The following is a 56,886-nucleotide window of genomic DNA, read 5'->3' as shown; positions in this document are numbered from 1 at the left end:
ATTAAGGGGCAAAATAAGAGGAGGAGCTCCTGGAAGGGCACAATAAGAGGTGGTTTTCATATGAGGGGGAGATGAAGGACGCTAAAGGGGAAATTATATGGTGTGGGTGAGATTAGGGGAGAACAAAAGGCGTGGCTTAGGAGGAAAACAAATGTCCACACATTTAATACGTTTTCTATGAAATCTGGGAGGTATAGTTATAGCATTGTCATCTGAAGGAGACCAAAATGACCCCCCTTTGGCACTGGGCTCTGCCGCTCAGCATGTACATACTAGTGTACACACACTGCAGTGTGGAGTCTGTGCAAGGTGCCCCCGCTCCCTCCATTATAAAACCACATATTAACACATCTGCTTGGGTAACATTGCGGGAAGCCTTTGGGCCTCTAAAGCCGGGGACAATCTCCGGACATGTAGATGGATGTGCTGCAGCTTCCCTCCTTATTGGTGCAGTGTGTGGAGCACAATAAGGAGGACAGACAGCCCTGATGATCGATCATCACACAATCACCCTATGTGCCTTATCACGTGACCCTCGCCCCCTTGCGCTGACAGGCACGACGTGACGTCATATACGTGCGCCTGCCCAGTGCCTGTCCGGCGCTTTGTACGTCACTGTCCCGGTCACCTCTGAGTCTGACTGTCAGAGCGGCATGTACCGAGCGCTGACTACGTGCACACAGCGGGGGGTGAGACACGGTCCTTACATGATGTGGTGGTTCCGTCTGCGTGTGGCAGAGCTGTTGTATGGTGTGATAGTATGGCTGACTGTGTGTGTACATTCCTGTAATCTAATGCATCTCCCTCCATTAGTCCTCCAGTGCCCTGCGCAGGCTGCTGAGCACTCTGGTGGTAGCTGAGCATGACACCCAGCAAGTCACCCCCATTACCCTGAGTGCAATAACTGCTGCCAAGAAGCTGGGAGGGGATGTCACCTGTCTGGTGGCCGGGACAGACTGCAGCAAGGTAGGTGACCTGACCCTATACTCTGTGACATTGACACTATGTCTGTGTTTGGAAAAGCTGGGAGATGAACTAGATTGTTTTTTGCTCATTGCAATCATCAGTCCTGCACCCCCCTTCCCTCCTAAGACCTACTTCACATTGTGATGCATATTAGGATTCTCCGTCCCAGACACTGCTATACAACCCATACCCAGGTTTGTAGCCCAGGTCTTGTGGAGAAATCCCCTATATAACACTGAAGAGCGGTAACTAAGATCAGACAACTCTTTTGAAGGATTTTCGAAAGTTATGCATTTTTTTTCCCCATAGATAATTGTACAAAGTAACAAAAAGGCTTGTCAACCATTGGCTTCATGCAATCACCAGAATGGGGGATTGCAAGTTCCCCTTATTTGATTTACCCTCCTGCCATGCTGTATGCCAATTCTGACAGCTTCACAAGCTGTTTTACTGTCTCACCCCAGCTCCTCTCTGCCTAATGTAATCTCACTGCAGCATAGGAAGTTTCAGCACACAGTGGGAGGTGGCAATTGCTGCTGTATAGTGTAACAGTCTGTGAAGCTGCAGCATGGGTTCTGGTAACACCTTCTGCTTTATGTCCTCATAATGGCAAAATGTTTATTTTCACTGTATTATGTCTACATTTGCAGGTTGTGGAGCAGTTGGCAAAGGTTCCAGGAGTTTCCAAACTGTTTGTGGCTCAGCATGAAGCATACAAGGGTTTTCTGCCAGGTTTGAATTTTTTTTAGTATCTGGTTAAGACACAAGTGTTTCTGTCATATTTAATGCATTTTTTATTGTGTCTCTTTAATTGTTATATGTGAGTCTTATGTTGGTAAATAAGTTTATAAAAAGATCAGTTCATCAAGTCCAACCTATAAAATGACTTGACACAAGTTCACTTACCTCTATTAGTAGACCTGAAAACAATAGAGGGAATTCAACCGGTGTCTGAGGTTCTGCCATGCTATAGGTAAAAATAGTAGTCTTTTGCTGCACCAGATTTATCACGGTGTAGTTTAATTCTAGGGCAGTGTAAAACTATATTGGCACGACCCGGTACGGTGTGGCTCCATACATGGGTTACGGTGCCATGTATCGTTAAGGAAAGTGGTCACCACTCCTTCGCTCCACCGTGGCGAACGTAGCCCAGGCGGTCATACATTTGTGTGAACGTAACCTAAGACTGTCGGTTTCTACTTTAGACCTATTTTGAGTTGGGTTAAACTAAGCACCACAATTTTTGGCGCATAGCCTTTTTTCAGTCAAACATGTTCAATAGGTATACAGGCAGTCCCCGGGTTACATACAAGATAGGGTCTGTAGGTTTGTTCTTAAGTTGAATTTGTATGCAAGTCGGAACTGTATACTTTATTATTGTAACCCCAGTCAAAATTCTTTTGGTCTCTGTGACAATTAGATTTTAAAAATGTTGAATTGTCATAAGAACCAGGATTAACAATAAAGCTTCATTACAGACACCTGTGATAACTGTTATAGCTGTTTATTGTAGCCTAGGACTAAATTACAATAAATTACCAAAACCCAGAGGTCCGTCTGTAACTAGGGATTGTATGCAAGTCAGGTGTTCTTAAGTAGGGGACCACCTGTATAATCCTAGATCCAGGATTGGCTCCAGGTTTCAGTAGGCCCCTTTACAGTGATGACATTAAACATTCAGAAACTAAATTCTCTAAAATATTCCCTATTTTATCATACCAAACAGCCCCCTCATATTTATTTTATATAAGCCCCCTCTTAGGCTACATTCACACTACAGTATGGGGGACGTATATACGGCCGACGTATATACGGCCGATATACGTCCCCCATACACTCCTATGGGCTCACGGCCCTGTACGGGAGCGGTACGGTGCAGCACACGTGCGGCACCGTACCGCTCCGTAGCCCGGGGAAAGATAGGACATGTCCTATCTTTCCCCGTATTACGGCGCCGTGCGCCATTAGTTTCTATGGAGAGGGGCGGGGGTGAGCTGCGCTCACCTCCTCCTCCGCTCCCCGCGCTGCCGTGTGCCCGCCGTGCTATGGTGCGGCGGGCTCACGGCAGTGTGAATTTAGCCTTACTCTAAGGATTCATTGCAGCCTTATGTGGGCCCCGCCAGCAGCTCTGTGACCTGGAACTTGCCCTGGTATGCCCAGTTCTGGTGCCGGCCTTGCCTAGATCTAATAACCGTTTATTAGTATCAGTACAGATTATATTTTGTCAATGCTGAGATTTTCACCTCATGTCTCTTATTATCAGAGGAGTTGACTCCCTTGATTTTGGAAGCCCAGAAGCAGTTTAGTTTTACTCACATCTGCGCGGGAGCATCCGCCTTTGGAAAGGTGAGTGGCCTATTTGTTTTTCTGTTTAAATTAAAGACCTATAACATTGTTCTACTTGTTTAGTTATTACATTAACTCCTTCTTCTCCCATGCTGTAGATTTCCAATAAAGAAATCTACAATCAAGCATGATAATAGATCCAGGCACAGTGTGACACAATCTTCTTATATTTGATATCTATGGCGTCCTTCCTTCTAAAAGCAACTTTTCTAATAAGTCAGAAGAACAGCAGGGGGTGTGGCAAGAGCCTCTCTGTGCTGCAGATTCACAGGCTGTTACACTTCACCCCTCCCACGGTGGGCTGAAACCTCCTTTTCTGCTGCATTGACTTTACACTAGGCGGAGGACGCAGAGGGGGAGGGAGCAGGTCTATGAAGGGTCACCAGTAACATTAGTATAATTCGAAAAGTTGATTTTAGAAGGAAGAAAGCAACCGATATAATAAGATCCGGTGCCTGCATTTATGAGTAAGTGTCCATGGTTTATCATGATTGATTTTGATGGTAGATTTCCTTTAAAGTGTAACAAAAGTTTCTTTTTCCCCCCTGCTTTTCTTCAATATCTATATAAATCTTCATTTCTGCTTTCGCTAACTGGCTGCACGTTCCTGCACATTCACTTGATATGGCTGTAGATGTTGACATGTTCCACTTTCTATATATGGGCCAGTGTCTTGAGTCCGTGGATGGGGTAATTTCCTCAGAGAGCTGAATAGTCAATGAAAATATGCTCTAGTATGGAAAGAGTTAATCATTAGCCTTCTAACCTGTTTGAAGTTGACAGACCCTAGAAGTCTTTTAGATGCGCTGATCCCTGCAGGAGAAAGAAGCAGAAAAAATATACCTCATACCACATGTATATGTGATGTGGACCGTAATTTGTTTTAATAAAGCATTTTGCTAGCTCATACAATCACCGGCCACTTTATTAGGTACACCATGCTAGTAACGGGTTGGACCCCCTTTTGCCTTCAGAACTGCCTCAATTCTTCATGGCATAGATTCAACAAGGTGCTGGAAGCATTCCATATTGACATGATGGCATCACACAGTTGCCGCAGATTTGTCGGCTGCACATCCATGATGCGAATCTCCCGTTCCACCACATCCCAAAGATGCTCTATTGGATTGAGATCTGGTGACTGTGGAGGCCATTTGAGTACAGTGAACTCATTGTCATGTTCAAGAAACCAGTCTGAGATGATTCCAGCTTTATGACATGGCGCATTATCCTGCTGAAAGTAGCCATCAGATGTTGGGTACATTGTGGTCGTAAAGGGATGGACATGGTCAGCAACAATACAGGCAGGCTGTGGCGTTGCAACGATGCTCAATTGGTACCAAGGGGCCCAAAGAGTGCCAAGAAAATATTCCCCACACCATGACACCACCACCACCAGCCTGAACCGTTGATACAAGGCAAGATGGATCCATGCTTTCATGTTGTTGACGCCAAATTCTGACCCTAGCATCTGAATGTCGCAGCAGAAATCGAGACTCATCAGACCAGGCAATGTTTTTCCAATCTTCTACTGTCCAATTTCGATGAGCTTGTGCAAATTGTAGCCTCAGTTTCCTGTTCTTAGCTGAAAGGAGTGGCACCCGGTGTGGTCTTCTACTGCTGTAGCCCATCTGCCTCAAAGTTTGACGTACTGTGCGTTCAGAGATGCTCTTCTGCCTACTTTGGTTGTAACGGGTGGCGATTTGAGTCACTGTTGCCTTTCTATCAGCTCGAACCAGTCTGCCCATTCTCCTCTGGCATCAAGAAGGCATTTCCGCCCACAGAACTGCCGCTCACTGGATGTTTTTTCTTTTTCAGACCATTCTCTGTAAACCCTAGAGATGGTTGTGCGTGAAAATCCCAGTAGATCAGCAGTTTCTGAAATACTCAGACCAGCCCTTCTGGCACCAACAACGATGCCACATTCAAAGGCACTCAAATCACCTTTCTTCCTCATACTGAAGCTCGGTTTGTACTGCAGGAGATTGTCTTGACCATGTCTACATGCCTAAATGCACTGAGTTGCCACCATGTGATTAGATGATTAGAAATTAAGTGTTAACGAGCAGTTGAACAGGTGTACCTAATAAAGTGGCAGGTGAGTGTATATGGACCTATGTTTTTTTTTTTTTTCAAGTTAGCAGATGACACTCAAACACTGTGTAGTATGGTCCTGCCAACATTAGGCTCTCCATCTGCTCCTTAAAGGGGTTGTCCAGAGCTTGAAAAACCTGGCTGCTTTCTTCCAAAAACCATATAAGAAAAGAACAAGTGCGTGAAGTTTGTTTACTTGTATTGAATAAATAGACATACATTATACAATGATTATACAATGATCTTTTATAGAGTCTTCTGCCCAGAGTAGCAGCAAAGCTTGATGTAGCCCCTGTGTCGGATGTAATCGATATTAAGTCACCGGATACATTTGTAAGGACAATCTATGCTGGTAAGAAACCTACAAAGATTTTTTTTTTTTTTTTTGTTATAGCTAGGGTTATACTTTTTTCATCTATTTATATTATGTTATGTTCTGTATAATAAAGCAGTCAGCAGAGGGATCATTTGACTGAATTTTGTTAGTTTACATTGGGCTTCAACACTGGAACTTTGTTTTGTAGTTCTAAATTTATTTTGTAATGGAGCAAGAGGGTATATTAACCATATGCCATTTTTTTTATTTTTGTTTTTATTCCCACCCCATCTTCCAAATGCCAGAACTTTTCTGTTTATTGCTTAGAGTTGTATGAGGGCTTGTTTTTTGCAGGACAAATTGTGCTTCCTAATAAAACCATTTAAATATTTCATGGAATGTTTTGCTTTTACCGCCTTCATTTTTGTGGTCCAAATGTTTCCTCCCCTTTATTCTTTGGTTCAATATGAACAGAGATACCACATTTCTAAAGTTTTAATACCTTTAGAAAATATATATGTCTAGAGTTTTCCCTCATCTTTCCTTGTCCAACATTAAATCTGCAGCTTTCAGGTATGGATGGATCAAGTAATGCAATTTATAATAAAATAACATTTCACTTTTAAAGGGAACCTACTACAACATATCTACGTATTCCCTTCATAGTCTACAGTGAGGTGTAGTGGTATATAATCTGATATGGTATCATTATAAAATATTCTAAACTGTTTCTCACTCACATAAATGTATTGGTATTAAGATTTGATATGAATCCAAGATAAGCCCACATGCCTTGAAGGGATATTCCAGTCTTGGCAACAAGATATGCATAAAATGTCCATGAGATGTGGTTCCTTCTTCCATGTCCTGCATGTATATAGAGGCCCTCTGCTATAATCCACACAGCCTCTGGCCAAAAACATAAGGCTGTGGTTAAATGCAAATGTATGGAATATAGAAAAGGCTGAGCTTGTTGTGCCAAGTCGTTTCGATGACATTATAGTGAATGGGACCTGCCGCATGTCATTGATCACTGTGCTGTACTGGTTCGTTTTATTCACTTTTATGGGAGCCACATGAGCCTGGCTGTTTCCATAATCACAGGGCTTATTGATATTGATGATCTATTCATAGGCAGCCATAACAGCTGATTCCTCTGGCTGCCTTGTGGCTGTCCATGTAATTGTAGCTCAGCTCCTATTCATTGGGAGCATTTATCATGCCCTGTACTACAGTTTTCTGGCATACAAGAAATAAAAAGTTACATCGCTAGCCAGTCACAGGTCATAGCAGAAATTTATGTAAGGCAGAAACCGGCATACATTTCATTCAGGTGCACAATTGCCCAAATTAAGAGGCCAACAACTTGGTAATCACACCATTTTGTTCTGCATGACAGGAAGTATTAACAGTTGTTCATACATTCCCCCTTATTGATGCCAAATGTTGGACCACTACCCATCTTACATTAGTCACAGATAACGGTGAGATGAAGAGCCCTCTCAAGTGAATGCTCTCGTGAAGCCTTTTTTTTAATACAAAAAATGTGTGGGGTTGTCTGATGGTTGCAAAACATGGCTTCTATCAAAAACAATTCCACGTCTGACCATGATTTGTGTGGTTTACAGATAAATAAATCAATGGAGTCGACTCCTCTGCTAATAAGAAACATGGGGTGAAAATCTCGCCATTGACAAAATATAATCCGTAATGATACTACTAAGTGGTTATTAGATCTAGGCAAGGCTGGCGCCAGGACTGGGTATACCTGGGCAAGTGCTGGGGCCCAGAGCTAAAGGAAATCTGCCATCAAAATACATCATCATAAATCGGGGACGTTCAATCATAGATCCAGGCACTGTGACTGTGGTAATCTTCTTTTATCATCTATTCATGGCCTCCTTTCAGCTGGAATAAACCTTTAAAATATATGTTAATGAGTCAGAAGGGGAGGAGTGTTACCAGTGGGGTAGCTTCAGAGGCGGTTACAACCCTTCCTCCTTGCACAGCGTAACAGCCAGTGAATCTGCAGAACTGAGGGGCTCTGTTAAACCTTCCCTGAAAGCCCTTGTGGCTCATTAGCAAAGTTTTGGAAGGAGGCCATGGGTAAAACCTTCCACCTTCAGTTTATCAGGATTTATTTTGATGGTGGATTTACTTTAGCTGTATTCCCACACACTACCTTTACCTCAGAGAAGCTGTTTACAGAAAGCAGCCCTTTTTTTTTTAATTAAATAACCCCTTTTAAAGAACACATATAAACACTTCTACCTAACTCTGCACTGAGCTAAAGTAAGCCATTCTCTAACACTCATAAGCTATGTGCAGCTGTATCTATTTCTTTGTGGTGTACTTGAGTACTGTATGATTGTTTTAACTATGATGCAGAGATCCAGTGCTCTGTCTTCTCCGCCTTTTTCTGCACTCATTGCCCATAGCTGATTTCACAACCAGGAAGTCCCGTCCACTTCAGGAGAAGCCGAGAGGATCTATTAGCCCTATATCTCAGAATAGGGAGAAGCCAGAAGCATCGTTGGAATTGTTGTCAAAAGCTTTCCCCAGCTGCGCTAACACTATTTTTTAACCACTAACTTTACAGTTACTCTTGAATGCTTTCAACCCCAAAAGATTTTTCATTGCTTAAGTTTATACATGTATACTACAAATTGTCACACAATTACTTTCACTGACCAGGGCAAACAAGATTAATCTACAGGACATATTACATATTATAATGAGTCATATACATAGAGGTGTTGGCCAGTTTGCTGTGTGACTATATGACTTATTTTATCGTAAGCCACTAAGATGACCAAAAGCAGATGAATATATCCAATGCAGCAAATGGGTGATCCCGCAATTCTTTAAAACTTCATTATGTTGGTGATGGTAAGTGTTAAAAATATATATCCATGCAGCAGTCTGTTTGGCTTATGCATTTCAGGGTACAAGTGCCCTTAGTCAAAGAAATGATTACTATCAACGTTCTGTCAGTAGATAATTGAGAGTTTTTTGCTGTAGTGTAATTGCAGTGATGTAAGGGGTTCTTATCTGTTTGGTTTGGCAGATTTTCTTTCAATCTGTAATGGTCATTGTGCTCTCCTGATGTTATGTTGATAGTTATTGATCAACAGCACCCATGAACCTTGTCTGATGTGACAGAAGTTATGCAGGGCACCCAGCATTTCTAAAGGATGATAGGTTTGTCAAATGTGAATCACAGCCCACTGTCAATTTCTCATCCAATTTTTACATGATATGAATAAAGTTTAGCGGTTGCAGCTATGGTGTCTTTTCAGAAGTCCCTAGCTTTGGTTCTGTAGTACCTGGGAACATACTTTTTGTGTTTATAGTAAAGATAACTAAAATCTTTTGGGTCCCATCAAGCTTATGGCTCTGTGAGCTACGGAACTGGACATGCAGGGATTGGATCTTCATCTGCAGATTGCATTCCCAACTATGTCTTTAGCTGCTGGTATCTCTGGTTTTGTAGATCACCGAACCAAAAGCCTGTTGTGATCTTAAAGGAAACCTCCCATTTAGAATGGGAGGGGTAAGCTCAGGGTGAGCTGGTGCCGATACTTACTTTCGTTAGTGTTATAAACCGCGGTATCGCGGTTTTAACACTTTTTAAACTTTAGAGCGGAAGAGGCTTCGGCGCTGCGTGCGCACGATCGTGCGCGCGCCTACATAGGAAATAGCGGAGATGTACCGGCACCTAGCTATGAGGAATTTATTTACAAGCTCTTTAAATGATTTATGCTACTTTTACCCAGACCACTAAAATCCTTGTTTACACTACAGTAAAACTCTCTCTATGTAGATGCAATTTAAATACAGAACCATATATGCAATCTTCAAACAATAGGAGCACAGGCCCTGTTCATCTATGAGCAAAAAGGGGTCACACAAGAGATTTAAGTGTTTGTACTGTGGTCCTGCCATTCATTATAAGGGATTGGAAACAAATAAAGTTCAGGGTGCATTCACACATTCAGTTTTTCAGATGCTGTTTTTGATATCCAAACCAGAAGTGGAGTGAAAAAGAGGAGGAGCAGCTTCTCTTGATTATATATTCTCGCCCATTATAATCCACACCTGTCTTTGGCTTTGAAAACTGCATATGAAAAACTGAATATGTGAACCCAGTCTTACTTGTCGCCTCCTGCCTCCCCAGAGAGCTGAGTGCCACTGTATCCCAAAATGCCCGGTATATAAAAATGGTTATTCCTGAGGGTGAATTCCGTAACAGAAAATAGTGACAAAAGTGGCACTTTTTTGCTATTTTGCAATACATAAAATTTGAAATGAAAAAGTAATTAAAAGATTGTATGATCCCAAGTATGATAGCAATGAAAACGTCATCACATCCTGTAAACAATGACTCCTTACACAAGTCTGTACAAAATTAAGAAAGTTATTTTTTCCGTACAAAAGGTTTAATTTTTAAAAATCTATGAAACCTATATAAACTTTGAACCCCAGGATCGTACAGACCCAAAGGATAAAGCAGTGTTGTTGTAGTTGTTTGTAGTGCAAAAAAAAGCAGTGAAAACTAACTCCACAAGAAGTGTGTGTGTGTGTGTGTGTGTGTGTGTGTGTGTTTTTTTTTTTTTTTTTTTTCTTCATCAACGTCACCGCATTTGGAATTATTTCCAGCTTCTCATTACCTGTTATAAATTATTCAATATGTTCACTTGGAAGTACAATTTGTAATGAAGAAAACAAGCCTTTACACAGCTCTGTATACAGAACGATAAAAAAAGTTCTGGGTTTTTGAAGGTGGGGAGAAAAAAATGGATAAGCCATGTAACAGTGTGAGCCAGGCAGATATTAATAGGTTGGATAAGTAACCAGAATGACTGGGCATAATTTGAGAGTTATCATTTGTTCTCTATAGCTACAGGTTGATTCTTTGTAACCGCTCGCACTTTCTTTATAATACAGTGTGATTATAGAGTAACTCCAACGAGCCAAGTAAACGAGGCTAATATTGAATATTTATTGTATATGTTGAAGATTAATTTATCATGTAATTTGTGATTTGATTTGGTTATCTTTATGTTATGATTGGTAATAATCCCCCCCAAAAATGACAGTTTTTATCTACAAGAAAGAAACGGTTCCATATTTCTGCTCTGATGTTGCCAATAAGTTTATGCTTGGAAAAATGTATGGTTATCGAATTCGCCCCATCTGTACATCCCCCATTACCAAGTACTATCAAATGCTCATCCCCCCACATGTCCCTTTAAAAATTCATACATCCTGCTGTTCTGTGAGCTCGTCACAACAACATACAATCCGTGTCCTTGGGATGAGAAATCTCAGTGGGAGGACACTGTACAATATCCAGCTCCACCAACACTGTCCCAGGTGGAAAGCCCTAGGCTGCCTGGTGCAGCTGTCACACACAAGTATCTTGTCCCATAGTAGACGTGCACCCTGTCACATCTTTATTATAATGTTACTGCTCTCTCACTTATGGTCACAACATTAGTTTTATTTTAATTTTATTGTTAAAGTACTGGTATGTGTCGATCAATCCTAAGAAAGACGCGTGGCAGCTGGCTTGCTGTTCCTCAAAATACTTGGAAACCAGACCATTTCCCTTGACACTTTTCCAAATGGCTCTCATTCTGCTGGGGATGAGCAGATGTAGTGCTACAGCTTGAACATGGGTGTTGGACAATGTTTGGTGGGGATGCCACCAGTCAGTAAGCTGGGGGTCTAACCATGATGTCCACCACCAGCTGTTGGAGAATTGGCAGCTTCCCCCATCCCAGCTGCTGCTCTGGGTATGGGACTTTTATACAGTGTTTTCAGCCATAACACAAATGGCTGCGAGGTGGATAGGCCAGATACATTGTAATCTACAATTACCCTCAGTCATTGATCTTTGCTAGAGACATACTAAATGGAAAGTCTATTATATTCAATAATATAAAACCAATAGCTAACGTGTCTTTGCTTACATTTTATAGGAAATGCCTTGTGCACAGTCAAGTCGGATGAATCTGTAAAGGTCCTCACTGTCAGAGGCACATCTTTTGAAGTGGCTCCAAGTTCAGGAGGGAGTGCAAGTATTGATAATGGTAGGAAGTTCTGAACCTTTGTCCAAAGTGTGTATATGTGTGTGTATATATATATATATATATATATATATATATATATATATATATATATATATATATATATATATATATATATATTACAATCACTTGCTGACAAATGGTGTCTTAAAACATCCCTGCAATATATAATAACCTTCATAATGCACCACTCTTTTTTTTTTTTTTTCTTCTACATCATATATAATTTATTTTAAATCCAATAAAAAAGGCCTTGTTTATTTCCATCACTTCCATACTATGTTCTCCGGTTTGCTCTGGGGAACCCGTTCTCATCATCCTTGGGTGTCGCAACAGACAGACCCTCACAGATTAGCTTGCCTTCCTTTGCTATGCTGTGGATAGGGGATAACGTAAGTGAAAACAAACCGTTATCATGCTATTTAAAATACAAGTATAAAGGGAAACACAGGGGTTTATGGCAGTTATAGCATAAATATAAGAGCCATGTTTTATTGAAAAAAATACCTGTATGTAAGTCACATGACCAGGTTTTCTATCCATAAGGAGGTAAATAATAGCAAGCAAAGATCTTATAAACCTATGCTATTAGTTCAGTAAGTATCTTGGAAACTGTATGCCAGTATATATCATAAACTGTATACCATAAACCTTTTTCACACTGCTATATCCCCTTTTTTAAAAATATTTCTTCTTTAAATAAATTCTTGAATAGCGTATGTAAAACATACCCCAGCTTATATTAATTAATTGTTAAAGGGGTCTTCCCACGAAGCAAAGTTTGGCCCTATCCACGGGATAGGTCCTAACTTGCTGATCAGTGGGGGTCTCAATACTGAGACCCCCGCAAATTGCGAGAACGAGTGGAGCAAACAGCTGCGAATGACCGTTCAGCACCGAGACTCCCACTGATCAGCAAGCTAGGTCTTATCCCGTGGATAGGGCCTAACTTTGCTTCATGGGAAAACACATTTAATGAATCGTAACCTACCCAGATATGGCATAAAAAAACACCAGAAATATTATTTTTGATGTTGTAGTTACTCCTCCCGCAGCGGTTGGAAAATCGGAGTGGTTACAGCAGAGCTTGACAAAAAGTGACCGCCCAGAACTTACCAGTGCAAAGGTTGTTGTTTCTGGAGGTAAGTGTACACGTAGAGCGATATGGACATGTGCATATACACATACATAGACTTTTCCCCCTCATTTATTAAGCCCACCTGAATATTTTTTAATAAACTTGGACAACCCCTTAACGCTCTGCGCCGTAGCTCTACGACGCAGAGGTACAGGGAATGTATGAAGAGGGCTCACGGGCTGCAGCTAACCCCCACTGCGTGGGCGCCGCCATCTTTATTACGATCGTCGCTCCCCCGACGTTATTAGCGTCAGAAGATGTCAAAAAAATGTTTTTCTTTTTTGTACACATTCGTTTTATTTTTGAAAATATATTAAAACACAATAAAACCTATATAAATTTGGTATCACCGCGATCGTACCGAACCAAAGAATAAAGCTGAGGTGTTATTTGGATAAGGGTACGGTCACACATACTGGTAGTACAGAGTTTCCAAATATAAAATGCCTCGGTTCTGCAGCTTATACAGATGATCTAAGCAACACAACGTATAAGTCTGCCTTGGCACCAAGCTGTTGTTGATGTTACACTGATGTGACTACTCACTATGGATGTCACACTTTCCTCTGGTACAGCCCCAGCCTTTCACATGTGCACCATCTATAGCCCAGAAACATTGACATGTGGAGTGGGTGTGGCTTCCAGTAGCTCCGCCCATTTGACCCGGCTGAAGACAAACTGCATCAGGTCGGGTAGGGGCTGTGTCCTGGTATCTGCACTACTTGGACTCATATACAGAACAGGTCAGCAGCCCCTCCACAGTAAGTGTACAGCTCCTCATTCTCCTGTCTGTATCAGCTGTGTGGGTGCGCTGAGCTGTCGGGAGCTTTCAGCAGCAGTTCTACTTTGTCCTACCATCCACACTGGCCCTATTTAAAGTGAAAGTCAGTTAGCCCATAGTACATAGAAGGCCAGGCCCCAGTATATAGCTAACGAGCTCCGCCTCCAGTATATAGTTAACAAGCTCCGCCCCCAGTATGTTGCCAGCCGCTGCCAGACGAAAGAAGAGGACCTGCGGGGGGTTGTCGGAAAGGTGACTACTTAGGATTTTTTTTACTGAATAACTAGATTATATATTTGAGTATATATACGGTTGTTGAGTTGGCTTCAGTCTGTTGCTGTGTATGGCCATGAGGTTTCTGTAAAAAAGCATAACACATAATACTGAGAGAGAAGTCCAGGTAAGATGGCTGCCCCATCTGTTTACAAAAAGCTATATATCACTACCTGGTAGTTGTAGTTTCGTGGTTCTCAATGCACACACAGTGGACAACCCCTTTCTGATCTTCAAAACAGGTTTGGGATAAGTATCACACACCCATCCTTCTTTTGTTCGTATATGAGGAATATGTTGTTAGATGCCATTATTATTATTATTTCTAATCAGGAAATGTGCTTAGATTAAGAGATAGGATTATTAGATGGAATGTTCTGATTACATAAACTTGTCTTTTGTCAGATGAGAGATAATATTATTAGTTGTGCCACAGTGCCCTTACAATATATGGAAACAATAGAATACATTTATCTTGGTAGTTCTTATACAGAAAATCTACCATCAACATCCATCATGATAAACCAGGGAACCACTCGCCAGCGTGTCATTAGCATCATTTTAAAAGTTGATTTTAGAAGGAAGGAGGCCATGGATAACAAATATAAGAAGATTACCACAGTCACACTGGATCTTTGAGTAAGCGTCCCGCTTTATCATGCTTGATTTTGATTGTCGATTGTACTTAAAGAAAGTCTACCGACAACTTCTACCGTAGTTACAGAGTAACCTCTGGATGCTGTTGATATACAGTACCTCACTGATCAATTCAACGGAGTTATCAAAGCTGTCTGAATGAAGCTTTACAAATAAAAAAAAATAGAAAAAAACAATTATCACAATGTATATGTATGCAAGCCGGGGACTGCCAGTAATCGACTTCTCCCCCCCCCCCCCTTCTGTTTCCATCACCTTTCCAATCCTAGGTCGGGGACTGAAGAGTGGAGATAATTTTAAATTGCTGTATGACTTGGCAGATCAGCTGCATGCAGCAGGTAAGGAGTCTGTGTGTATTAATAGTGGTCCCCAAATTCATTATCATGCTGATTGCTAATTGTGCTGGAAGTTCTACGATTTCCTCTTTTACTTTTTCTTTTAATAATTTTTTTTTTTTTTTAAACAGTTGTTTAAGGGAGTATTGTGTCAGAATTTGCGATTCTAGATCAATACTTAGTGTAAAACTGTGCACACAATTTCAGGTAGTTCTCTTCTTTTAAACTGCCTAAAGCTCCCAAAATATCCAAGGTTTTGTCATATATTATCAGGGGACAGTGTAGATGGAGACTACAACTCCCTGCACCTTCACATTAATATTAGAGAAAGTATGGAGAGGTGGCATAAGAAATTGAACTACAACTCCCAGAATTTTCAGGCAAATATTGAGTGGTTACTGCATTGCCCTACTTCCTAGTTCCTGATTGACGGGCTCTGTACATTGATTTGCTGCTGTGCTCTGTTACAGTATTGGGCACTCAAAGTCATATGGCCTGGGTGATGTCATCTAAAGTCCTGTTACATCTGCAACGCTACCCCATGTATGTATCTGATCACATCAAATCACAGCAGCCTCCATGGAGGATGGGGAGGTGTAGAAGTCCAAGGAGGCTGCTGTGATTTCATATGATCAGATACATACATGGGATAGAGAGTTGCAGATGTAATAGGAACTTAGATGGCATCAACCTGGTCACATGACATGAAGTGCTGAATACTTAGAAGAGACCTGGGGAGGAGTTGATGGGAGGGGCTGGCAAAGCAAGACACACCTGCTCTGATGCCAGGGAATATAAGATAAAGTTGATTTATGGGGATATGAGGGAAACAATCTTTAATTAAAAGAAGGTTGTCCGTTAGTTAAAAGGGCTCAATGGGAACCTGTCACTAGCTAACTACTCCATGTTCTTACTCCAGATTTGCTGGTCTCTAAATGTAGTAGGTGCAGGTAGGCAGCGTGTGTGCAAAATGTAACAACCCCATAACCATTCCATAAGGTTAAACTTCGGAATGCACCATGCTTATTGATACTTAATATTTTCAATAAAGTTTATTGAACAGAAACTTCTGGGGAAAAAAACTGTTTTTTGGATACAAATTGGACAAACATTGCTGTGAGAAGTAGTTTTTCATCTACAGGGTTGATATAGGGGAAAGAACTGCTGTTATCACATAAGTTTTCCAGGTCGGACAGTACTCCTCACTTTCTCCATTTTTAGTTACCCACAGGATCCCCACCTTGATGTGTTTCAACTATACTCTGAGTTTCTTCAGAGGGCTCAACATGGGGTTAATATATAAATGTTACGGAGGTGCTGCATCCCATTGGTTATAGTACACCTATATTTGGGAAGACTAGGCAGAAGAGTTGCCAGTGCCTAATAGAGGAATGAATGAACCTATACTGTCCTGGTTTGGTATTATATAAAACCCTATTATACAGCACAAGTAAAAGGGTCTTTTGTGTGCATTAGGCCTCATGGACACTATCATAAATGGTGGCCGTGAGTTAGACTCCAAAACATCTGCTAGCACAAGGCCGCCATTTAGTTCTATTATGCACGGTCACATGCAGTGAGAAGAGCGTGTCTCATCAAACTGTTTCTAAGCGCAGCAAATTATAGGGCAGGTCCTGTTCTGCCCCGATTTGTGTTGGTGTTGCACAGTTGTGTGTGCTAAATGTAAGTCCTTCATTAGGTTTTAAAATAATGACATTGTTTAGAGGTTGCTGTAACATTTTTATTCTGTACAGTGGGTGCCTCTCGTGCCGCAGTAGATGCTGGATTTGTGCCTAATGACATGCAGGTTGGACAGACTGGAAAAATTGTTGCACCTGTAAGTATGTCACCAGTATGCTGCATGCATATATTGTATTGTATGTTGAGCTGTCATTAAAGGGAACAGGTGCATAATTGGGAGAGGCTGGGACCCATCGCAGATTTCTGAATGGAAGCCCCCCCCCCCCCCCCATTCCACTTAAAATATATATATATATATATAAGATTTCTTCAGCTCCGTGCAGCAGATTTCCACACTGTGCTTCTAAAGATAGCACAAGAACTGCACCCCTAAGCTATGTATACCCCTAGCTACACAAATACATGAAATATACACTGTTAACCATTAAAATTGTAATATATTCTATGTGTTCAATTTATTCTATTTAAATAAATATAACCCCCCAGTTAATATTATAATTAATGATATAAAGGAATCCCATAACAATGATATTATTAGCACTATTAAAAAAAAAAAAAGTACTGTCCCTTTCCTTACAAACCATATATGGGCTTCCCTCACTAACTATATACAGGGACCCCCCCCCCCCTGCAATAAGTTGTATACAGGGCCACCTCTTTAATATTGATCAATATGGCCACCCCCCTAAATAATTGATTATGCACAGGGCCCCCTGAATAATTATATACAGTGCCACCCCCAACACACTATGAACAGGGCGGTCATAAAATAAAAACGTAACTTACCTGCATGGCACCTGTGCTCTCATTTCTCTCCGCCTGCCAGGTCTCCAGGGTGACTACACAGGCAGCTTGATGATAATATCATATATAGTGCTGCCTCTGTAAAGAAACTACTGCATCGGCTTTACAGGACATTAGGGGGCTTTTGGAGAAGTTTACCCCTCCCCCCTCAACTCCTGCTTTACTGTCCCCTTCATACTGCGGGCCCCGCGGTGGTTGTTACACCCCTGAATGGGAACCTGTCACGTTGTCAGTCTTATCTGAGGAATTGTTTTGAATGATGTTTAGTGCAACAAGATTTGGTAAAACTTTTACTCATGTAAATCCCTGTTCTTTCTATGCTCAGGAGTCTGGTTGACAGTCCTGCATAATTCCCAGCCTTTCCTGTATGACACTGCATGTATAAATAGCTGCCAATAATTTGGTGTTCTCAGAGAAGACTGACTTACATTAGATAGCCTAGCCCAAGTGTAACACAAGATACCTGGGCATCTGCTCTTAAAGCCTAGATCTCAGGAAATTAAAAACTATGCTGGTTAAAGGGAACCTGTCACCAGGAATGTCATTTGTATCCGGTGACAGGTGCCAATGGACTCTGCTATGCTGATTTTAAAAATGCCTTTGTCAGCATTGGAACCTGTCACCAGCTAAAATGACATTCCTAAAGGCAGGTTCGCTTTAACATGGGGACATGGTAGGCAAGACTTTTGTTAATTTGTCTTCAGAAAGTGAATTGTAAAAGCACAGATTCAGGAACCTTTAACCCCTTATTTGCTGAGTCAATAGTGACCGTGACCTCAAATTGGTTTTAGGAGGACAGGAACTTTTGTTGGGTATCTGCATCCTCACAAGTGTGATTGCAGGTCCTTGATATAGAATAGTAACTAATGACCCCCTGGGTGTACCATCAGTAGTATATAGCTGTTTATTTAGGCCAAGGGATGGCATTTGGTATGCAACAACCAAAAAAGATGCAAGAACTGGTGTGTCCCCTAAGGGGTTAAGTGAAATACTGATCAAGCTGCTGTGATTTGAGTAATGTCTGTAACACTGGGCAGTGAGATTGCACTAGAATGACACGGTACATCCACTGCCTTTGGTGCATGTACGGCTCGGCTCTCTAAATGAAGGTGTACACACACATTCTGATCTGTCAGTACAAGAGTTAATGAGACGGATTAAAGGGGGATCCAGAACATGCCGGCCAAATAGCTTTTATGTTTAACCCCCAGGGAGCAGAACATCAACTGCTTTCAGCCAAATGCTCTGACATATGAATATTTTACAGCAATTTAATGTTTTTTCCGGCTGCCCCAAAGGACTTGCGAATCAATTTGTGAACGTTGTTCTCCTGCAGCTAAAGGCCGAGCTGAGTAATTCAGGATGAAAGAGGCTGTCAGCCCAGAGCTTTTTAAGGGGCTTAATAAGAAAGTAGAAATCACTCCCACCCTATATTCAGCCTCCTCCTCTCACCTACTTAAACTTTTATGTTGTGAAGTGCTCCATGCTCATTGCTTGCTCTCTTTATGTAACTTGTGTGGACCTATTCATTTATCAGCATAGTGTCTCATCTTAAGCCCTGTCCATTTCTAAAACCTTTAAATTTCTATGGAAAGTAGAATTGTGGCACAAATTAATCTGGCCCAAAATTGTTAAGGTAGATGGATTCTGTACGCATCTGTATGTATATAGCCACTGACAATATTCATCTCAAGAGGGTTTATAAAAAATCTGGAGTTAAAGTTTAAAAGTGGGAAACAGTCAATGATGGGAAGGTTATACACGTCAACAGTAGAGTGAATGCTATGTAACACTTTTACACGTAGAGGTGAAAACCACAGGGATCTTCGGGTTTTCCTGGGTTTCCCCCAAATGCATGTAAATCAAGTGGATGGATCTTGTTTTCCCTCCAACAATGCATCTTCCAATCTCTCATAAAGGTGGCATGTGACCAGGGCAGCCAATCAGCATCTGAGTGTTGACATTCTGTACTCAGACATGAGGCTACCCAATGTCCTCTTTTAAGAGGAACTGTCACCAAGAAATTCGGCACTAGGAGCTGCTTACTGCAGTAAGCAGCTCCTAGTGCTAAAACTAATGACGCAGTGTTAGAATGATGGCGTTATCGGACGTTTCCAATAACGCTATCTAACACCGCTGCAGAGTATAATGTAAACGCTGGACCGCTCAAAGAACTGTCCGGTGTATTCATGAGGGGGGCGGGCCGAGGTGCTGCCTCTTCCCCGGACCGCCCCACTTGCTCCATAGGCTGACGGTGACTGCTGCACGTCATGCAGCAGTCACCATCCCTAAACCCGGCCACAATCCAGCCCCCTCATGAATACACCAGACAGCTTTGAGAGCGGTCTGGCGTTGACATTGTACTCCACCGCAGTGTTAGATAGGAGGTTTCCGATAATGCTATCATTCTATCACTGCAGCGTTCGTTTTAGCAAGTGCCATATTTCTGGGTGACTGGTCCTCTTTAAGTCAAAGATTGAGTGCACTGGTCATGTACCACCTGCTTCACTTATGTCATTTTGAGGCTTTTTTTACGCTCTTGGGACATCTCCTTTAATAATTTGTTAGGGGTTAATTCTGGCTGATGTATGTATGATGTGGTCAGTTGGATCTTTGTACTTGCAGGAGCTGTATATTGCTGTTGGGATCTCTGGAGCCATCCAGCACTTGGCCGGGATGAAGGACAGTAAGGTAAGTGCATATTTAATTTATTTTGCTCAGAAAATATTTGGAATTTAATTTCAATTGAATTGCCTGTAACTTTCCTACAAGTTGTGAAGATGCACTAAAACTTGTTTGTAAATGTGTTAACTGGAAATCCGAATCTAATAAAGTTTATCCAAAATACCTAGTGAATTTCTTACTATATAGGTGTATAAAGCTGGGTATGTGCAGAAGCCTCGGTCATGAAGCTGTGTTGTAAGTTCTCGGCCCTTAATAAGCATGGCTGTATGTAATCCTCCCACACCGGGGCCTGGGGCTGATTGAACGGTGGCCATCTCGGTACAATGCTGCAGGAAACATTTGCAAAGAGACCTTTAAATGGTTGTACCAACTTGTCCTGTCCACTGTTGGGAAAGAACCAGGTGCTTGGTGAGGGTCCAACAGTTGGGATCTCTCATTGATTATGTATCAGGGACCCGCGTTGCTCTAAAGAAGCTCATCCTGCTTCCATAGAGCAGCTATGGTAGTGTAGGAAACTGCTGAGCCCCCCTATCTGTGACGCTCCCATAGAATGGAATGGAGCATAAGGACACCTGCTCCTCCTGCCGTTCCATTCATTAGCGAGTTTGGGATCCAGATTGTTGAGGTGGATCCTCACTGATCACCTTGTTATCCTTTATCCTGTGGAAAGGGGATAACCTAAGTTGCTACAACCCCTTTAACGTTAACTTTATTATGGCTTCATGCTTAAAAAAAAAAAAAAAAAAAAAAAAGATAAAAATGTGATCAGTCTAAGATTTTCGTTCTGGATTTTATTTTTTTGAGAATGACATTTACCTGCTATACATGGTAAATATCCAGTATAATATGGAAAGGCTTTGTATTAACTTTGATTTGTGTGTGTTAAGTGTTTGCAGAAATTTTTTTGGGTGACAGCATGGTGGTAGCATATGCTATTCCGATTTTAAAAAGTCTTTTGTCAGCATTCTGTTTGATTTCAGTAGTTTATATAAGGTGGCTGCTGCAGCCTGTTTGTGCCTGTGTTAGCCTCCTCTCATCCAGCTCCCTCCCCACTTCCAGTCATGGGCATTGAGAAGGGGGATGGAGGAGAACGAGAATGTATGGGGAGATTAAGACACACAGGCTGCAGCTACTCCCTATGTCCCCAGCAAAGAATGACATTCCTGGTGACAGGTTTAAAGGGAACCTGTCACCGCTGTTTGAAAAAATTCAGTTCCGTGCAGGAACATAGAGCCCTTATAGCATAAGGGCAACCTTTCTTCAGGTAATAAAATTGCTGCTCCGAAAAGGGAAAGATGAACATTTATTCTCTGCCTGGTAACCAGGCAGAGAGTGTCTAGCGAGTCGAGGTGGGCGGATACATACATGCGTGTCCTGCGGCTTGCTCACACCTCTTTGGCCTACGTCATCTAGCTGTCGGCTGAATTATAACACTTATGCCTGCGGCTTCCTGCTATTTTTGTAGGCATACTGTGCCCCCCACCACTACAGATGGCTTTGGATTTGTGGCAACTAGAACGAAACTGCTCCTCTTAAAATATTAATAAAAATAAAAATAATCTTTTTAATTAAATATTAATAATATATATAATACATTTGAACAACGTGTTTCGTGTTTGCCAAAATCTTTTTCTAAAAAATTTTTTTTACTCCATTTGGCGACTGTGATGTATAGCATAGCTCCAAAGTTTGGATAGTTAGTAATTGCAACATATTACTGAAGAGCCGCCATGTAAGGATGTAAGAGAGAGGTTTTTATTCACTTTAACTACAAGCACCCACACATTGCACCTATACTATTTGCTATCTATCTGTTTTCAGACCATTGTTGCCATAAACAAAGATCCAGAGGCTCCAATATTCCAGGTGTCGGATTATGGCTTGGTGGCGGATTTATTTAAGGTAATTTTTATATTTTGTACATGTAGGTCATTACAGTAAAAGGGATTGATCTGTGTGTTGTTAACTCTTAAAGGCATCTGCTGATATAGATGCATATTTAATCCATTAGTACAGGGGGTATTCCATATTAATGAAGGGGATACTACTGCTGTACTTTTATTGTGTAGGTCACACCATCATTTTCTACTGTGTTAAGTATTAAGGTGTTAGCATTTCTGTATTTATATGTCAAGCACACTGGTTATTAGTGACTTGTTGCCATTAATTCTGCCTTTTTACATTTCTGTAATCTTCAGGGGACAGCAGGCAGTGGTGCCAGCCCTTAATGCTTCTTCTGAACTGTCGCCTGCTGGCAGGATCCAAGCCACAGTCACTTAACATGTACAACATGTAGACTATTTCCTCAATAAATTTTGTAGGAGAAGATTAATTCCACCTGATGGAAACATAGATATTATAAATAATTGAAAGATTTGTTTTTATCGGAGGACCACACTGCCCCATACGACTCTTATTTACACATTTAGCAGCGTGTATGTCAGTGCTTTTATCAACTGTCAAAATACGGTCCCATGTCTTGTAGCGTATTCCAGAACTGTACTACAATGACAGTCCCCCTATCGGAACAGCACACCTCAGTAGTCTTTGAGTACTTCATACAAGACCCATTGGTAGAAAACAACTTTCTTGTTTGGGATTTCTATGACTAAATCCTCCTGCACACAAACGTTATTGGACCTCTTTCCAGTATGCACTGTATTTTTTTCTTTGTTAGGTTTTGTTCTGGTCTGGTGACACTCCAAACACTGTCCAATCCACTGACATGGATCATCCGAAACCACCATCATGTGCATCACTCAATAGACATGAATTGTCTGTGTGCTATCCATGGAACTGTAGGAAAGCGCATGGACAAAAACAATGGGGGAGTTTATCAGAAGTGTCTTGAACGTAACTTTTCTTCTTGCCTTATGTTATGCGGAACAGATTTTTCATCTGGATTTCCCAAATAACTTGGTGGTGGGGACCTCTGCGGTATATTCCGTCACATTCATGGAAAAACACAAGCTTGTGAGCAGATTTAAGATCTTTAACTGCTTTTTGTTTTGTTGTAGGCGGTACCAGAAATGACTGAACTCCTGAAGAAGAAGTAAAGTCTGCCCAATGCCAGAACTGCTGCTGCTTCTAGGAAATCTAACTTGTAATTAATTGTATAAGTATATATGGATGTGACATCAAAGGTTACTGTATAAAATTCTTATACTTTTATACCGGCAGTGTTAAATACATTGTTAATGCCACTACTTTATTAAAATCCAGCGTCAACATTTAAGATGTGTATCATTTATATCATGAATACTACTATATACTGGAGGTTTTTTTTTTTTACTGTGCCTACTTTCACCATTATAAAGCGTGCCAGTTATCTCTCTGTGCCTTTCCTGAATTTCAACCTTTGCGATCCACAGCAAACACATGTTGCAGATTGAAAACACAGCATGTGGATGCAGTTGGTTTATATCCTTAAATTGCAGTAGACATTGTACCATACCGGAGATTTGGCACTGCGTTTGTTTTCTGGTGTAGAAAATATACTTTTTTTTTTTTTTTTTTTTTTACCTGAACTTGTATTTCCATCTTAAAATCTTTGAATCCAGGAAGTCCATGCATGCTACATGTGACTGGGCTGCACACTGATTGGTGCCACTTTTGAAACATTCTACAGTGATTGAGATGGGTATTTGTGGCCTGGAACAGTACATGTTTATCAGGATGTGTATAATTATGCCATCCAGTATGCTGCTATCTCTGTAGCCATATCTAGACTGCTTAATCTGGCCAATGCTTTGTGAGCTAAAGAAATATTAGATATTTCCACAACTGGTGTGTTGGGCTCCTCCAGCAGCCCAGGCAGGACCTCCCATGTTCAGCACTATATTAAAGTGATGCCCCGTATTGGAGGAAGAGTGAGAAGAGATTAGATTATCATTGGTGCTCCTGCTCTGAGGACGCCAATACGGATGAAAGCTGTGACAGGGCGGGGAGCAATAAGTTACTGCTTTAATAGCTGTGCTGGCACTTTGCGATTAAATGAGGTTTGGGTACTAGGTTCGCCATTACTGTGTTAGTGTACTGTATATGCCCCAAATTATATTAAAACATTGCAGAACATATAATTCATTTATTAAACAACAAGTTTAATTATAAAGCAAGACAATGAATCTACTTGTAGAGGTTGTTTTATTACTTGCATTTCCAAGAACTGCCAAAAAGTCATTGTGCATTGAAAAATATTGCGCCATTTGTACAAAATCTGTAGTCATGAGTTAAAGGAAATACTGCAGCTATGTAGTCGTACCTGCTCACCAGACTGCTCTTCCAAAGTTCACTTTAGACAAATGCATGCATGAATGACGGTATCCGTCTTGTAAACTCTGTGAGGAGTAGCAGCAGTGGTACATAGGGATTTCTTACATCTCCTGAGAAGAATGCATATCAGCTTCTGATGACCAGGGATCCTGTTTGGCTTGGATACAGTATCACAGTGACTGGAATCCTATGGGAATGGACTGTGGGATGATTAGCTCTGATTGATGCTCATAGATCTAATAGCCTTGATAGCATCATAATTGGAGGAATCTAATGCTGTGCATTTCACTGAGGAGGTAAAAATCTAAGGCTCTGCTTCATTTTAACTCTGTATCTATAGCTTTACGCTCTAGCAGAGGGCGATTGAGTGGAATCACTCCAAAGCCATCCCGATTCACCCTGTTGTAGACATTTAGCCCATGTCTAGGACTACCTGTACGTAAACCTTCAGGATTGCCGAGGTTGTAGTGGGCCGGATCCAGTCCTTTCTGAATGTAGGACGAGTCATCAGAAAGGGAAGACAGCAGTTCTTGTACCACTGTTTTGTTCGCTTGATTTCGGAGGGTGTGAGCCAGGGGACAGTATTCTGTGGACTCCTCCCGGGTACTGCAGTCTGTGGAGGAGCAGAATACTTGGCTGCTAATACTTTGTGCTAGTGTTTCTGAGCTCTCTGGAGATCTGGTTACACTCACTGAGGTAATACTGCTGGAGGTGCTGGCGTGTTCTGGATTCAATGGGACTTCTGCAGAGTACAGATCCGATGATATGTTGGGGTGATGATGGACATCAATAGCTGCTGTAGTGATGATACATGTCCCAGGAACGCCACTTTCTGTGAGAAAAACATTCAGCAATATCATAAAAGCCATTTATTTGTGAAGAAGCAATTAGCTGAAGATACTTCTCTGGATTTATCTTTTTCACCTGTATAGATTTTTGTACTGAGGTTCTCAGGGTTACCCATATTAATGCGTTGTCTGTAACAAAGGCCTAGTAACAGATCTGACACCATAATGGTCCCAGCAAGGCATATGCTGGGAACAGCTGATCAGTGGACATTTCACCTCTGATGACCTCTCTTTCGGATAATTTACCAGGATGAAATACTGTATGCAAATGAACCTGAGGGCTTACAGTCCTCCATCCTGGTGGTAAATGCACTTTAAAGGAAGTCTCCCATCAAAATCCATCATGACACTTACTCATAGATCCAGGCCCTGTGACTGGTAATCTTATCTTTGTTATCCATGGCCTCCTTCCTTTGGAAATCAACTTTTGAAAAGATGCTAGTAAGCCTGGGGGGCTACTCTGGCCTCTCTGATTGGTCTTTACAAACGGTTACACTGTCTCACCTCAACCCTGCTTCCACAGCACTTGTGCAGTGAGAATATGCTGCTGTAATCTCAGTTCTGAGAGAGCAGGGGGTAGTTGAGACAGTGTAACAGCCTGTAAAGCTACGCACAGAAGGGCTAGGGTAGCATCATTTTAAAAAGATTTCCTTTAACCTCTTCACGACCACTCCACATAAATATACGTCAGCTTTTACTGCAACAAACGATTCTGGTGTCAAATTAAACAAGAGAATCTACCCTTTAATATGCTATATGGATTGCGTATGGATGTTTCACAGAGCCAGAACCCTTAAAAAGCTCTTTTTTTTTTTTTTTGTACAAATGTATGTACATCTTTCTATTGCCAATTGTAACTTTAAGAGTGAATATCTCTGGTTTTGTTAAGCATACATAATCCATATATAATGTTTTATATGACATCAGAATTTTGGATGTAGATGCAAGGGTTCAGGAGATATAGGCGTTTTAAGTGTGCACCCTACAGGCTGAAGACAGAATTTAGAAGGAGCTGCAGGAAACGCATTCACTTTTCATTATTGCAGAAATACATGCACCCTCTGTATCTGTAGCTGAACCTAGGAAAGGTGATGGAATAATGCTGTACATCTCTATAACAGTTTGGTAAAAGTTACTACTTATTAATTATTTAATTGGAAAAATGCTTATTTGTAGTCAATTATTGGCAAATTTTAAATATGTAGTTATTAAAAATATTGTATCAAGTCTCACGTCAAAAAAAAAATTATGATATTTAAAGCCTTTCCAGAGATATAAAAAATGGACATTCCAACACCAGTGACCATCGGTCATGAAATTTTATGGGGCAGATTTAAAAAAAGAATTCTGTTAGTTTCCTCTAGGTTTTTAGGGCATATGTAGGGGCAATGTGGGGCACTAATTCACCCACAGGTCCTTATAGACTTGGTTTAGTCTCAAATTGCCCAGTAGTTTTTGCCCTCTGTGTCGGCTAAAAAAACAAAACAAAACAAATTGTATACTAACCACAGTCCAGAGACTGCACTGCCAAACAATAAAGCCATTGTTCTTAGCATGTCCAGTACGGTATGGGGCTTGCACAATGAAGCCGGGCTGTACTACTTCAGCTTTAATGAATGCGCATGTATGGGAAGCACAAAAGTTGGCCACAAGTATGAAAGTTTACTAGTACAGGTACAATCCCGTAGCAGCGGAGCTCATGCTGTACTTTGTACTTGCACAGAGGCCAGAATATCACTAGAGAAAAGTACAAAGTGTTAAGCCGAGGAAGTGCAACTGCATGAAACAGCCATTACTCCTTCTGTGTTTTGAAAGCTCATGTGTCCTGCTTGGCCTAAAGTTTCATAGTTTATACGGTTAAAAAAAAAAAAGACATGTTCATCAAGTTCACCCAAGGAAGGGATTTGGATAAGGAGAAGATTTATGGGAAACAATTCTATATAACATAACCATCAATGTTATTTTCTAAACCCTTCTTGAAGCTCTCCGCTGTCCCTGCTGTGACCAGTGCCTGAGGCAGGCTATTCCACAGATTGACAGTTCTCATAGTAAAAAAAGCCCTGTCGCCTCCGGAGACAGTGCCCCCTCGTCTTCTGATTTGATTTAATCTGAAACAATTTACCACCATATTTTTTGTATGGACCATTCATATATTTGAATAAATTAATCATGTCCCCTCGTAGTCGTCTCTTTTCCAGACTAAATAAATCTAGTTGTTTTAATCTTTCCTCATAACTAAGACCCTCCATACCACTTATTTTTGTGGCTCTACGTTGAACCCTCTCCAGCTCCAGGGCATCCTTTTTATGGACCGGTGCCCAGAACTGGACAGCATATTCCAGGTGTGGCCGAACCAGTGCCTTGTATAGTGGTAATATTACACCCCTATCATGAGAGTCCAGACCACTTTTGATACATGACAAGATCCTACTAGCTTTAGAGGCAGCTGATTGACATTGCATGCTGTTATTTAATTTATGATCTACTAGTACCCCCAGGCCCTTCTCATCAAGGGTCTCTCCCAGATTTACTCCTCCAAGGACATATGTTGCCTGTGGATTATTAGCCCTCAGATGCATAACCTTACATTTATCCACATTGAACCTCATTTGCCAAGTGGACGATCAAACACTCAGTTTGTCCAAATCACCCTGCAGCCTGTGAACATCCTCCATAGACTGTATTACACTACACAGCTTGGTGTCATCTGAAAAAATAGACACAGTGCTATTAACCCCTTCCCGACGCGCGCCGTACTAGTACGGCGCGCGCCGGGTCCCGGTGCATGGAGAGGGCTCGCGGGCCTAGCCCTCTCCATAGCCGGTAAGTCTTTGCTGCATATTGCAGCAAAGGCTTACCGGTAACACCCGCGATCGCCTCCGGCAATGCTGCCGGAGGCTTCAAAAAGATGGCGCCGCCATCTTGGCGCGGATCTCCGCTCCCCGATGACGTCACGGGGAGCGGTGATCCGTTGCCATGACAGCATCGGGCCTCACGAAGGCCCGAAGCTGTCTCGTTTTAACCTATTCATTACAATGTGCTATCAGCACATTGTAATGAATGAGGAGTAAAATCCCCATATACTGCCATATTGCAGTATGGCAGTATATGGTAGGATCGATCAGACAACCTAGGGTTAAAGTACCCTAGGGAGTCTGAAAAATAGTTAAAGTAAAAGTAAAAAAAAGTTTTAAAAAAAAAAATTATATTAAAAAAACCTAAAAATTCAAATCACCCCCTTTCCCTAGAACTGATATTAATATTAATAAACAGTAAAAATCATAAACACATTAGGTATCACCGCGTCCGAAAATGTCCGATCTATCAAAATATTATAACGGTTTTTCACTGCGTTTAACCCCGTAACGGAAAATAGCGTCCGAAGTCAAAAATGACATTTTTTTGCCATTTTGGAAAATATAAAAAAATTAATAAAAAGTGATCAAAAGGTCGCACAGTCCTAACAATGATAGCAATGAAAACGCCATCAAAAGTCGCAAAAAATGACACCACCCACAGCTTCGTACACCAAAGTATGAAAAAGTTATTAGCGCCAGAAGATGGCAAAATTAAAAAAAATATTTTGTACAGGAGGTTTTAATTTTTTTAAATGTATGAAAACATTATAAAACCTGTACAAATGTGGTATCCCTGTGATCGTAGCAACCCAAAGAATAAAGTAGACATGTCATTTGGGACGCAGAGTGAAAGCTGTGAAATCCAAGCCCACAAGAAAACGTCGCAAATGTGTTTTTTCACCATTTTCACTGCATTTGGAATTTTTTTCCCGCTTCCCAGTACGCGCCATGGAATATTAAATACCGTCACTACGAAGTGCAATTTGTTACGCAGAAAATAAGCCATAACAGAGCTCTTTATGTGGAAAAATAAAAAAGTTATAGATTTTTGAAGGTGGGGTGTGAAAAATGGAAGTGAAAAAACTAAAAAAGGCCAAGTCGTGAAGGGGTTAATTCCTACCTCTACAGAGGACACTGTGTAAGTTGAAGTCTATTCTGGAGAATAGCTCCCATCCCTTGCATGAGACTGTGGTGGCATTGGGGAGCACATTCAGTGACCGACTGATTCACCCCAAGTGTGAGAGGGAGCGTTATCGTAAGTCATTCCTCCCCGCTGCCATCAGGCTGTTCAACAAACAAGGCCCAAACAGAAGTAACCTGCGCCCCCCACCTAACCAGTCCCTGCAAGTCCCATCCACAGACTAAACATCAAACTGCCGATCATTGCTTGTCTCTTTTTTTGTCTTTTTATCCCCCTTTTCTTTTTGTTCATTTATCCCTAATATTATTGTTGTCATAGTTTGTACTTCACTCTCTGTACCCTCTCTGCTGCTGTATCGCTGTGAATTTCCCCACTGTGGGACTAATAAAGGATTATCTTATCTTATATCATTAATAAATATATTAAATAGTAGTGGGCCAAGCACAGAACCCTGGGGTACACCACTCATAACTGGTGACCATCCTGAGTAGGAATCATTGACCAAAACTCTCTGAATATCTGGATACGATCTTTCAGCCAGTTTTCCAAATTATTTCTGCCAAACCAGTAGACCTTATTTCACCCATTAGGCGTCTACGAGAGACCTTTGCAAATTCCAAGAACACAATATCTACAGCTGCTCCTCCATCCAGGCATCTGCTCACCTCTTCGTAGAAACAGATAAGGTTAGTCTGACAACTTCTATCCTCAGTAAACTCATGCTGGCTGTCACGTTTTATTCTTTTATTAACCCTTCCAGTATTTTCCCCACAATGGAAGTTAAAGGAGTATTCTCGTCTGGGGATTCACATTCAATTTGATAAATCTTCCATATGTAAACATTTCTTCAATTGGATGTTATTAAAAAAAAAATGTTCCTGTGTGAAGATAATTTCTCATAAATGTAGTCATTTTGTCCCTTAGAAACGAGATAGCTTCCCCGGATACGGCCACCTCTGCTGGAGAGATTGCACAAATAAACAAAAAGGTGTTTGTATATGAAATGTCCGGGAGTTACAACATGTCACACAGCCGTCCTGTGGTAATGATCGCTGAATCCAGGAGGTCAGGCAGGACTCTATAGCGCATGTCTGGCCACCACTGCTAGAGTGTGACGTGGTCGTATCCTAGGAAGCTATACCCCCTCACTATTAGTTTTAATGCATGGTGTATTAAAGCTCTGTAGCAACTAACAGACTTCTAATAGGTCCTACCCTACCCCTCTTTTATATAGAGGCTGTTTTGTAAATGATGTATAAACCACCCAGGAGAAAGTGTATGACATGTTATAGCATATACTGTGGTAGTAGCAGTATCCCACAGTATCCGTGTAGCCTGCGGAGGATCTTGCTATCAGGAGGGAGAGAGGGAGGGGAGGAGACAGCCTGCAGCCAACCCCTGCTCTGCCTGTCAGAAGCGGAAGACTCAACTTGAGGGAGAAGTCGGAACCTGAAGAAAAGCAGCAGCCTCCTCTAAAGCAGCCAGGAAGCAGCCAGAGCCAAGTCCTCCCTCCCCCGAGTCAGAGCAGTCAGTAATAAATGTGGAGCAGTCAGTAATAAATGTGGAACGGTCGGTAATAAATGTGGCGCATATTCAGACTAAGCAGTAACAGCTCCTTTAGGTGACATTATTCTGTCTGAGTTGTGTATTATAATGTTCTGCAATAGCTTAAGTGTAAATAGGGGGGTTCTGCGGCAGTTGCCGCATGTATTGGGGGGTTCTGCAGCTGTTGCCGCATGTATTGGGGGGTTCTGCAGCTGTTGCCGCATGTATTGGGGGGGGGTTCTGCAGCTGTTGCCGCATGTATTGGGGGGGGGGTTCTGCAGCTGTTGCCGCATGTATTGGGGGGGGTTCTGCAGCTGTTGCCGCATGTATTGGGGGGGGTTCTGCAGCTGTTGCCGCATGTATTGGGGGGTTCTGCAGCTGTTGCCGCATGTATTGGGGAGTTCTGCAGCTGTTGCCGCATGTATTGGGGAGTTCTGCAGCTGTTGCCGCATGTATTGGGGGGTTCTGCAGCTGTTGCCGCATGTATTGGAAGGTTCTACGGGTGGTGCTTGTATTAGGGGGTTCGGGCTCTGCAGCGGATGGCACATGTATAGGGGGTTCTGCAGCGGATGGCGTGTGTATTGGAAGGTTCTATGGGTGGCGTTTGTATTAGGGGGTTCAGGCTCTGCAGCGGATAGCACATGTATAGGGGGGTTCTGCAGCGGATGGCGTGTGCATTGGAAGGTTCGGCTGCTCCTGTTCCTGCTTCTTAGCGACTTCAGTAAAATGATGCAAGAAGTCCAGAGATTTAACTCTTACCCTGCTTTCCTGCTTTCTCTACCCGGCTAATGGCTACTCATACAAGCAGTGTAAGGGTTAAACCTCCTGACTAGTCGGTGATGAGGACACATGGCCCATACACTGGTACTGAGCAGGAGTGGCCATACTGATGGGTTCTCACCAGCATCAAGGGTTTCCATTATCTTCTTCCATTATGAAGAATAACAGAGAGCAGCAGTAAATAGAAGCCCCTCCTCCAGCGCCAGAACCTCTACCATTACTTATAACATGAGCAGCAACAGGCGTTATTATTACAACTATTAATACAGTAGAGGGGATGTAAGGAAACCTGCAGAGCTTCATCTACTGCTGCTCTCTGTTATTCTCCTCCATGTAAAAATGTAAATGTAAAAATTACTTACCACTACTGGCTTCATTATAATACTGTGTTATATAATTATTCATGTCATCCTTCATAATTGCTTCTGCAAAATAAAGAATGAACAATTGAATTTAATGTGAATCATCAATATATGTTTTTGACAATAGTTATTAGAGTAGATACAATAGGCTGAATTTATCATTTGCATTTCAGCAGCAGTGTTTTATGGTCATCAGTCTCTATATGTTGTCTCACACATTGCTCCTGTAGACTTCCCACCCATACACATACATACTGGGGGAGAAAACCACCGCCAGATACTTCCATTTCTCAAGGCTTCCTCCTGTGGTCCAAGAGGTGCCATGATCAGTGCTATTTTAAAGTGAAATCCTTGGTTGCCAGTACTACAGGGGTAGAGAGAAGGTGTGGATAGAGATGTATTGTCATTGGAGCTCCTGCACTGGGTCCCCTGATTTTGCCTCTTCAGGAGACCCTGAAAGGAAGCTACAATCCAAATTTCTCCTTCTTATTATTATATTGATGTCCTCAGGATGCAAATATGATTGAAACTTGTGATACAGCAAGGATGAATAAGTTACTGCTTAAATTGTCATGTCAGCACTCTCCGACATATATGTACAGCTCCTCCCTCCCCCACTGATGTCAGTTCACCAGGCTGTGACCTCTGAAGGAGCAGGAGGGAGAAGCTGTACAGGAGCACAAAGGTGCGGGATCAAGAACTGATCAGTCTGCAGCACAGACAAAGTCACATGTTGTTTTTTGAAATGCATCCAAACCAAAGCCCAACTCCTGGGATTAGACAGAGGATTCTGTCAGGGTGCAAGTTATAACACACAATTATATTGTAATGCAAATGCTTAGAAAGGCAGATTTGCAGGTGTGATGGGCTTCTGCGACCTGTCTTTAATGAAAATGAGTTCCCTGGTGACAGGTTCCCTTTAAAGAAAATCTACCATCAAAATCAAGCACCACAGCAAGTCTTTGAAGGATCCCACAGCTCTTTTTAGAGAAGTTGGAAAACTGCCTAAAATGATCTAAAACCCTCAATAAATGGCACTTTGCATTTCAGGTACAATTTATTCCAGCATTCTGGGGCAGACATAAGGGGAGCTCTATCAATCTATGTATTACATCTAGAGATGAGCGAACACTAAAATGCTCGGGTACTCGTTATTCGAGACGAACTTTTCCCGATGCTCGAGTGCTCGTCTCGAATAGCGAACCCCATTGAAGTCAATTGGAGACTCGAGCATTTTTCAAGGGGACCAAGGCTCTGCACAGGGAAGCTTGGCCAAACACCTGGGAACCTCAGAAAAGGATGGAAACACCACGGAAATGAACAGCAGGGGCAGCATGCATGGATGCCTCTGAGGCTGCTTAATCGCACCATTATGCCAAAATTATGGGCAACAGCATGGCCATGACAGAGTGACAGAATGAAGCTAGATAGCATCTAAAACATGCAATAATTGACCCTGACACTATAGGGGACGGCATGCAGAGGCAGCGGCAGCAGCGGCAGGCTAGAGAGTGGCATGGCAACATACCCTAAATGGACTCAGGCTTCAAACCAATGGGTGGCAGAGAGGAACCAAAGGAGGTGAGCAAGAAGCGCTCAAATAATATCGGTACATGATAAAAGTTTGCCAGTATATTTTGTGGATTACACAGCAGGGTGGCGACAAAGTTAACATGGAAGCCATGAAAACAACCCAAAATTCTGCCTGACACAGCTCGTTTGATAAGGGGACCATGTATGGAGGCAGTGAACTAGTAGTAGATTAAAGGTGCTGCAGTTAAAACTATGTTAGTTGGATCTTGGCATGGAGCTGGCGCTCCGCTGCCAGGCGAGCTTTCGCCAATCCAAGCCCCTGTCTATAGGCTACTCCCCAAACAGCACTTCTAAGAACCTTTTGTATAAGATCAAGTGTAGTAGCGTTCTTATAAGTTTAGGATATGGCGGGTGAGGGGAATGTAAACAGCTGCGCAAGAAGCGCTGAAATAATATCGGTTAATCATAAAAGTTTGCCAGTATATTTTGTGGATAACACAGGAGGGTGGCGACAAAGTTAACAACTTTGATGTGGAATCCATGAAAACAACCCAAATTTCTGCCTGACACACCTCGTTTGATAAGGGGAGGATGTATGGAGGCAGCTATATGGACGACTTTTGGAGGTAGCAATGGAGACAACGTGTGGAGGCTGCTATGGAGACAATTTAATTTGGATAGTGCCTGTATGTGGCAGTCCCAAAAAGTTTTCAAACCAGAGGAGCAGGTAGGTGTCCCTCCAGAAAAATGGAATAGATTGAGTGCCTGTATGTGGCAGTCCCAAAAATTTTTCAAACCAGAGGAGCAGGTAGGTGGCCCTCCAGTAAAATGGAATAGATTGAGTGCCTGTATGTGGCAGTCCCAAAAATTTTTTAAAACAGAGGACCGGGTAGGTGGCCCTCCAGAAAAATGGAATAGATTGAGTGCCTGTATGTGGCACTCACAAAAATTGTTTCAAACAGAGGACCGGGTAGGTGGCCCTCCAGAAAAATTAAATGCATAAAGTACTATAGCAAGAGCCAGTGGGCCCTGTCAAAAAATAGCCAGTTTCCTCTGCTTTACTGTACAAAGAGGAGGAGAAGGAGGAAAATGAGGAGGAGGAGTGGATCAATTATTCAGGTTGAGCTTCCTTCACCTGGTGGAGATTGGAAATTCTGAGAAATCCAGCCTTTATTCATTTTAATAAGCGTCAGCCTGTCAGCGCTGTCAGTCGACAGGCGTGTACGCTTATCTGTGATGATGCCACCAGCTGCACTGAAAACCCGATCGGACAAGACGCTAGCGGCAGGGCAGGCAAGAACCTCCAAGGCGTACAGCGCCAGTTCGTGCCACATGTCCAGCTTTGAAACCCAGTAGTTGTAGGGAGCTGTGTGATCATTTAGGACGATGGTATGGTCAGCTACGTACTCCCTCACCATCTTTCTGTAAAGATCAGCCCTACTCTGCCGAGACTGGGGACAGGTGACAGTGTCTTGCTGGGGTGACATAAAGCTGGCAAAAGCCTTGTAAAGCGTACCCTTGCCAGTGCTGGACAAGCTGCCTGCTCGCCTACTCTCCCTCGCTACTTGTCCCGCAGAACTACGCACTCTGCCGCTAGCGCTGTCAGAAGGGAAATACTGTTTCAGCTTGTGCACCAGGGCCTGCTGGTATTCATGCATTCTCACACTCCTTTCCTCTGCAGGGATGAGAGTGGAAAGATTTTGCTTGTACCGTGGGTCCAGGAGAGTGAACACCCAGTAATCGGTGCTGGAATAAATTCTTTGAACGCGAGGGTCACGGGATAGGCAGCCTAGCATGAAATCTGCCATATGCGCCAGAGTACCAACGCGTAAGAATTCACTCCCCTCACTGGCCTGACTGTCCATTTCCTCCTCCTCCAACTCCTCTTCTTCTGCCCATACACGCTGAACAGTGAAGGACTCAACAATGGTCCCCTCTTGTGTCTCGCCAACATTCTCCTCCTCTTCCTCCTCCACCTCCACCTCCTCCGATATGCGCTGAGAAACAGACCTGAGGGTGCTTTGGCTATCAACAAGGGAATCTTCTTCCCCCGTCTCTTGTGACGAGCGCAAAGCTTCCGACTTCATGCTGATCAGAGAGTTTTTCAACAGGCCAAGCAGCGGGATGGTGAGGCTGATGATGGCGGCATCGCCACTGACCATCTGTGTTGACTCCTCAAAGTTACTCAGCACCTGACAGATATCAGACATCCACGTCCACTCCTCATTGTAGACTTGAGGAAGCTGACTGACCTGACTACCACTTCTGGTGGAAGTTGACATCTGGCAGTCTACAATCGCTCTGCGCTGCTGGTAAACTCTGGATAACATGGTCAGTGTTGAATTCCACCTCGTGGGCACGTCGCACAACAGTCGGTGAGCGGGCAGTTGGAGGCGGCGCTGCGCTGCCCTGAGAGTGGCAGCATCTGGGCTGGACTTCCTGAAATGCGCACAGATGCGGCGCACCTTCGTGAGCAAATCAGACAGATTGGGGTATGTCTTGAGGAAACGCTGAACTATCAGATTTAACACATGGGCCAGGCATGGCACATGTGTCAGTCTGCCGAGTTGCAGAGCCGCCACCAGGTTACGGCCGTTGTCACACACAACCATGCCTGGCTTCAGGTTCAGCGGTGCCAGCCACAGATCAGTCTGCACCGTGATGCCCTGTAATAGCTCTTGGGCGGTGTGCCTTTTGTCGCCTAGGCTCAGCAGTTTGCGCACCGCCTGCTGTCGCTTAGCGACGGCACTGCTGCTGTGCCTAGAGCTACCGACTGATGGCGCCGTGCCCACGGATGGTAGTTCGGAGGAGGAGGAGGCATAGTAGGCCTGAAACACCTGGACCGAGGTAGGCCCCGCAGTATATGACCAGCCCCAGGGTCAGACTCGGTCCCAGCCTCCACCAAGTTAACCCAATGTGCCGTCAGCGATATATAGTGGCCCTGCCCGGCAGCACTCGTCCACGTGTCCGTGGTCAGGTGGACCTTGTCAGAAACGGCGTTGGTCAGGGCACGGGTGATGTTGTCTGACACGTGCTGGTGCAGGGCTGGGACGGCACATCGGGAAAAGTAGTGGCGGCTGGGGACCGAATACCGAGGGGCGGCCGCCGCCATGAGGTTGCGAAAGGCCTCGGTCTCTACTAGCCTATAGGGCAGCATCTCCAGGCTAAGCAATCTGGAGATGTGCACATTAAGGGCTTGGGCGTGCGGGTGGGTTGCACTATATTTGCGTTTCCGCTCCAGCGTCTGGGGTATGGAGAGCTGAACGCTGGTGGATGCTGTGGAGGATCGTGGAGGCGACGATGGGGTTTTTGTGGCAGGGTCCTGGGCAGGGGGCTGACTATCAGCTGACACAGGGGAAGGAGCAGTGGTGTGCACGGCCGGAGGTGAACGGGCTTGTTGCCACTGAGTGGGGTGTTTAGCATTCATATGCCTGCGCATACTGGTGGTAGTTAAGCTAGTAGTGGTGGAACCCCTGCTGAGCCTGGTTTGGCAAATGTTGCACACCACAGTCCGTCGGTCATCCGGTGTTTCCTTAAAGAACCTCCAGACTTCTGAAGATCTAGCCCTCGCCGCAAGAGCCCTCACCACGGGAGCTTCACTAGTTGACACATTTGGCGCTGATGCACCAGCTCTGGCCCTGCCTCTCCGTCTGGCCCCACCACTGCCTCTTCCAACCTGTTCTGGTCGAGGACTCTCCTCCGTCTCAGAAGCACTGTGTTCACCCGGCCTCTCAACCCAGCTTGGGTCTGTCACCTCATCATCCTCCGATCCCTCAGTCTGCTCCCCCCTCGGACTTCCTGCCCTGACAACAACTTCCCCACTGTCTGACAACCGTGTCTCCTCATCGTCGGACACCTCTTTACACACTTCCACTACGTCAAGAAGGTCATCATCACCCACAGACTGACTGGTGGAAAACCTGGGCATCGGAAAATTGCTCAGCAGCAACCGGACAAGTGGTTTGTGACTGTGGGAAGGGTCCAGAAAACAGTTCCTCAGAGTATGCCGGTTCAAATGCCAAATTTTCCTGGGAGGGGGCAGACTGGGGGGGAGGAGGCTGAGGTGCAGGAGCTGGAGGAGTGGCGATTTCGGTGAAATGGGTGGACTGCGTGGAAGACTGACTGGTGGACAAATTGCTCGAAGCATTGTCAGCAATCCACGACATCACCTGTTCGCACTGTTCTGGCCTCAACAGTGCTCTACCACGAGTCCCAGTAACTTCAGACATGAACCTAGGGAGTGTAGCTCTGCGGCGTTCCCCTGCTCCCTCATAAGCAGGTGGTGTCTCACCCCGCCCAGGACCACGGCCTCTGACCCCTGCAGTAGTTGGACGCCCACGTCCCCGCCCTCGTCCTCTACCCCTAGCCCTCGGGTTAAACATTTTTAAAATGAGAGTTATAACTTTAATTTTTTTTTAACTTTTTTTTGTGTTTTTTGTTTTTTTTTGTTTTTTTTGTGTTTTTGAGTTTTTAAAACCAAACGATGCTATCCTATTGCTATGGCTATTTTCTAGCCAAGTATGAAAGCACACTACTATGCCAGATGAGATGACACTGAGTTATTAAACAAAATAAACGTAAAATAAAAAAGGACAAATGGCAGACTGTGCCTAATTGAAATCCAACCCCTACTAAATTTTCCCACTTCGGTCTTTGCAATGGATATGTGCGTCACTAAGCGCAAAACACAGCGGTCGCAAGTCTCACTACAAATTGCTCACAATTGGCTAGTAGATGCACTGCAGCAAGTACAGCCACCAGCAGATCAACCAGAAATCAAATATATAACGCTACTGTAGGCGTAAGCCGTTTGGATTCTCCTATGGCTATTTTCTAGCCAAGTATGAAAGCACACTACTATGCCAGATGAGATGACGCTGAGTTAAACAAAATAAACGTAAAATAAAAAAGGAAAAATGGCAGACTGTGCCTAATTGAAATCCAACCCCTACTAAATTTTCCCACTTTGGTGTTTGAGGTGGATATGTGTGCCACTAAGAGCTAAACACAACGGTAGCAAGTCCCCCTGCTAATTCCTCACAAAATGGTACTAGATGCAAATAAAAAAAAAAAAAGTAGAACGTTATTGTAGCCCTAAGAAGGGCTGTTGGGTTCTTGGAGAATCACTCCTGCCTAACAGTAAGCTAATAGAACACCCTAACGCTTTCCCTGACCAGCAGCAGCTCTCTCCCTAGCGGCATCCAGACACAGAATGATCCGAGCAGCGCGGGCAGCGGCTAGTCTATCCCAGGGTCACCTGATCTGGCCAGCCAAACACTGCTATCGACGTGTAAGGGTACCACGTCATGCTGGGTGGAGTGCAGAGTCTCCTGGCTTGTGATTGGCTCTGTTTCTGGCCGCCAAAAAGCAAAACGGCGGGAGCTGCCATTTTCTCGAGCGGGCGAAGTATTCGTCCGAGCAACGAGCAGTTTCGAGTACGCTAATGCTCGACCGAGCATCAAGCTCGGACGAGCATGTTCGCTCATCTCTAATTACATCACCTAAACAACCCCGAGCAGCGTCACTGCTACCCCTTGCCTGAAATAGGACTATTTATTTATTCTGTAAACCAGAATTAGAAGAATATTGTACAAAATAAGATGATAATAAATTGTGATAACAGTGTTGGATGTACAACTCCATAATTTATACTCTATATAAATGGGCAACATTTTGGACTTAAGGCTAAGAAGGCTGTTTTCTGTTCAGTTTGCATTAGACCGAAAACCAAAACGCTATTATGCATAGCATCTGTTCTGAATGAAGAGCATCTAGAGAGCACTGTGCAGTTGGGACTGTAAGGTTGCACATTTCACTCTGTGGCAGGGATTTCCATTATAAAGAAGGAGGCAGTCAGTATTTGCAGCGCAGCCGCACTGATATACAGCAGAGGGACCTGTGTCCTTGCATCTCTTAACATTCCCATGTTGCTATGATTTTTATTAATCTTATCAATGGTACAGAAATTACTGTATCTCTTAGAGTACTAGGGATCAAAAGCTTTGTGCTGGTAAAAATGCATTATTGGCAATGCTTGTGGTTTATCGTTTTTTAAGTGCTTTATATCTTTCAAGAGTTGGGTACCAGTAAGAGAGTTACCCACGTGGCTTGTGGTTTCTCAAATGTAAAGAGCTGCAGAGTTTCAGGAATGTTCCAGCTTCCCAGCGAGCCATATATCCCACAGTCCTCTGGGAACAGGCATGGCTCTGTACAGCCCTCTGCGGTTTACAGGTGAAACAAACAGATGTTTTCTGTTCAATATTTTCTCCACTCTAAATGACCTGAACCACAGAGTATAACTGCTTCGCATCCTGAAGACAATCACAGTTGACAATAAGATGGAATGAGTCTGTTTTTCCGTTCAGGTCTAAGGTTTAAAAGCTTTCTTGGCCGTGTTGAGGTTGAATTGCCTGGAGTCAAGGGAGGGCCGTGAGCTAATGTAAGTTTAGGATGAGCATGAGTGTAGCTCTAGGCGGTTAGACTATACGAATCATGCACAGCTATCTGATGCTCTTTCCATTGCTTTCATCTATTATTCTATGACCACACAGACCTATAAGCACAGAAATTACTTACTTATTTGTATGTAAATAAATAAAGGTAAGTAAGGAGCCTTTATCAGACACCCATAAAGTTTGCCAACCATACGAATGAGCGCATGCAGATGAAGTCACAAACTTCTGTTTTTCCAGGATTTTTAAGCACATAGGCTACATGCACAGTAGGGTATTTTTTTTTTTCAGCTGGCACACATCACTATACAAGATCAAGAAGATGGTACTCAGCACTATCCTACCTCCCAATATACACTTACCATTTGTATATACTTTTTATACATTTTTGTTGTGTTAGTGGAGGTGCTATTGGTAATGTGCAGGGGTCCGACCTGTACCGAACAGTTTCATATCAATCATATCCAGATTTGTTCCAGATTTGCATCACGTGTCTGGTGTAGGGAGAGTTAGTGCTTGGCATTTATTTTATGGTTACACATCACTATATCTTTTCAGGTCACGGATTCCATGTCCCTGTGCAGGAACCAACAGCGGTGATGTTCACCCAGCTTCACAGGTCGTGCCAGACATACTAAGAGGCAGGATCAATTTTATGACAGGCCTGGTTTGGTAGAATGTCACTATAACCTGTCCCAGGCTATGGCTAACAACCATAAGTATGTGTGCCAAATAGTCACTTGGAACGTGTTGGCATTTTACCCTGTTGATTCAGACATACACTAAGTAGGTGTTGATAATTTTTGTGCCGTGAAAAGAGAATTAAATAAACGTGTTTATGCTGGAAGTTCAGCTTCGGCTGGGACATTCCATGTGCAATAAGGTTTGGTGAGCATCAAACTTTATTTTTTTTAAAGTTATTGCTATATAGCCAAAAACAGCCTAATGCCCCTTAAGTTCTTTAAAAAGAACAAGTCTTCAGAAGACAGGCATCACTAGGCTATTGTTTATTCACTTTAAATATGCCTTTGCTGAACAGGGTTAATCTCAAACAAGTGAATGGTAGTAAATGCAGTGCCATCGCGCTGAATTTATTTGCCATTGCTTCCCCGAAATAAATATTAGCATATTCATATAGAAATACAGCAGCAGAATTAAGCTCACTGCATAAATACAGCCCCAGAACCATACATTCAACATCATAACCAAGCTCCGTAAATATACAGCTACAGTGTCACCAATTATTTTTTCATATAAACAGTTCCCCCAATGTTATTTGTATATATGCAGTCCCCAAATATATTTGCATATATACAGGCGCTGTTAAAGGGGTTTGTCCATGAAATAAAAGGTCTCAGATTTCTTTCTGAAGTTTACACAATAAAGATAGTTTTATTGCTAGGTAAGGGGTTAAAAATTTAGTAAATTTTAGCTCCTATCACTCAGTGATGGTAACTGTAAAATCACTGTGGGTGGGGACTCTCCAAGCAGACTCTTCATAATCTCTGTGTGCTGTGAGATACAGTGTGCTGACAATGTGCTTAACTGGTACAGGTTTATCTACACTCTCTACACTTCAGGCAAGGAGGCAGCGAGCACTGTAGTGTGCAATTGAGAGAAGCTATTCATGACAAAAATCTGACTATAGTCAGAAGATTCATGGTCGTATACAGGGAAAACCAAGATTTTGACTGATAGAGACAGGTTGGAATTAGATCTATGAAATGCTATGTTTTTGTTAATAACATTGAATAAGAGAATGTGTAATTTTGTTATCCTGAGTATTCCTGTACTTGTGGGAATACCCCTTTAATGCACATACATTGGGTGCTCCCCAAGGGTTTTTGCAGCCATATAGCGCAGCATAATTTCCATACATGCACCGTGCCCCCTTTATTCCACAGCACATACATTCTATATATACTGTGCCAAATTTATTCCATAACATATATATTATGCCCCCTTTATATCATACAATATTTAATGTGGCCCTTTTCTCCCATGGCCTACTGGATATGTTTAATGAAGTTGGATTAAAGGAACATGTTTTTTTTACTGTTGAGTACTGCTAGATCTTTGTATTTGAATTATATAGTTACATTTACCAAACTGAGCTCTATCTTCTGTGCAAAACACCTCCCTGCTCCACCGATTCCACATGCAAAAAGCCCCTACCTCTCAATATGTTCTGATTTGATCTGTGTACTATTCTGGCTCTAATAATAATAATAATAAAAAAAAAGAAGTAGTGCCCCTATATTATCTTTGTGGAATTTATAATAATTTATTTTCACAGATAATGCCATAAGTGGCCACTAGATTGAGAACAGGGACGTCAATCTCTTTGTTCACTTCAATTGGAGTTTCTAAGAATAGATATGCAGGGAGAATTATTTATCATGAAGGTCCTCCAGAAAGAAAAGAAGAGAGCTGTGCATGCAAGGACACCTCTCACTGCAACAACCAAACAGCTTATTAAGAGTATGGTCACAGATGATGTTTGTATTGTGCATTGGGTCTGGCTTAGCCCAATCAATTATACATTTCCATTGAAAGGCATGTGATCGGCAAGCAGCACTCTGTGTTTTGCACACACCCAGATGCAGAAGTATGGGCGGTGGGCGTAGAAAGCAGGGCGTCTGTGCTGCAAATTGGTCCATATATAGGACCTGCTATCTTTTGCAAAACGGCCTTCCGGCTCCCTCACACTGCATAGAGACACTGCATCCTGCATGACCAGGTCTCATAAACTTCTATGGGGGCAGTTATCTGACTGCAATTTGTGCCACCGGATCACAGCTCCCAATACAGTCTTGTAAATGGAGCCTTACTGTACCGATTCTGTTCTGTTGAAATATGGACCCTTGTGGTCCGTGATGAATTATGGCAGCCAACAATGTAATACACATGATTAATATAAAGGAACTGGATTACTGTGCACTCACCATGTGAAAGCTCTGTTATATTTTCTGTTGCTTCCTCATCAGAATCTCTACCCGCCACAACCTTGAAGCGGTCATTTTTGTTTTGAAGCTCATGTGGGAGTTTTAAGGCTCGTTCCCTTTCAGCAACCAGATCTAAATCTTGCTGTGCGAGGTGAGCTCTCAGCTGACGAATTTCAAACTAGGAAAGAGAAGTGAGCAAATGTAGAAAGATTAAATGAAAGTTATGAAAATTAAAAACAAATATATGCATCTTATTTATTAAAGAGTTGAAATCACGTTTGTATATCACAAGTGTCACATGAGTAGCCTACTCCTGTATACAATGTCAAAAGCAAGGGATTGAAAGAGGAATGAAATCACTGCAGGAATGAAACCAGGAAAATGATGCCACCTTGTGGTCCAAAACTATAATGCAATGTGTATATGAAATGTAATGGACACAGATTATTTACTACAAAAATGGTTGAAGAGATTTTAATAAATTGGTCATGTCAACTCAAAATCCTTATTCGTTACACTGTTTCTTAACATGACAGATAAAAAAAGAACAGGGCAGCATTCACCAAGGTCAAATCTTGTACTTTCTTTATTGCACAGGATCCTTTAGAAAGACCTCGCAAGTCCTAAAATACTGCAGGAAAGGATTTTTTGGAGTTAGTAGTCTTATTTCACGGTATGTATAGACAATGGAAATTCTGGGCCATTATACAACACGACTCACTGCTTGCTCCTGGCACATCTGTGTCAGTCTTTCCAACTGCTCCTCCTGGATTAGCTTCGTTTTCTCATACTGTTGCACAACAATTTCCATCTCCACTTTGACAGGCAAGACATATGCTGCAAAGGAAGGAGTTGAATGTGGATTTAGCCAAAATGCTCATATTAAAGGGATTTCAAAATGTGTATTCCACTCATCAGTAAAATATCCTTTACCATCAATAATTCTCTTCACTCTCCATATCCGCAGAGAAATAAAGAGACTGATGGCATCCCATGGACTACTAGGTCCATTGGCTACTGTAGATGCCACCATGGGAGCAAGTGACAGAATGACGATGGCTCCATCCAATACCTGTCAGATACAAAGATAATAACATTATTGTATCAGAAAATGAAGTAAAACCATAAAGCTTGTAATGCAATGGTTTAACGGTATCTGGGGCCATTTGTGTGGTAGATGGTCTTTTTAACAAATCAAAAGCATAAGAAAACCCCCCAAAAAACTCACCTCTACTTTGTTCTCAATATACTCCCAGATACCCAGAATAATGATTCTTAACACGGTCTAAAAAAAAAAAAAAAAAAAAAAAAATAGACCAATTTACATTTTCTATGAGTTTTATCATTTATTATTCCATGAACACAATACTGTAAACATTTCAGGCTAAATATTTTAAGAAAAATATTTAAATAAAATTTTACCTCCACAAAGAACATGGAAAGAATTGACAGACTGATCCAGTGAATGATCCCTGAACACTGTGATGCATTTGCAACTAAAAATGGAAAAATTAATATAGAATGTAGTTAGGCAAAGTAGAATATGCAGAGCTCTAGGAAAGATATTATAGTGGTGAAAGGGTTGTCACACTTCCACTTCTAAAATATACAACCTGGAGGAGTTTATACGCATTGTACGCATACGCAATCTTATTTACAATACAATAGTCTTAAAGAGGTTATCACCTATCCACCGGATTTGTGATAAATGTATGAAATTGGGCACCAAAAATGAGACCCCAACCGATCACTAGAATAGGGGGTTTACATTTTTTCTACAGCTCAAAGGTTTTCCGCAATGAAAGGCAATAGAATAGGCCATGAATGTTCCACATTAGGGAGCTGAACTGCAATTCAAAATATAGGCCATGGACTAGAATTGCACCACATCTGGTGAAATATACAGATTGCAGTGAATATAAATTGACATTTCTTATTGACCTAATTTTACTACTGACCAATAAGCATTTAAAAAAAAATTGAATAATTCTATTTAGAATGAAAGAAGTTTTACAACCTTAAAGAACAACTGTATAAAAACTTTTGCTTAGCTCTGCACTAAAATAAGCAATTCTCTAATTTACACTCATTAGCTATTTGCAGCCGTTTGTCAGCTTGCAGTTACCTTATCTCTCTGGCAGTCTTTGTTTAATAACAAATAATAATAATAATAATAATCCCTTTATTTATATAGTGTACACATATTATGCATCTCTACACAGAATTTGCCAAATTTGTATGATTAGTTACCATGGGGAGAGAAGGGGAGAAGGGTGTTGTTGGGGGGGGGTTCACTAGCACATGCACCTCTCAGAGGTGTTGTATAGCGTAGGTGGACATGTTTTAGGGTGCGTTCAAACTGCACACGTGGTAGCAATGCATATGTTTTCAAATGCATCAGAACAGCTAGGAAGACATTTGCCAGATTACATAGCTGTATGACAAACATAAGTGTTAAAGCTATGTTAACACACATATGGTAACACTGTGCTACTATATGTTAACACTATGCATCAATACATTGTATTAAAGCGTAGCTGCAAAGCTATAGTGATTTTACCAAATTATTATATGTGATACCTCCTTTGAAAACAAACAGAATGATGCCTACTTTGTGCTGCTTGTCCTTTTCTTTCCAAAGTTATGGAATTTTCTTATCTGAAAGTGTTTGACATACATCTTTCTCACTAGTGGTGAAGTGGGCTGAGACTAATATCTGTCAGTCTGTGCCCTAAATCTGAGGCCAGTTAGCTTGCCCACAGCTCCCATGATGCCTTGTGTTCTCTCTCAAAGTAATTTAGCATTAAATCCATTTAGTTTCCCACAAGTAAATTCAGTGTACACTGAACATTCCACATACAGGATGTATATGGTGACAGCCTGGCAACTTCCATTACATGCAGGAGCAGGGAACATTTAATAAGTGGAAGAAATCATTAGCACATGAAGCATATAGCCTGTGCTTTGTGAGCAGTATGGGCTAATAGCTTATTTGCACAGAGCCGATACTGCCGATGACAAGGTAGGGGAAGGGAGCAGCATGAGGAAAGGAGAGAGAGTTCTGTAGAATCACAGACTGGGATGGAGGGACACTAATAGAGGTACAAGATCTCCCCTGTTCCCTCTCTCTATTCTGTGCATGATACATCTGCATTCACTGTTCTGTATACATCCATCTCTGCTACATTAACAGTCACATGACCTCCTCCCCTGTGAGCAGGGAGCAGCAGCCCCTCCCATGAAACTGTCTGAGAAACAGTGTAAACAAGCTACAGACTTGCAGGGCTTATCACCACATGGAGAGGAAGCAGCTATTCCAGCTCTGAGGTAATCTGAGGGTGATAACAAAGAAACTGATGCATATAGGTAACAAAGATAATAGGCAAAGTTGTTTTACAGTATTGATTTGTGGAAAAAAAATCTTTACAGTTACTCTTTTACACAAGCATTTTGTAAATGCTATGTTAACAGCCATGTAATTAAAAAAAAATCTCCTCTTCTCAGCTGTTCTGATACGTTTGAGAACGCATGTATCAATGCCATGTGTGAACACACACTTAATATCTTTTTCTTTGTGATTTAGTACATAGCTGTATGATACAGAGCTCCAGTGATCCGTGTCCGTCCTGCCTTCCTCTGCACTAGATCTCTGTACAGGTAGTAACACTACAGGCGGTCCCCTACTTAACACCTGACTTACATATGACCCCTAGTTACAAACAGACATCTGGATTTTGGTAATTTACTGTACTTTAGTTCTAGGCTACACTAAACAGCTTAAACAGTTATCACATGTGTCTGTAATTAACATTTATTGTTAATCCTGGTTCTTATGACAATCCAACATTTTTAAAATCCAATTGTCACAGAGACCAAAAAATTTAAACTGGGGTTACAATAATAAAGTATACGGTTTCGACTTACATACAAACTCAACTTAAGAACAAACCTACAGAACCTATCTTGTATGTAACCCAGGGACTGCCTGTACTTGGACCTGAGCGGTTTGTGCACGTTCACATCATTGCCCATGATGTCATAACCAGGAAGTCCCACCCCCTTCAGGAGAAGCTGAGAGTGTTTTATAGATAGCCCCATATATCAGGATAGGAAGAAGCCAGTAGCATGATACAGGCATTGTTGGAATTGTTGTCAAAGGCTTTCCCCAGCTGTGCCAACACTATTTTTCTGTCAAGTAGCTTTACAGTTACTCTTTAAAGGCAGCAATCAAGTAGCTCTACAGGGATACAGAATATATTCCAGTCCTTAACGGCACTAGCCCACAGCTAAATCTGGAAATGCAACACAAAGTCTGTGCATGTCCTGCCTCAGTAGCCATTGTATCCAGATAATAGATGTAAAATAACTAAACTGTAACTAACCTATCAACAAACTGCACAAATAAATAGCACTAGCTTAACACTAGCTTATTTATAGTCATTATATGACTTCTTTTCTGCATTTTCCACAGTTATTACCTCTAAGTTTCAATTACCTCAAGCTGGTGGATGCGAAATAGCTACTATGATGTAACCTAAAATGTAGAAGACAATCAGCATCAACAGGGTCACAGAAGGCTGTATAGAGAAGTACTGCCCTCTAATGGACATGAAAGTTGTTAGGATACAATAGACACTTCCAATTTAGCACCAACCCCTCTCTCTGTGCCTGTGTATCTCTTACCACTGTGACCTGCACTACATCGCAGACAAGTCATATTATACAGTCTCTTGTACGAGCTCACACCACTGATCTATGCAAAGTCTGTTAGTGTAACCAATGGGGCAGATTCATCCAAATGCCTAAAAGTAAGACAGTGCAGTTATACAGATAAGGAGAGTCTGAAGTGTCAGAGCAGACTGTTCAATTTGTCCATGGCAACCACTCAGAGCTCAGCTTTGATTGATTGCAACAGTTCTACTCATATACACTTCTGATAAATCTCCTCCATGGTATTATGCTGCCCAAGATTTATTAACCCCTTAACGACATGTGATATATTTGTACATCACACGTCCATTACGCTAAGCCCTCTCCATAGAAGCCGGGGCCCGGAAGAAGCCATTGAAGGTGAAACTTGGATTTGGGCAAGCAGCACCGAACATGCAAATCTTTGTTTTTAGAAGGTCTATTTTAAAATGGAAGTTTTCTCAGTATGTCCATTAAAAAGAGGTTTTAATAGTGAACAAACCCTGTTGCACGATTTGCTTTTGTTTGTTCCCTATTGGTGTCCAAGTGGATTCGAGCGGAAAGATAGTGGAGCAGTGTGGTTTTTGAGCCGCGAGATCAAATCCAACCGCTGGAACGCTACATCGTGGGAACAAGCACACAGAAAGTTTTCTACCTCGACTGGGTGCATAACCTGGGAGATATAAAGGTACTGTTCTCATTGACTGTTTTGATATTTTGAGTATTTCTGAAGGACGTGGATGCAGAGAAAAAAACTTTGGTTGTATATTCTTGACTAAAACGGAATACTCTATTCCACTTACCCTTTTCTCTTGCACCGTCATTGTATTTTGCAACCAACCGGTTTCAAAAATTGTTCTACTATATAATATATGCAGTGGATAAGGAACTCACATTGAAGAATCTTGGTGTCTATCAGGAGCTCCATAGTCATTAGAATCACCACTACAATGACACAGGCCACTAGGAAGCTATTCACTCCCGCACTCAGAAGGAACACGTGCCACACTGTAGCCCTCTTGCCACAGCATGGCTTCAGCCAGCTTGACCTATACACAAAAAAAAAAAAAAATAATAACACAAAGAAAGTTTTTCACTGACTATTTTTATCTAATTATATTTTCGATATGTGTATTAGGCTTGTATTTTATTTCCTGCAAACAGACAGTGGGTCGGGAAAGTCACCTAAATGCCGAAGTATAGTATTCAAGTTTCTTATAAGAAAAAATGGCATTGCAGAACTCAAAGGAAATCTACTATCAAAATCATGAGAAACCAGAGGCACTTACTCATAGATCCAGGCAATGTGACTGTGTCACTATAATCTTCTTATATTTGTTTTCCATGGCCTCCTTCCTTCTAAAAAAATAAACTTTAACAATTATGTTAAGGATGTTTTTTCACAGGCCATCTCTCTCTCCCTCGGCACTGCCCCTTCCCTCGACCTATTTTAGTCTCACACAGTGGGAAGGGAAAAATTGCTCCTGCACACTGTAACAGCCTGCAAGCTAACCCAGAGCCCTCCATACTCATTACTATCATTTTAAAAGTTGATTTTAGAAGGAAGGAGGCCATGGATAACCAAAACAAATATAAGAAGATTACAGTGCCTGGATCTATGAGTAAGTGTCCCTGGTTCTGCAATGCCAGAAAAAAAAAACTTAGCAAAACATTCCCTTTAAGCTGTATTAAGATTTACTGTAAAAGTGTGTGTGTGTGAAGAAGGAACTCACAAAAGATGTGTAGAAATAAAGAGCTAGAAAAGACAACCCAAGGACATTCTGCTGAGGGTGGCGGCGAGGTCATATGCTCCTCAAAATCAGTAACTTTATGCAAAGAGTTTTTCCTGGTAAGTGGATAACAACCCATCTATAATATATGACAGTATCAGATCAGTGGGGTCCCAAACATCAGCTGATTCTGTTATTCCTCTAATAACAACACACAGTTAAAGGGAACCTACCACCATAAATCTACCTATAAAGGTAGATTGGGTGGTAGGTGGATCAATGGGACGTGAGGAGAGCCCTTTTAAGGGCTAATCCTCACGTCCCCACACTTTTTTGATAACTTTTATCGCCCTCGTCCGGCGATCCTGACGTCTGCGCATGCGCAGAAGAGCAGGCCCGCGCCTGTTTCGGAGCAGTGACCGCGCAGGCGCGGGCCTGCTCTTCTGCGCATGCGCAGACGGCAGGATTGCCGGACGAGGGCGCACAGCTACGCGGAGCTGCGCGCCGAAGATGGGTGAGTAGGAGGGGAAAAGAGGCTACCGGGGCGTGGAGTAGCCGCCTCGTGTAACCTCAGATGCGGCTACGCCACGCCCCAGTAGCCGCATAAGTAAATTTGAATATATGTGTAATAAAAGTTATCAAAAAAGTGTGGGGACATGAGGATTAGCCCTTAAAAGGGCTCTCCTCACGTCCCATTGATCCACCTACCACCCAATCTACCTTTATAGGTAGATTTGTGGTGGTAGGTGCCCTTTAAAGAAGTGTTCACGTTTCAGCAAATACATTTTATTTTTTGGATACTAATTGGATAAATATTTTCAAATATACTTTCTGTATCAATTTACACAGTTTTCTCTCTGCATGCTGTCATTCTATAGGAAACTTCTACGCCATGTGATATCATACAGGTGCAGGGCTCGTTATAATACACAGCTGTGATTACTGTGATACTAACCAGCACCTGTGTGACATCAAATGATCATGGGCGCATTTATGTCCACTGGAAGTTAGAACATAGAATCTTTTTCTAGAATGGCAGCAAGCAGAGATCTACAAAACCATGAGAAATTGATATGGAGAGTTTATTGGAAAAGTGTCTAACATTTCAATAAATTAAAAAACAATAACATTTATTTAATAATGTTTTAGGGTGTGGTCACACATGACGTTTGCAACACGCTTTAAAATGTGTTTAAAACTGTATTGCAAACACCGCATGTCACCGCACCCTTATAGGGCAAAATATGTGCTACTCGTTATGTTACTGGAGGTTTTAAGAAAAGGAAAATTGACACTGACAATTACAGGTGGAGATTTATCAGGTGTCGATCTCATTGAGTAATTTACTGTTAGAATACAGTAGGTAGAAAAGGGGTCCAATTGGTGGGCAAAGGAATAAGAGGTGGTTCCTGATATCAACAAGGAAACTAGTGGAAAGGGTCATAGGACGTTTTAGTTTTTCTATATTTATGAGCTTTTCCAAATCATCCGCTTTGGACTGCAAATTGGAGAGATTGTGTATCACTCTGCCCATTTCATGATGCAATGGCGGTATCTTATCCTCCAGAGCTCCCACTCCCTCATTAACTTTCCATAAAATCATGCCTAATAAGGCCCACTTCCTCAGAAAGTCCTCCAATCTGGGTGACCAGAGCACTTATAGCAGCCCAATTGGTGGGAATCTACCATCAATAATATGCCACGTTCCAAAGTATTAAGCAAATGATATTTTTCTCTGATTTTCCTAAATGGTTGATGCAAATGACAGTATAATATAAATCGAATTTTATTGAACAAACCTCCCAATGATAACAGTTAAAAAGTAAAAAAAATATATCAAAAAAGGGTTAGGTTACCAAGTAACTTGGATTGTTAGGATGTTTTGGATTACAGTGAACGTGACCTCCTAATGCTGCAGATTCAACAAATGACCATTTTCAATTCTTTACAACCTATAAAAAGTTTTGAAACTCTGCTGTGCATAATAATTTGAAACGGTGCATTTTGATTTTTTTTAAAATTTTTTACGAATATACTGTTATAATTGGGAGGTTTGTTCAATACAATTTGATTTATACTTTATCGGGTAATGACTTATTATACTGACGGTCATTTGCAGCAACCATTTATGAAAATCAGAGAAAGATATCATTTGACAATTTTGGAACGTGTTGTAAGATTGATGACCAATCCTACATTTAGCTCATCAATACTACAAGCTGGAAAATCGTGAACACAATTACATGCCAGAACTCATCCGCACAATCACAACTGTGTGCCCCGGATTAGATTTCTAAGGTCAAAGTTGAGATATAGTTTAGTACAGGTACAGGATAAAACGCTGGCATACTTAGGACCAATACCTATTCCAATGATACCTACTGTGGGTGCGCCATGGTGATATTTGCACAGACCTCACATTCATATTTCAGATTGTCTTTAATCCAGGCATGAGAGAAAATGTATGTCTTGATTCCACCTAAAACTGTAAAAATAATGGAAATTAAATACCAAATACTTATTAATAAGTAATCCATAAACCTCCATCTCTAAAATGCAAAAATAAATATATCAGTAATTTCCTTTTATAGTATCCATAAGATTTTAATTATCCACAAATTTTCCTGATTAACCTTTAATAATAATGCTTTCATTATACAGCACCATCATATACCGCAGCACTGTTCAGATCAATATAATAAATGTCTTATGTAGGAAGAAGCCTATAAGACTGCAGCCATGTGTGATATCACTTAGATTGGCTGATGCAAATGAAAGGGAACCTGTCACAAGCTTTTACCCCATTAAACTACTAGCCCCTATGATGTGTTCTTCCTAGGATTCCCTCCTTTATGTGAAATCTCAACAGTTTACCTATAAATAAATCTCCTCCAAAGAAGACAATGAGCAGAGAAGGGTCCTCTTTTGCCTTTGTCAGTGTAAAGAAGAGAAACTCATCAGGCTTGTGGTTATGATTGCCATTGAGAAGTATATATTTAGCAATGCAAGCTGCAGATAAAGATCCAATATACCTTACAGAACCACCATCCCGATACAATTTGAAAGAATTAAAGATCATTGTAAAGATAAGAATTTAACTATGGAGCTATAGAGCCCAAGATCTCCTTCAAGTGTCTAAAAGCGAGTGACTCTTCTCAAGCAAAATGTGACTCTTTCAAGGTCATATGCAAATACCATAACTTTAGGGGTATGATAAAAAGGATATAGCCTACCCTACCTGAGGGGGCTAATTGTTTAGTGGTCAACAAACTGGTGACAGGTTCCTATAAGAGGCAGGGAGTGGCTTGATATATAATTGTGAGCTGCGCTGTGGGTACTGGCTGTATATACTATGTACTACTGGGCTTTGGGTACAGGGTGTAAATGCTATGTACTACTGGACTGTGGGTACTGGGTGTATATGCTATGTACTACTGGACTGTGGGTACTGGGTGTATATGACATGTACTACTGGGCAGTGGGTACCGACTGTAAATAGTATGTACTACTAGGCTGGGGGTATTGGGTGCTATGCTGGTGCTACTCAATGTATATACAGGCAGTGTACTGGAACTGTATATTTCATAATTGTAACCCCAGCCAGAATTTTTTTTGGTCTCCGTGACAATTGGATTTTAAAAACGTTGGGTTGTCATAAGAACCAGAATTAACAATAAAGCTTATATAATAATAATTATTCCTTTATTTATATAGCACACAGATTATGCAGCATTTACTACTAGGCTGGGGGTACTGGGTATATACACTAAGTACTACTAGGCTGGGGGTACTGGGTATATACACTAAGTACTACTAGGCTGGGGGTACTGGGTGTATACACTAAGTATTACTAGGCTGGGGGTACTTGCTGTATATAATTAAATTAATGGGGGATCTGTATGTAGGGGCTGGATTCTAATAAAATTTGTGAGTATGTATATGGTTGCTGTTATAAAGAAAGGGAACAGTTTATAAATAAAACAGGGTGTGTATATAAGGTGGCAGGGTGATGTAAATTACTTACGCATTGCAAACACATCAGGCAAAACACAGAAGTAGTAAAATGTGTTATGTAGGTAGTTATATAAGTTTTAAATTGTTAAAAGGAAACTGTCAGCAGAAATTGACCTAATAAACCACTACCAGTAATTGCCAAGCAGTTGAGCACCTTCGAGATGGAGATTTATATTAATTGTGATATTTCTATTAATTCTGTATGTAATCAGTTCGGGGGTCTGGTAAATTGCGGATGCTGTACATACTATAATTTATTTAGGGGACTAGGGTTGCACCGATGCTAGGGCGACACCAATGCCCATAGAAGTATCACAATACTCAATACCAATAAAATACTTTTAAGAAAAGAAAAAAACTATTATCTGGATTCAATGTTTAGTGTGCGGTCACATGGGGCGTTTGCACTGCATTTAGAAACACAATGCAAATGTCTGGGGACAGGGCTCAGCGCAATCACATATGCATTTCCTATTAAATTCATGCGATCAGTAACTATCAAGGTGAAGGTTGTCCTAGTAATATAAAATGTATAAATATAAAACATAAAATTTATTTTGTGTCTCTTACATGTTTATTAATTCAATTTAACTGTATTAATAAAAAGGGGTTTTCCCACGAAAGAAAATTCTCACATTTCAATCACCTAGTGATGTTAACACAAAGATTAGTTTAACCCCTTATTTTGCAATTTGACTCCGTTTTATTGCTGTTTTAGCTTCTATCACTCTCTATGGTGCTCGGTGCAAAATCCCAGGGTGTGGGAGCGGCCTCTCTAGCAGACACTTTATAATCCATCTAGTTCTGTGGGGTGACAATGAGGTAAGATTATCAGGGTATGAGGTGTCTAATTGTGCCTGCCAGCGTATTCCAGCACTGTAGCGTGAGTGTGGAGGTTATGAGTTCAAATCCCCATGTACTGTGCAAGAATTTGCGATTATTCCACTGCTTCTACGCCAGAAAACAGTGTGGCAGCAGTGATAAACCTCCCCCCTTGTGTCTGGGGAAGCCCTGGGAGATATAGAAACACCCTATAAGGATAGATGATGGCATTTCCCTCATGACACGGTCCCTGCTCTGCCACTGCCCAACACATATATACAAAGGATTCTCTGACCCGACACATCTATCCAAACGCCCAGTGCCCAATGTCTTCTCTGAGAATTCCCCTGCAGACAGTTATTAGGAGTCTATACAACAGCAGAAGTCATTGTAAATGACAGAATCCCAGTACTGAACGAGTATGAAAGTATCACACAAGTACTGAGGTTTCGATGCATCATGCAACGCTACAGAGGACCATATAAAGGATATGCTATATGTGGGGAAAAAGTGTGTTCAGTTGTGTTGTGAAGGTAATATTTATTCAGGAAAATTATCCAATATACTGTAAAATGACTGTGGTTTTTTAGTGGTGCAGTGTGGAGATTTGCTGCATGGAGCCAAAGATATTTGACTGCGAATTCAGCAGTGATAAACCATGGCCGGGAGAAATTGTAATGAAGTCCTTTTCCTGATGGAGTAGATTGTATCCTGTAAGGTACTAGACGCCACTAATATCTATGTGACTAACTACTAGTGTGTGAGGCATCAGTAGTAATGTAGATCAGGGCAGAGTAGTCTGCTTGGGGGAGGGGTGACATTTTAATTTTGCCTTCCGACTGCTCTCAGAGTGTGATTTAGTTGGGCGACTAAATGAAACTCCCCCCCTCCCCCCACTACTGATCCCTGTTATGTCAGAGCACAAGCTTATTGCTCCCATTGAAGTCAAAATGAATGAAAAAAAACTGCAATGTCAGTGTAAGATTACTGCTCCCACCGATGTCACAATAGTTACTGCTCACAATAATGTTATAGCCTAAGTTTACAATGATGTCATGGCATAAGATTGCAGCCCTCAGTGATGTTGTAATAAATGTAGCTGCGATGTGATAGCATAATGTTACTGTGATGTCACAGTGTAAGGGGACTACCCTTAGTAATGTCACAAGAGTTGCTGCTTACAATGATGTCATAGTATACTGTTACTGCTCTCAGTGATGTCACAATAGGTAGATCATAAACACTGTGATGACATAGCAATAAAGTCACTGCTCCCAGTAATGTCACAATGAATAGTTACTGTTGACAGTGACGTCATAGCACACTATCATTGATCACAATGACGTCACACCAATGGTCCTGTGAACACAGTGATGTCATTTAGGTTCTGTGATATACAATAAGGAGCTGTGGCTTGTGAAGCAGTGACCCCCGACCAGGCACCTCCTCTCATCCACTGACCAGGGGGGTAAGTCAGAGAGAGCCGAGGGTGCACATTCCCTTCAAGACTAATGAATGAGGACGGGACATAGGTCAGGAATCATCTCTCCAACATGCAGCTGACGGGATTCCTAGACGTGGCCGCCATTACCACAGCTTGTACCTCACAGCCTTTGTACAGCCTCTATGATATGCCAGTCCCGCAGGCCGCACACGTGCTCCGCCATCAGCCCCGCACCAATGTGCCATTCACAGGTCATTCCTCCTCCACTGTCTCTCCAAACGTCTCCTTGGAAACCACGACTCCGCACAGAGCCTCCGCCCAGTCTGCACCAGGTGACTACGTATTCTGACCAATAAGAGAGCGCTCTAACATCACATGACGTGCGTAAAACGTGCTGACGTCACATCGTGGGTTCAACTCAGGTCAGGATGTTGTAGTTCTTGTCAGATGGGCGCAGGGCTGGAGGCGGCCATTTTGGATGTGGGCTGTTCCGGAGATTAGTTATGGATTAGCCGCAGCATAGTATCTGAGGAGCAGCCGGGAAATGAATGAGCTGCAGGGAATCTAGAAGCGTCTGCTGACTAGTAAAAGCCTATGGACTGAGGATTATCTGGTGCCGGTGCTTCTCCACACAGCAGTAACATGTCACACATTGGCGATACAGAGATTTTGTTAAACATTTAAATTAGAAATGTGCAAGTTATTAACATGTAATAAAATGGATATAAAATGGATATATATGTGGCATCTGATTATACTGATTATAAAGGGTACGTGTCATTTGGGCCACACAGTAAAAGCACAAAAACTAGTATCAACGTTATGAAACTGTGTTTTTCAACCCATTTGGAATTTCTCCCATCTAATACTGGGTTCACACCATGTTTCTGGTATACGTTGGGAAAGCACCCGGCTTATCCGCTTAGCGTATACAATGACAAATAGTGGCAAACGGACGTATAGTTGTTGCCTCCGTCTGGCCACTATATGTCCTTCCAAAAAATGCAGGATGGAAAGAGGTAGAAAGCTACTACTTTTCATCCTGCAGCCTCCACCAGAGCGAGGTTAGCAGAGGCAATGAACAATTATGGGGAGCGGATTCAGCGTATTGCATTTCTCACCCTAGTCCTGCCTTTATAAATAAACCTTTATAAATGTACACAATAAAACCTATATAAATTTGGTATCCCTTGTGATTGTACCGCCCTTAAGATTATGGGAGAGGTGTCATTTTGAGCACAGTGAAAGCTCTATCACCTTAGG

At 42.0% G+C, this 56,886-nt stretch overlaps 2 protein-coding genes across 5 annotated transcripts; one reads left to right on the top strand and one right to left on the bottom strand.

The window, feature by feature from the left end:
- The first annotated feature begins 537 nt into the window (after positions 1-537).
- Positions 538-23,423, top strand: ETFA (electron transfer flavoprotein subunit alpha). The gene is made up of 12 exons (XM_072147683.1): positions 538-689; positions 814-966; positions 1,617-1,698; positions 3,230-3,312; positions 5,659-5,758; positions 11,707-11,817; positions 12,855-12,956; positions 14,933-15,001; positions 16,753-16,835; positions 20,129-20,194; positions 22,010-22,090; positions 23,206-23,423. The coding sequence occupies exons 1-12, from the start codon at positions 654-656 to the stop codon at positions 23,242-23,244; spliced, it is 1,005 nt and encodes a 334-aa protein (XP_072003784.1). The 5' UTR covers positions 538-653; the 3' UTR covers positions 23,245-23,423.
- Positions 23,424-24,314: 891 nt separating this feature from the next.
- Positions 24,315-55,960, bottom strand: TMEM266 (transmembrane protein 266). 4 transcript variants are annotated; one of them, XM_072147678.1, is made up of 10 exons: positions 55,783-55,960; positions 51,726-51,828; positions 48,508-48,662; positions 44,347-44,420; positions 44,153-44,209; positions 43,858-43,996; positions 43,646-43,761; positions 42,925-43,102; positions 31,995-32,057; positions 24,315-25,292 (listed from the first exon to the last, which is right to left on the bottom strand). In XM_072147678.1, exons 2-10 carry the CDS (start codon positions 51,737-51,739, stop codon positions 24,778-24,780), a joined length of 1,311 nt encoding a protein of 436 aa, XP_072003779.1. In that variant the 5' UTR covers positions 51,740-51,828; positions 55,783-55,960; the 3' UTR covers positions 24,315-24,777. The 4 variants fall into 4 exon arrangements, with proteins under 4 accessions (XP_072003779.1, XP_072003780.1, XP_072003781.1 ...); XM_072147679.1 differs by lacking the exon at positions 55,783-55,960 and adding an exon at positions 55,744-55,764; XM_072147680.1 differs by lacking the exons at positions 51,726-51,828; positions 55,783-55,960 and adding an exon at positions 47,420-47,458 and having other exon boundaries at positions 48,508-48,643.
- Between the last annotated feature and the right edge of the window lie 926 nt (positions 55,961-56,886).

Source organism: Engystomops pustulosus, chromosome 4 (genome assembly GCF_040894005.1).
Source record: "Engystomops pustulosus chromosome 4, aEngPut4.maternal, whole genome shotgun sequence".
NCBI lineage: Eukaryota > Metazoa > Chordata > Amphibia > Anura > Leptodactylidae > Engystomops > Engystomops pustulosus.
Note: the sequence above shows the minus strand (reverse complement) of the source record. Positions and strands in the feature narration are given on the sequence as shown.

Excerpts from the sequence above, each read along its gene's own strand:
- ETFA (XM_072147683.1), top strand. The coding sequence starts at position 654 with ATGTACCGAGCGCTGACTACGTGCACACAGCGGGGG. Across the intron at positions 967-1,616 it reads CCGGGACAGACTGCAGCAAG|GTTGTGGAGCAGTTGGCAAA; the intron begins GTAGGTGACCTG and ends CTACATTTGCAG. Across the intron at positions 20,195-22,009 it reads CCGGGATGAAGGACAGTAAG|ACCATTGTTGCCATAAACAA; the intron begins GTAAGTGCATAT and ends ATCTGTTTTCAG.
- TMEM266 (XM_072147678.1), bottom strand. Across the intron at positions 43,997-44,152 it reads ATATTGAGAACAAAGTAGAG|GTATTGGATGGAGCCATCGT; the intron begins GTGAGTTTTTTG and ends TGTATCTGACAG. Across the intron at positions 43,762-43,857 it reads AGTGAAGAGAATTATTGATG|CATATGTCTTGCCTGTCAAA; the intron begins GTAAAGGATATT and ends CTTCCTTTGCAG.